Source organism: Thamnophis elegans, chromosome 4 (assembly GCF_009769535.1).
Source record: "Thamnophis elegans isolate rThaEle1 chromosome 4, rThaEle1.pri, whole genome shotgun sequence".
Classification (NCBI taxonomy): Eukaryota; Metazoa; Chordata; class Lepidosauria; order Squamata; family Colubridae; genus Thamnophis; species Thamnophis elegans.
The window spans coordinates 110,144,562-110,216,650 of NC_045544.1; the positions used below are offsets into that span (position 1 = coordinate 110,144,562).

General features: G+C 42.3%; 1 protein-coding gene and 1 long non-coding RNA gene across 2 annotated transcripts; both read right to left on the reverse strand.

Annotated features, from left to right (window-relative positions):
- Positions 1 to 13,052: 13,052 nt before the first annotated feature.
- LOC116507762 (prepronociceptin-like) lies at positions 13,053 to 44,569 on the reverse strand. Its single transcript, XM_032216090.1, has 3 exons — positions 44,436 to 44,569; positions 41,893 to 42,034; positions 13,053 to 13,538 (listed from the first exon to the last, which is right to left on the reverse strand). Exons 1-3 carry the CDS (start codon positions 44,567 to 44,569, stop codon positions 13,053 to 13,055), a joined length of 762 nt encoding a protein of 253 aa, XP_032071981.1.
- Positions 44,570 to 50,802: 6,233 nt separating this feature from the next.
- Positions 50,803 to 54,040, reverse strand: LOC116508116. The gene is made up of 3 exons (XR_004255278.1): positions 53,902 to 54,040; positions 52,170 to 52,305; positions 50,803 to 51,962 (listed from the first exon to the last, which is right to left on the reverse strand). It is a non-coding gene; the product is annotated as an uncharacterized LOC116508116 (long non-coding RNA).
- Between the last annotated feature and the right edge of the window lie 18,049 nt (positions 54,041 to 72,089).

Consider the following 72,089-nt stretch of genomic DNA (forward strand, 5'->3'; position numbering starts at 1 on the left):
CTTGATTTCATTACCAGGTTGACCTTGAAATATTCAAGAGATTTGGTTCTGTCGAAGGGGTGGGCTGCTGGGGGTTCACAGTGGTTCGGGAGAAACTCTAGCTAAGATTCTATGCAGTTCAGACAACCCCCAAATCCCACTCCTGGCTGGGCCTCTCTCCCTCTCTCCCTCTTGGGAGGGTTCCCAAGAGTCCTCACATGGTCCATTTTGCAGATAAGTGCAGGGCGCGCACGGAGGCTTGGAGAGGGCGAAAAATGAGCCTACTGGAAGTTCAGGAAGGCCAGATATGGGCACAGAAATGGGCTCCAGAGGGCCTCTAGAGCCTGGGAAGGCAGTTTTCAGCCTTCTGGAGGCTCAAGGAGAGCCTCCACAGTCCAGGGAGGACAAAAGCACCCCAACCATGGTGCAGAAGGCCAACTAGGCCACACCCATCATAGCCATGTTCACCCAGCAACTGGGCAGCGAACCCCTTGCTAAAAAAATTTGAAGCCCACCTGTGGTTCTTTGTGATTTTAACCTTCACTTGGTTTATCTTGAATCTGGAAAAGCTTAGGAGTTGATTGTCATCATGGAAACTATGGACCTGACGTAATTATAGAAGGCCTAGGCCTACTTGTTCGACTCATTTGTTGGTTTCTTAGTTATCATCAGAACAATCAGGATACCCAAATGAGATTTTAAACATTTGAAAGTTTAAGTGCTGAATGTCTTAAAGCTTTTGTTTACTATTTTAAAAGAGAAAGGCATTCAAACTGTAAACCTGCTCAAGGAAAATATTTTTAAGGGGAAAAAAATGCAAGAAATGTAAAGATGGTGTACTTTTTTTCCTCAGTAGTTTAAAGGTCATTCCAATTCTATCTTGACACAAGTCAGCAAGGAAAGGGTTATTTTTTTTTCATCCAGTTCCTTTAGCCTCTGAAATATTTCATCAGTTAGACAGCATCATCCAACTTTATAACAATAATTAATCCTAAACCTCATGTAGTCACCGTCATGCTGGGCATAGTCATTTAATGTCCCACAAGGTAAATCTTTAATTTGAAGTTATCAATTCATCAGCATTTCTCAGACCTATTATAATTTTTGGAGGCATTGGTGGATTGATCCCACAAAATTCTTCCTATTGGAGAGAAATAAGGGTGGGATAATTTGTAATCTTTTAACTTGGGGTATATAGTAGCAGAAATATAATTAGGGCAGAGAGTTTAGTAAAATTACATCTAAGCTGCATATCATTCTCTGCAATTCCTGAATCTTTGAAATAGTTGAAGCTATTGAGGGACAAAAATAACAGAAAATTCAATAATCTAATTAAAGCTAAAAGTCACATTTTAGGCAGAATTACCCTAACAAGGATAAAGATTTTGCTTTTATTTTTAGCCTGATAATTTTAATTACTCAATAATTATATTATTTTTATATCATTTTATTTTTTGATGCAATACTTCTAAGGCATGGTTTGGCAGTCAAAGCTGGGTGGTATCAAAATTGAATAAACAAATTAATTAAGAAAGCAAAGTACACCAAAATGATGAATGAAGTAAGGTACATCAAAACCATGTTGTCTTGTCTAGGAAATGTTGAGCAAATTGGAAAAAAAATTCCCACCCATCCCCATTAAACTTTGGAAATTAACAAATTCGGTTACAAATTTTGCAACAGAATTTGAGAGTTAATAAGAAACAAAACTGATTATCTTTTCTGTATCAAGGCATAATTTTCAAATGGCTTTAGCCATGATCCCACTAAGCAAGAAAAAAAATCAGTCTCAGTATTTTATACAATACATTCAAGGGATCAAGTAACAAGACCATGAAAACTTGTATTACATTATTTTTTTTCTCTTTCTAATTTGTTTTTTTTTTTAAATAAATATGACAGAAATCAGTAGGAAATGAATAGAGCTTTCAGTTACAAGTCCAGCTATTGATGCTTAATGTTGTTTATAAAAAGGTATAATGTCCTTGCAACTAGGTAGGACTAGTTTCTGGAGAAATATGCAAAGCTGCGTTTTTTATGGTTCTTTAAAAGCAGTATTTAAGTTATTCATTAATTTGCTTATTGCAACAGGAAAGTTACCAGTATGAATATCAAGTGTGGGCTGAAAAATCCAGGCAACTAATAGATGGTCATCATCAAAGTCATTCAGAGAACATATATTCCAACCTATATGGATACCTATATATGTAGGCCAAAGCTAGTAGCTCTAAACTGAACTTAAATATAGTTGGGCTGTGAGAAATAATTAACTGAATTCAGCATTCCCACTGTTGTGGGACATAGACCTGTTGCCTTCTGTTGGAGGGATGAAGAGTCCAACTACTACTGTTTTGAATAAATGTATATGTGCATGTGAGGGAAAACACTACCGCTTATCCAGAGGGTATGTCTATCTCAACAATTATGTACTGGCATATCCAGGACATTTAGAGAAATTTATGATTATGATTGAATTTGTATCCATATTGTTTTCCTTGCCAAGTTCAGGTGTAAAATCCACTCTGGTAATCAACAAGGCACAGGCATGTACTTCATGGCCTTCAAAATGACATTAAACTTCTTTCTCCTCTTGACTTTCTCATGAGGTCTCCCATTTCCCATCTCTAAAAATAAGATTTTAAAACATAAAGTGCTTGGCAGGAGATTTCCACTAGCTGCCTATCAGCTCTGGATTTTGGCTGGGAATCTGGCATCAGGATGTCAATTTGAGCAGTATATTTATTTGAAAGCGATTCATATACTCAATACTAATGTTGATAAACAATTAAAACACATTTTATTGAGACTTCTAGTTAACAATAAAACGTAGGCTATCATGCTGTTCTAGATAATGCATTTTACCTATTATAGATTATCAGAGACAGAAAACATGTCTACACACAAAAACATGTGTACATGCCAAACAAAATGTGCCTTCAATTATAAGTCCAAGTGGAATAAAATGATGAAAGAAATTGTGATTGTTGCTGGCAACATCTTAATGTAAGTGTCAGTTAGCTGCAAACTTTTCAATTTGCAGAGGTGGGATGTTCTGGAAAATATTGAAACATTTTGTTCATACTCTGGACTATGGAAATTTGGCAGTTTTTGTGGAAAGAAATATTTCAAAGCGTAAAATGACTCATACTGTTCTGGATGGCACACAACTCAGAATATCATCCACCACTTCCAATTTTACAAGACTTATTCCAAGACAACTGTCAGATTGGCTCAGAGCAACAAATTGATATGGTCCAAAAGAAGAATGGAAGTTCTAAATAAAACTGAAGCACCTTAACCTTGGAAATGGGATGTTAAAGAATAGTAATCATAAGCAATGTACTAAATTAAATCTTTTAGAACCATAAGCTAATAGTCAAATGGCCTAAGATGACCGAGGTTATTTATTCACAAGGTGGTATCTGTACACAGACAGAATATGCACCATAAGTACAAAGTCATTGAATAAAGGAATACCACTTCATATATAAGAATGTACCCCGTTTAGATTTGTCATACAAGCTGAGATTTTTCCCAGATTCACTGCTCCTTTTTGAAGAGATGGCAGCTATGTCCGGAGGGGGGGAAGGGGGGTGTTTGTACAACTGTACCTTAGGCACCATTCCTATGTGCCTATTCCTACACTGGGAGGCAATGCAGTCCTTATTGATTGCACTACTACAACATGCTTTACATAGGACTGCTCTTAAAGACCACCCAAAAGCTACAGTTGGTCCAAAATGCAATGCCATAAGTACTTACAGATGCATCTCTTTATGCTTATGTATAAAGACAGACAAATACCAACCATCCTGTCACCATGTATGATGCGTTGGACTGTGTTTTTAGTGGCTTATAACTACAGACTCATCAACCAGCTGGGTAAATCCCTAAGACCATGATGGGGAACTTATGGCATGAGGGAGGCCATTTCTGCCCTCCCCAGGCTTAAGGAAAGCCTCTGGAGCCTGGGGAGGTGAAAAATGGGTCTAACAGGCAAACCGGAAGTTTGGAAACGATCCAGTTCTGCCTTCCAAGGGCCTCCAAGGGCCCGGGGGAAGGCTGTTTTCATCTTCCCCAGGCTTCAGGAAAGCCTTCGGAACCTTGGAAGGGCAAAAAATGGGGCCATTGTGCCAACTGGAAGTTTAGAAATGAGTAAGGTGACCAGATTTTCAGATTGGTAAAGAGGGACACCATTGACCAGTTTGAGGGGGGGGGGGGGACTTTATTAAAAATTTTATATTTTGTCAAAAGGTCACAAAAGACGATTACATGACCCCCAGGACACTGAAACTATCATAAATATGAATCTGTTGCCAAACATCAAAATTTTGATCTCGTGACCATGAGGATGCTGCAACGGTCGCTAAGTGTGAAAAATGGTTGCTAAGTGTGAAAAATGGTCATCAGTCACTTTTTTCAATGCCATTGGTCACTAAATGAACTAATTGAAAGCTAAGGCTAGCTTGCATTATAATGCCTTATGCTAGCTTACATTTTCAAGAGAGAGAAGCTAAACTCCTAAACACACAAGGAATTTGTCTTTGGTGAATCTGCTCTCAGTGTACATAAAGAAAAATAAAATAGAATACATTCATCAAGAATCATAAGCTACAACACTTAGTGATAGTCACTAAAGCCTGGAGGATTGTTCCCTCTGTGCTTCTTTAAAACAGTATATGTTAGAATAGAATAACAGAGTTGGAAGGCACCTTGATCCATGCCTGCTTCTCCAGCGTTCCTGATTCAGGGGCAGAGTCCAAGATAGGTGCCTGGGCGCGCCCTGTTCCCCACTCAAGGCTTCGTGTTAAAGCCAAAAAGGACCTCCACAGAAATGGCTCCGCGAAGGCAGGGCAGGGACGGGATGCTGGAGAGCAGCTTTTGCCTACAGCCTTTGGGGGAGGGGGGTGTTTGCAACCCTGCCCTGTTTGATGCCCCTTGTTGCTTGAAATGGGGTGCTCCGTTTGGGGGGGGATGCAGGAGGTCCAAATAAGAGGTGGGCTCAGCCTCCGCTGGGATGGAGAAAGCAGAAGGAAAGGCAAGAGCGGGGGGGATGGGACTTCACTGGCAGTTGCAAAGCAGCCTTCCCCCAATTGCCTTCCCCCAATGCCCCCTAACCCTTTCAAAAGCCACCCCCATCGCCAGCCTCTCTCAACTGGATCCCCCCTTGCCTCCTCACCACGCTGCCGCCGCTGGAAAGTCATCACTCTCCCTGCAGAAAAATGGCCCGCGTCGGTGTGCGCATGCGCAGGAGGGGAGAGAGGGAAACCACTGCCCTCTAAAGGCCACATTGGGAATGACACTTCAGAGAAATAAAAACTTTTTTAAAATTGATTTTCTTTCTTCTGGAAAATCGAGATTTTTTGAACACGCCGCGGGACACAGGAAAAATTATTAAAAATTGTGACTGTCCCGCGAAAATTGGGACATCTGGTCACCTTATGATAGAATGACTGCATTTTTAGAGATACTCCTTTTCGCGTGCCTTTGGCAAGCCATGTTGTCATTTTGTTATGTGGGCTGTGGAGATATCTGGAGCTTCCCACAGTCCCGTCATCTCCTTTTGGGGTCTCATGATCTGACCTTTCACCTCATAGCTCAGCCCAGGCTGATGCTGCTAATTGCAGGCAAATTCTCACTACCCTGAGGAACAACAGGATTCCCATCCGGGCGGGGGGAGGATCTTTGTTTTTGTGCTTCTGTAATGAAGATTAATTGTTCTTTGAAGTACCTTCTGGGCAAAATCTGTGTGAGGCAGAAGTTTCTACAGTTAGATCCTCTGACCCAGGCTGAATTTTAAATATATTTTATGATGAAAAATGTCTATCTAAATTCAGTCAGACTGCTTCAAGAAGAAGGGGTGTGGCCATTAGAGACAATTCTGTGATTAGTCTGTGAGAGCAAAGTGTTGGCAAATCATGTTATTACAAGAGGATGAAAAGTTTTCTCTAAATTACCAATACAGGTACTGTGGTAGATAATTGTTTGTTTACATTACTAATCAAACTCCATTTGCCAGTTGTTCTGGCAATAATTCAATCTGTCTACATGTTTATTCAGATGAAGAGATTTTGACAACTTAGTCCTATATTCCAGTTCCCAAGTCCATTGTCCAAACAAGAGCTAAGTTCCTTCCTTCCTTCCTTCCTTCCTCCCTCCCTCCCTCCCTTCTTTCCTTTCCTTTCCTTTTCCTTCTTCCCTCCCTCCCTTCTTCCTTTCCTTTCCCTCTCTTCCTTTTTCCTTCCCTTTCCTTTTCCTTCCTTCCTTCCTTCCTTCCTTCCTTCCTTCCTTCCTTCCTTCCTTCCTTCCTTGGAGTGAAGCAGATTAAATTTCTTGAGAGGAGGACATAAGTACATTAACCTTTATTGTTTTGGGATACTTCAAATTGTGATGTTTGGACTTAGCCATTCATGACACAAAGGATGCAGTCACACAAGGTTGGTAAATGTGAGGCTTGATTAGGCTTACTATGGCAACACAGCTTGTTTCTTATTGGTTAGTTTAGGTTTCAATGTACTGCATGCATTTTAAAGGGTTTAATTAAACAGCCAGATTAAGCATATTGTGGAACGCTGTCTGAGTTTGGATTGAATCAATTGACAATTATATAGTGTACCAATTAATACAGTGTGCCAGTGCTAAGTTTCATAAAGTTTTTAATTCTCTCTTGTAAGAGGAAATAGAGCTTTATATTGTCTGAAGCTGATTGTATCCCCTGAATAAATTGCTAAAGCTATCCAATTTGGATTCTATTGATTCTTTTTCAAAAGCTGATATCCTATTTGACATTCTCTCCAATTTCATTAATATAAAATGTAAATTCCCATCACTCACCTTCTTGGTATTCTCTTCCCAAGAAAACATTGTTTTATTAAGAATGGAGATAAATTTAACTCCAGGTGGATTTCATGTTTTCAGAAATGAAAGAAGAGTTGTGATTCCTTGCCTTCTTTATCTTTACAGGTCCTAGTGCCCGCTAGGGAAAGATACAACCAAGGTATTCATTTGGAGGCATTTGTTTAGTAATCCTGAAGAAAACTCAATATCACATCTATAACAGGGGTGGTTTCTGGTTGCTGCTACTGCCAGTTTGCTCAGGGAGGTGCTTCGTGTGTGCATGCAATTGATGTGCACTATGCACATATGCACCGTACTAAAAATGCTTCTGCACATGCGCAGAAGCAAAAAACAAGATGGCAGTACCTATGGCTCCAAGAGAACCAGTTCAGGAGTGTGGCTGGCTGAGTTACTACCTACTCGGCCGAACTGGTCCAAACTGGTAGGACCTCTAATGCATAACCAGAACATGGATAGTGTTCTTACTTGTGAGGGAGGAGCTGAAAAATCTCTCATCTGAACTTATAGGGCTATGGGACTTGTCCACTGCTTCTCCCCCGCCCCTCTCAATTGAATAAGCAGCTCCTATTAAGAGCAAGAACAAGGCTATTTGTAGAGGGGTCAAAAAAGTCAAGAGAAAGCCTGTAAACACACGTTTGAAACTCTGCAAACGTTTAAAAAAGGGATGAGGTTTTCACTACATGGTTGAAGACACCATCTGTCTCTTTGATACTTGCTCTTCTTACCTACAGCTGATTCTGAGCTAGAGTACAGCAAAGGCTCCACAAATTGTGTTTATCAGTGCTCTTCGACTATTTCATTCAGTGCCATACCCAAAGAAATGTAATCTACCTGTGTGAAAATCAAGCAAAAGCAAGTATGAGGAGGAAAACAATAGAACCCCCCCCCCAAGGGATGGGATTGTATACCTTCTGAGGGAGAACTGATAAAAACTCTGATAAAACATTCTGCTGTGGATGAAACCAAAATGTCATAACATAATCCTTATTCTTAACACTGGTATTCCACAGGGGTGTGTGTTGAGTCTCCTATTCTATACTCTTTATGTACATGACTGCATTCCCAGTCACACCAGTAATACTATTATTTAATTTGCAGATGATACAACAGTGGTAGGACTCATCTCCAGGGGGGATGAGTCTGCCTATCGAGATGAGGTGGACCGGTTGCTTTCATGGTGTGGAGACAATAATTTGGTCCTTAACACCAATAAGGCAAAGGAGCTTACAGTTGACTACAGAAGGAATAGATCAGACATCCAGCCCTTGGTTATCAATGGAGACCAAGTGGCCAATTTTAAGGTTTTGGGTGTTATCAAAAAAGAGGACCTGACATTGGGTGCTCACATTGCAGCACTGGTCAAAAGGGCCCAGCAGAGGTTATACTATGTGGGACTTCTCAGGAAACAACAACTGAATTAAAAATTGTTGATGACCTTCTACCGCTGCACTATAGAGAGCATCTTAACTTACTGCATCTATGTATGGTTTGCTAATTGCACAGTGGCAGATAGGACAGTGCTCCAGAGGGTCAACATCATTGTCCAGAGGATCATTGGTTGCCCTCTCCCCTCCTTGGAAGAGCTTCATAGCTCCCTCTGCCTTAAGAAAGTTCAAAATGTTTTTAAAGATCCATCTCATCCAGGGCACCCTTTTTTTTTAACTATTATCATCGGGCAGACTGTACAGGACAATAAAAACAAGGACAAATAGGCTGAAAAACCTTCTATCCCAGAACTGTAACGATGTTGAATTCTACTGTATAGTGCAATATTAATGCAGTATCAGGGGTTTTCAATTCAATTGTGTAGAGTGTGATGGATATGTGTTTTTGTTTTATTTTTTATAGTTTTCTTATGTATGATGTACGCTGAAGATGGCATTTAACTTCATTATATGAAGGTGCAATGACAATAAAATAAACTTAAACTTAAGGTAGAGCATAATATCAATGCCTCTCATAAGTGGACAAATAAATGAAAATCTGATAGCTTGAATATCAGCTGCTCATTTTTTCTTCTGCCCTAATTTCTAGATCGTTGGGTTTGTTGATTCTTTGCTAAAAGTTAATAATATTGCTCTATCCACCATCAAACTTCTTTCCCTTGGCGTGGACTATCTTCTACATCTCTGGGAAGATGGTATGACTGCCCCCAGGTTCCAATAAGTCACCATTTTAAGAATTGACTAAGAGAAAATGTTATGATTAACTCATCTTGCTATTATCCTACTATGTCTGCCTGCAAGAGATAACTTCTAATTCTTGTGAAGAGGACATTTGCCCACTCTTTATAATTGAGTTTTTAATCTTGGTTTGTCCTTTTTTTGACATTTGTAATAGACCATTTTCTCTGGGATGGAGATAATCCTTTCTCCAAAACCCAAGATATTAAAAAAGGATGTAAGCAATGTATTGCAACACAGAATATAGTGTATGATCATGGAAAGATTGGCTGGTCCGGGTAACTTGATGGGATATAACACACACACACACCCGTGGTGTGTGTGTGTGTGTGTGTGTGTGTGTGTGTGTGTGTGCGTGTGTGCGTGTGTGTGTGTGTGTGTGTGTGTGAGGGAGAGAGAGAGAGAGAGAGAAAGAGCTTTGGTTCATGTTTGCAATCATCACACTATATCATCATAATTATTATTTCTGCTATATGCCTGCTAGTTTCTGGATTTTTAAAATAGTCTTTCTTATTATACTGTTATAGAGATATTTTGTTGTGCAAATTAGATCTTAGCACAATGAGACCGTGTGATCTCTCTGGTATCATCCTTCCTAGCTTGGTGTCCTCTAGAGGTACTGGTTGACAACTTTCAAAATTCCCACCCAATTCATTGCCAAGCATTCTGAATATTGAAATCCTGTACTGCCATTTTAAGAACAATGCACTGCATTATACTGTCAAGCGGGAGATGAGTATATCTGCAGGGGTTGGAAGGCTTAGCTACCTGAAAGCAATACTTAATGACTCCTGGATATGTTACATGACTTAGTTGGGAAAATGGGAGTTGAAAGAAAAAACAGTTTGTTTTGTTCACATTTTTCTATATAAGCAACTCAAGAGAGCACAAGACAATTGCATGGATGCAGCCTACGGCAATTAAGTTTTACTTAAAGCTGCCTTATATGTCCATAGCAGAGGGTGGGAAATTGGTGCAATTGGTGCAATTTAACCCATTTATACTTGGAAGTAGGTCCCACTGTGTTCCACGGGCTTTCTTCCTTATTCAGTCAATTTAAAATGTGAGCCCAAATTCTGCAGCTGGCTAGAAATAAGGAGATCTGCAAGAATGCATTATTGCTTTTTGGAAAGACTTGTTAGCTTAGAGCAAAAGCCAAACAGCTGTATTCATATAACGTGCTACCTCCAAAAAAATTAAGCCATATTATAACTTGATATGATTCATACAACATGTGAAGATAATGAATGACTACCTCAGTTTACCCAACCCCATTTTAATCTAATCTAGCAGGTTGTACAAACCTAGTCAAACTGTTTCAGAACTGGAATCACATGCTTCCTTGACTAAGTTTAATTTTTGTTTTGTATAATTGTAAATTAAATAGGGAGAACTGTAGCTATCCAGATGCTAAATATTATTGAATTACAGCTCCCAACATCCCTAGTGAACATGCCAGCAATAAACAATACTACAGTTTTAATTTAGCAGTAGTTAGTGGGTCACAAACTATCTATTTGAGTAATAAATTTCAATGCATATAATTTAAAATAAACCAAACTCCTTCCACCTTAGAAAATGCACTCCTAGCCCACTTCATATGACAATCTTATTAACTTCAATATTCTGTAGTGAACTCCAGAGAAGTAAAACATAATTTCCAATTGGTTGTAACAACTGTATTCCAACCAATTATACGCAGGTGTCCTGTCCTATTCTCATAGCATGCCAGTCAGCACAAATTCAGACAAATCTCTGTATTTTAGTACATAATTACTTTAACCAGTGGAAAATCATCATTTGGGACACACAATGTTCTCCTTTGACTTAAGTGTTCCCCTAAGACAATCAACAAATGGTGCTAACTTAACTTGTTTTGAATTAACTTTAACCCGTGGGAGAAATTTGGTAGCCACTTTTCAGGCTAACACATTTTATTCAAAAGCATAAACTCTTGTTAGCTGGTAAAGGTACTACCAAACTCCTGAGGTTTTTTTTGTCACCATGGACTAACACTTCCTCCTACAATGTCTAATCCTTGGGAATTAATTGTCTAGGTTAATTGTTCCATTCTTAGTATTTCTATAATATCCTAGCTCCCTCATTAACCCTGGTAGGCATGTTGTGAAAATAGAGCTAGAATGTTGGGTTTGATTTATAAGAGATTAAGTTCCACATTAATATGTATTGTCAGATGCAGCTGCGTATGCTGGGAGAGTGGGAGGAGGGATGAATTTTGGCAACGAAAAAGTTGGGAATATACTTGTAAACAAAAGAAAGAGATAATAATGGAATATTAAAGTAAAAGCTCAGAAAAGAGCAGAGGATTGAAGTATCTTAATATGGACCTGTCTGTAAAGAAACTTTTACATGATGCTGCGTATTTGCATTAGCAAATGGGCTTACCTCAGACAATTTACTTTGTAAATAAAAAACGCAATTGAAGACAAAATTGAACAGGAGATGTAATGGTATGTAGGAATGACTCTGGGACAGAGGAAAAAGAGCTGCAGCCTAGAAAACCAGAAATGGATTTTGAAGGATGGGGTTAGGAGGGGTAGGGTGGAGAATGTGTCTCAGAAGGGACTTTGCCTAGTTTTTGGAGAGGAAAAGTAAGGGATGGGAGTGGTCTATTCAAGTTTGCATGATTCTGTTAATGCAGCCATTCAATAAAAATAGAGACATTCACAGTTGTTCTTCTTGTCTGAACTACTTTAAAGAGATAAAAGTTCATTCTACCTGCACACATAATGCTCCAGAAGTAGAGCCACTCCTGGTGCAATCAAACTCATATCAGAGGTGGAATTCAGCAGGTTCTGACCAGTTCTGGACAGTGGTGGGATTCAGCCAGTTCGCACCACTTTGGGAAAACCGGTTCTTAATTTTCTGAGCAGTTTGGTGAACTGGTTGTTGGAAGAAATCATTAGGGCAGAGAACCAGTTGTTAAATTATTTGAATCCCACCACTGGTTCTGGAGAACCAGTAGCAGAAATTTTGAGTAGTTTTGAGATCTAATAAATACTACCTCTGACAGGCCCCACCCTCATCTATTCTCTGCCTGCCGAGTCCCAGCTGATTGGGAGGAAATAAGGATTTTGCAGGAACCTTCCCCTGGAGTGGGGAGGGAATGGAGATTTTACAGTATCCTTCCCCTGCCATGCCCACCAAGCCACGCCCACCAAGCCATACCACGCCTCCCCACCAAGCCACACCTACAGGACCAGTAGTACAAAAAATTTGAATCCCACCACTGACCCATATCATTGAGGGGTGGCAATGAATCAGGAAAAAGGAGAATAAACTACCAAACAAGGATGACAACCCCTCAGACTTAAGGCTTAATTTGTTTGCTTGAAAAATTTTTGTTCAGGTTTTTGTTCAGAAATGATGAGGAGCTGGACCTCAAAGAGGTGCTACCTGTGAAAGGGTTTTCTGACAACTTTCCACAAACTGTTGACTTCAAACATGCAAGGCTACATCTCATTGAATTCTTAATTAGCATCATTCTGCTAGGTAGAAGTATTGGGTATTAGAAGTTCAGTGTGTCTGGTGAGCATCAAGTTAAGGAAAGCTTTTATTTATTTTTTAGTTATGGGCTGAAACAATCTATATGACTTCCAAATGACAATATTTTCCTCTATTTCTTTGCTATCCTTTAGTGGTCCTCCCAATTTTTTGTAGTCTAAGTATGGCCTGGATTTTAGCATTAGAAACCTGTATGTTTATAAGATGCGCAAGCAGAGCTTTAAATTTGTGATGAGAAAGCATGTAGTCATTGAAAGTGTGTCGATCACAATGCTACAGTAGAAATAGAAAACTAATTTATTAATCTTTTCTTTTTCTTTTTGCTGTGTACAAGTTTAATGGAGAAATCTTTGTGCCTGAAATCAAAAAGGACAGAATTTGTTTCCCTTTTTAGATATTTAACATTCAATAATTAACAGAAGAAAAATACCCAAGCCAGCTATATCATTTCTTGATCGATCATGCGTCTTGTCTGAAAATTGTTAGCAGGCAGCAGTGAAGAGGAATTCACTTGCTTCTGGTCTTTTTCTGGTTGTGCCACTTTCGGGTGTATTTCCGAACACCGATGAAGCCTCCAAATCGTTTTTGGAGCGCTCGCACCTTGGGCTCTTCCATCTCCCCGTAGTTGAATGGTCCCCTCAGGAAATCGCCCACCCTCTTGGGAATCTTGAGCTGATCCTGTAAATCCCCAAGTGAAGTTTGGCTTCCATCACTAGTGACATCTTCTGCCTTTGGCTGATGGATGAGACCACTCAATTTGGACACTTGCTTATCTTCTCCATCGCTGAGATCCAGCATTCTGGTCAGGTCACTGTGATGTTTCAGGTTATTTCTGGCTCCTTTCAGGCTGCCATTCCACATCTCCAGTGGCCATTTCATTTCTTCCAGGCTACTGTGGTCTAGGGACAAAGACCTTTTTCTGCTGATGGCTTTATTGCAAAGTCCCCAGGTAGCACTGGGAAACAGTTTCCCTTGACACTCCATTACACAGATCTGTAGGGAGGAAACAAGGACACTTAGTAATATGCCTCACTTTCTGAATGTAAGGAAAGGTACCCATCATAATCTTTGTGTCAAGGCTCTGACTAACAAACTCAAGCAAATCAGAACTCTGAGACCTGGCTCCTTTTCAAAGGTCTTCTTTAATGAGTACATCATATCGGCACAGCTTCAAAGGAAAACCAAATCTAAATCTTTCCCACAGTTTTAGTATAATTAAACTAGGAAATAACCCCATCCCCAAGTGTTGCAGGTCACATTGGCCAATTGGGTTAATTGGCGGGCTCCTTCCCCAACCTTATCTGTTGCCAGTAGAGATGACCTTAGTTCTTATGAGAAAGCTCTTTGTTGTGTCTAGTAATGCATTCTCCTTCCCCTCTTCCACCTCTGGGTGGCAACTGAGGAACATAAAGATGGCTGTGGCTAGGTTCAGTTCAAAGTTGACAGTTTGCTGAAGAAAGTCAAAGAGGTATATTACAGTAAATTATGTTTTAAAATAATCCTGTTTCTGCTTTTTCTTAGACATATAGCTTAATTTATAGAGTGAATTTCAGAATCCATGGCTGCAATAGAGAATATAACATTCCTTCTGATTTCCTTTCCTGGAAATTCTTCATGACTTCATGTAATCCTACAGGTTTACAGACTAATTCAGAAGTCAATACATCTGTTTGGATTTGGTCTTTGCAGTGAATTCACCCAGAATTTTTACTCATGATCTGACAGATAATGGTAATCTAATAGTAGTAGTGGTAGAAACAGAAGACAGTTTCAAATCAGTCTCCTATTATATGAATAGTGGCCACTGAAGACTGATCAGAACTGTCATTTAGAATTGAATTGTTCCATTATTTCCTAGGAGGTTGGTGAGAAAATGCCATCAATCTTTGAATATACTACTACTTTTGGGTTTCTTTTTCTTGTCTAATCTTCTAAAATTGTTGTTTTTCGCTGAGTCTTGCTCATTCTTCTGTAGATTTAATCATGGAGAAGATCTATGTGCAGAATTCTCAGAGGCCAGATGCTCAGGCTGTGTTGCTGTTGAATCACCAGATCTGTCAGAAATTAGGAGTCTGTTCTCTGATGGTGATTATTAATAAGAACAGCCACTCCAGGATGCCTCCAGAATCTAGCTGTGTGCCCAGTCAAAGGGGGTTCTGGAAACTGCACTCCAGCAATAGCAATAGCGTTATACTGCTTCATAGTGTTTTACAATCCTCTCTAAGCAGTTTACAGAGTCAGCATATTGCCCTCAACAATCTGGGTCCTCATTTTACCCAACTCGGAAGGATGGAAGGATGACTCAATCTTGAGCCGGTCAGGATTGAACTCCTGGCAGCGGGCAGAGTCAGCCTGCAGTACTGCATTCTAACCACTTGCCACCACGGCTCTGCTGAATAGATGCAGGACATCAGCTTGTCTACTTTGAATTAAGTAGTTTTTATTTTCTTCTTAAAAGTTTGAAGAGATGAAACATTTAATTCAGGGGAATGATGAAGTGGTAGAGTCTACTTGTCACTAATGGCATTGATTTCCTAAGGGAGCATCTTGAAAGACTAAACCATAGTAACTTTTGCAGCCACTAGAAGCCAATGTTCAAGTGTTTGCTCCTATAAAACATTGTTGAATACCGATTGTACCCGGTTCTGGCTATGGATTGGAGAATATTTCTTGTTCTTTCTGTTCTTGGAATCAATCCCCTAACACTGAAACTACTCTCCATTAGACTCTGCAAGGAAAAAATGTATTTTCTTTGGTACTGGTTCTCCAAGGGTTCGAACATAAAAATGCATATCTGAAATGCTTATTACCTCTCTAAAACAAAAATAGGGCTTCTAGTCTTTGTACCATTTTCCCCAATAAAGAATTCTAGATAAGTATCTATGTTCAAAAAAACATATTGTCAAATGATAGATTTTGCATTGTTATTTTTTTATATTTTTTACTTATATTCATTATGTATGTACCACCAATTTCCCAAGAACTTTTAACAAAGTTATGTAAAAACAGTATAAATATTCTTATAAATGAATGCATCAAATCAAATCCCAGGATTTTCTGCCACTCTTAATAGGCTGTTTGTCTAAACTCATGTCTGTAGATGTACGCCAAAAAACCAACAACCCCAAAACATGATGAAAACAATAGTTTGTGTACCATTAAAAGGCAGCTAATCCAACTGCTAACAGAGAAAACAATTGCTTCTAGAAATACTAAACATGACTATAAAGGCTTAGCAATGTGGGCATGAAAAAAGAAAGTGGGGTTGATCACACTTGGCTTTTAATAACCTCTTACTGTGAATTCAATTCTCTTTGAATGAAAGGGAAGTGTCAGCCCTGGTTGCCATCTCATAATTGCTTTCCGTTAAATACTAACAGCCTCTTCAAATGACTATTTGTGATGAATTAGCTCTGTAGGGAGAAGATACTTGAACAATATAGTTGGAGTCAGAAAAGGTCTTCTCTGTCACTATTACCAGAAATAACAGCCCTTATTTTTTAACTGTAGGAAACGGGCCCTGTTATTTCGGTTATAATTGCAGGCACCCATCTCGTCTCTCCTCCATAGTTTCTAGCCCAAACCAGGTCCCCAGGCTTAAAAGTGCGGGAGGGGGTTGGAGGCCCCAGGTTGCCAGACTGAATTCCTGAATAGACGGGATGCAATCTATCCAGGGTGGTCCGCAGGCGCCTGCCCATCAACATCTCCGCGGGGCTTTTCTGTGTCAGGGGGCAAGGTGTGGAGTGCTGTGCCAATAAGTAAGCATCCACCCTTGCCTGCCAGTCTCCACAGTTTAGATGGCCCAAAGCCTCCTTGGCAGATCTAACCGCCCTTTCCGCTCGGCCATTGCTGGCCGGGTGGTAAGGTGCAACCAGCGCGTGGCGGACCCCTTGCTCGGCCAGGTATGTTTGGAACGTTGTAGACGTGAATTGCGGGCCGTTGTCGGACACTACTGTGTCCGGCAACCCGTGGGTTGCGAACAATCGTCGCAAGGCTCGCACAGTACTGTCAGATGTGGTGGAGTGCATGAGCAATACTTCCACCCATCGAGAGTACGCGTCCACAACTATAAGGAAAGTCTGGCCGTGAAAGGGGCCAGCGAAATCTATATGTATTCTAGACCAGGGACCCCGAGGCATCTCCCATTCCCGGGAGGGAGAGGAAGGAGGAGATGGTCGGGACTGCTGGCAGGTTTCGCATTTGGCGACCCAGGCTTCGATCTCTGCATCTAACCCTGGCCACCAAACGAAACTGCGAGCAAGGGCCTTCATTCTGCTTACTCCGGGGTGACTTTCATGGAGACGTTGCAGAATCTGTTGTCGGAGGACCGTTGGGATGACCACACGGTCGCCCCACAGTAGGCAGCCTGAATGTATAGAAAGCTCCCACTGTCTGTTCTTGAAGTGCTTGAACTGAGGTGGTAACTCACCCGCAGGCCAGCCTCTCAGGACCCAGTTCAATAGCTGTGACAGTGTGGGGTCAGACTGAGAGTAGGCGGCCACATCGGTAGAAGTCAATGGCAATTCTAACTGAGCAATTGCCAGAACAGAACGGCAAGGAACCGCTTGATCTTCCGTGTCCGGAAGAGGGCAGCGACTAAGGGCATCTGCATGCCCTATTTGCTTGCCCGGACGGTAGCACAGGGCGTAAGAATACGCCGCTAAGAACTCCGTCCAGCGGGTCATCCTTGGGGACAGGATAGGAGGGGTCGGTCTATCACCAGCCAGTAGCCCAAGGAGTGGCTTATGGTCTGTGAATAGGGTGAAGTGCCGCCCGTATAGGTAGTCGTGAAACTTTTTGATTCCAGACACTGCAGCCAGAGCCTCCTTGTCAATCTGGCTGTAGTTCCTCTCAGCCGAGGACAGTGTTCTGGAATAAAAAGCTATGGGGGCTTCTGAGCCGTTGGGCAGGACGTGACTCAGAACAGCCCCCAAACCGACGGGGGAGGCATCACATGCTAGAGTCAGGGGCATCTTGTCGCTATATTGCACTAAGACTGCCTCTGACGTCAGCAGGGATTTGACAGCCGTGAACGCATGCGCTTCACGGCTGCCCCATTGCCAAGGCGCGGATCGGTCGAGCAACCGATGTAGCGGCTCGGCTAGTGATGCCTTGTGAGGGATGAAAGGCGCATAGAAATTTAGAAGCCCCAGGAACGATTGGAGCTGCGCCTTTGTAGTAGGAGTGGGAGCGTTCCTGATAGCTGCCAATTTAGAAGGGGTAGGATGAATTCCCTGGGCATCAATTGTGAAGCCCAGGAAATCCACTTGGGGCACAGCAAAGAAACATTTGCTGCGTTTAAATTTAAGACCCGCGCCCCTGAAACGGTCGAGGACTTTCCTCAGTACTTTGATGAGGTCTGAGCGGCTGTCAGCAGCGATCAGGACGTCATCAAAGTAAGGTACCACTCCAGGGAGCCCATGGAGCAGACGTTCCATGAGGCTCTGGAAAATCCCCGGGGCAACGGAAACGCCGAATTGAAGGCGGCGACAACGGAAAGCCCCCCGGTGGGTGACGATGGTTTGGGCAGCCGCCGCATCGTCATCCACAGGGAGTTGCTGGTAGGCCTGCGCCATATCCAGTTTAGCGAAAATACGGCCCTGCCCCAAGGAATGGAGCAGGTGCTGTACAACAGGGACTGGATAGGGGTTTGCCTGAAGGCCAAGGTTGATGGTCGACTTATAGTCGGCGCAGATCCTAATGGAGCCGTCGGCCTTCACCGCAATCACAATGGGGGACTCCCAAGGTGAGTGGTCGACGGGCTCCAGTATGCCCTGCGCCACGAGCTTATCGAGCTCAGCTTCAACCTTTGGCCTTAATGCAAAGGGCACCCTGCGGGCCTTCAGTCTGATTGGTGCAACCTGGGGGTCCAAGCTAATGGATATGGGGCTGCCTTTGTAATGGCCTAGCTGGCCATCAAAGATATCAGCATAGTCTGACAAGACTGCTGCTATGTCTGGGGGCGTGTCCGCAGTAGAATGAATCCCCTGAAGGGAGATACCCAAGGGAGAAAACCATTCTAACCCCAGAATTGCTGGTAAAGGTTTCTGAACAATTAAAGCAGGTAAAACAGCGCAAAACTTGCCATAAGAAACCCTCAAGGCATATGAACCTAGGATAGAGATATGGGAGCCTTGATAGTCTGTTAAAATTGCGTTAAGGGGTGACAAGTGACAACGTTTCACGTGGGGGCACAACATAGAAAAAGTGTCCCAAGAAAGAAGGGATTTTGATGAGCCGGAGTCCACTTCCATCTGACACGGCTTCCCTTCAATCAGTATTTTAATATTGATTTTGTCCGTACCCTGTGAGGATGAGTTGATGGAGGTGTCATGCAGGGACGAAGAAGCTTGATTGATGTTAAAGCATTCGTCTTGACGCTGAGCAGGTTTCCGCTGCTGCGAGCTCTTCGGCGGGGGTGGAGGAGGACCATATGGAGGAGGTGGCTCGATTGCTGCAGAAGGAGTAGGAAGTGAAGCCTTGCAGACATGGGCTAAATGTCCTTTCTTTCCGCAGCGGCGGCAAACCGCTGCCTTGAAGGGGCAATTAGCCCGGGCGTGCGCTCCGCCACAGCCAATGCAAGCAGAGGAGTTTGAAGGGAAACGGCTGATGGCTTGACTCTGTCGAGGCTGCTGACGGCGGGGTTGTGCTCCAAGTCTATCTACCTGAAGTTGTTGTAGATAGTCAGGCAGGGGGGCTAGCTCATCAATTAGATTTGTAATGTACGTTGGCTGCTGGAGCGGAGGAGGGGTTGGAACGGTTGAGGCTTGAGTGGCAGGTAACCCTCCAGCAACCGTCATCTGCGCGAGGTAGCATTCTATTTCGTTGGAGGATGAATCTGCCAACTCCGCAGCGCGAGCCTCGTCTATGGCATAAGCTAATGTGACCTTAGGCTTGCCCAAAAGTCTACGCCTGAGAAAAATATCCTTTAGGCCACAGACGAATTGCTCTGCTAGATTTGCCTCAAGATCTGGGAACTCACACTGCGCTGCAGCAACTCTCAAGGCTTGCAAAAATTGATTTACCATTTCTGCAGGCTTTTGGACTCGCCTGCGGTAAGCGAAGCGTCTGGCTATTTGAGATGGAGTAGGTGCGTAGTATGCCTGCAATCCGTCTGTTAGTTCTTGCCAGGTGAGGTCGTACACCGCTCTAGGGGCGGCAAAGGACCTTGCGGTGGCAAACATTTCTGGGCCACAAGCCGTAAGGAAGAACCCACATTTCCTCGCTTGAGACTGACCTTGACGGTTGTTAGCGATTAAAAAGCATTCAAACCGTTCAAGAAATGCCTCCCAGGTTTCACCTCCAACCCCAAAAGGGGCAAACATTGGCATTCCGGCCATAGCAGTTGGTTGGAGAAGTGGCAGTTGGTTCCTTTTTCTTCTGGTTACAGGTCCCCAGTCCTCGTCGCCAGTATTATATCTTCAGGAATGAGACAGAGGCTCGTGTCCGGTAACTCTGTAACCAATTTATTTTAACACAACTTGTAACAGTAACAGGTAACAACCAGGCAGGGTGCTGGTTTAACAATGTAGCAACAGAAGGATGATCTGTGTAGAGAGAGAGGCAGAGAAGCAGCTCCAGCTGGACTGGAGTGTTCGTCTGCTCTGGTGCTGAACAACTGACAGTTTGAACGAGTCTGCCCTTTATAGTTCCTCAGACTCGCCCGGCAACTGACAGGCGCGTCTGATTGGCTAAGACGCGCCTGGCTGCTGCCGAGCTGTCATTCGTAACAGCGAGGACTAACTTTTACTATACAACACTGTTGACATTCTGTTTCTCTCTTTAAGTAAGGAAATTTCTCTGAAATGATGACCCAGCAGGTCACAGGTTACCTAGTGTTGTAATTATTGAAACCCTGAATATGTATAGGCAATACTAATCAAAACTAAGGAAGAACAATATTTTTGTGTAATTTGAGCTATAATCTAGCGGACTGTCACAACAGTTTATTTTGGTGCCTCAGTTTCATCATAAAACATTTGTGAAGTTGTTTCAGGAAAAACCTTTCGGCTGGTGAAGTTATATGTTCACACCCTTGACGCCATTTTTCTCTGTATATTAGAAAAGGAATACATTATTTCACATTGAAAAATATTTTGTAAGTATAAAAGATAAGGTGAAAGTAAAGGAGTCCTTGTGGATGTTACTCAACTAATTCTGCTGACTGTAGGGGTACTGCTCATCTCTGATTCAAGGACATTGAACTAACGCTGAGGTTTCCATTGTTATGGGCAAGCATGATGTCACAGACCTCTGTTAGGTTCCCACAAAGTGCTATCAATTTATCTATTTATCTGTTTATCTACTCACATTTTCATGCTTTCGAACTTCTAGGTTGACAGGAGCTGGGCAAGGATGAGAGCTCACTGCTCAGGTCACAAATCTGGCTGCTGGCTTTCCAGCCAACAAGTCCAGTGTCTTTACTGCTGAGCCACTTCCACCACTCCTAAAGGATTAAACTATATGTTAATTACATTTATAATTGATGATTTTTTTTATTGTAGGTTGATACATGAGTGGATTTTTTAAAAGTTGTCATGAAATTCTTAAGAGGAAAATAAAATGTTAAGGATTACCAGTGGAGGTCTTTCAAGATCTGTTTTTTTTTAAAAGGAGCTTTTAACGCTTTATCTGAATGATGTACACACTATCACATACCTTTTTTACAATAGCATATAGCCGTGTTGGCGAACCTATGGCATTGTGCCAAAGGTGGCACCTGGAGCCATTTCTGAGGGCACGTGAGGCATTGCCCTGTCTGCTCCAACATGCATGACACGCTGGCCAGCTAATTTTGGCCTTCCTTTTTGGCCATTTTTGGGTCTCCAGAGGCTTCCCTTGAGCCTCCAGGAGGGCAAAAACGGCCTCCCCTGACTCCAGAGGCTCCCCAGAGGCCACAAACAGGACCATTTTCAGACTTCCAGTACTTCCAGTAGGACCATTTTCACTCTCCCCAGATTACGGAGGTTTTTCTTGAGCCTCTGAGAGGGTGAAAGCAGCCTTCCCGGGCCTCCGGAGGCTCTCCAGAGGCTGGAAAGAGGCCCGTTTTCTGACTTCTGGTACTTCCATTAGGCCATTTTTCACCTTCCTAGAGCCCTTGCACAGGAACTGCACTTACCTTGCATCAAAAATGGGCCATATGGAGACTCCTGGGTGTGGAGGGTCAGCCAGTCCTTACAACTACCGGTTAGGCGAACCAGATTGAAATTAACATCCAGTTCACCTGAACTGGTTGGAACTGACTGAATCCCACCCCTGATTCTGGGTTGAAAAGTGTCGAAGGGCTAAATTTTTATTCCACTCCTAACTAAGGTTTTTTTATGCATCTTGTTCTCCCCCCCCCCCCCTGTTTCTCAGTAAAATGGATCACTGAGGTAGCTTGGGTTCAGGGAGCTTCTCACAATGAGAGAGAATGTCTTTTCACACTGAGTTTCTTCAACTGAAAGAAAGAGAAATTTCTTCCTGTTAGAACTGAACATTCTGTGCTCACTTTGTTAGGAATTAGTGAGGAGTTTGTACAGAGTCAGTGAGGAGAATAAGGAGGACATAAATCAAAGACATACACATCTATTGTTATTTCAATGATTTAATATCGTGCAATCTTTAGCACTCTGTTATGATGAGACAACACCACAGTCATGTTGGTTATACTGTTTAAAAACAGCAGATTCTGATAATAACTTAATTACAACATAGGATAGGCATAAATAAAACTGACAAGGGTAAGATGGAAGCTTGGGAAGCAACTGGTCAATATGAGTAGCCATTTTTCTATAGCTGCCACTATGGGAATAATGAAATATTGGTAATTAATATCATGGTTAATGAGGCAGGTAGTTCCTGTCAGCTTCACCCAAAGAAATTCCTCAATAAGGAATTTGTCACTCCTATTCCCATTGCTCTTTTGCATGACTGTTTATTATATCTTCAGGAATGAGACAGAGGCTCGTGTCCGGTAACTCTGTAACCAATTTATTTTAACACAACTTGTAACAGTAACAGGTAACAACCAGGCAGGGTGCTGGTTTAACAATGTAGCAACAGAAGGATGATCTGTGTAGAGAGAGAGGCAGAGAAGCAGCTCCAGCTGGACTGGAGTGTTCGTCTGCTCTGGTGCTGAACAACTGACAGTTTGAACGAGTCTGCCTTTTATAGTTCCTCAGACTCGCCCGGGAACTGACAGGTGCGTCTGATTGGCTAAGACGCGCCTGGCTGCTGCCGAGCTGTCATTCATAACAGCGAGGACTAACTTTTACTATACAACACTTCTTCCCCCCCAGCTGTGCGCATGCGTGATGTTTGCGCACGCGTAGTCTTGTAAGTATACAGGAGAACGGCGGACACGCCCCGAACACCGCAATTGCATTGCAGGCGGATCATCGCATTGATGTCCCTGTCTGAGCTCCTCCCCTCGGGGAGTGAAGCTCCAGGTGACGTCTGATGGCAGAGGAACCCTGAATGGATGATTCCCACTGAATGGTAAGCTGGGCGAAGGGGGCGCGGCCGAGGATGTTGACGGCTTATGACTAGGCCGGTAGGCGGCCTCTGGAAGGGGAAGGCTAGGTCTATGTTGGCCTAAACGTAATGGGTTGGGGTTTTCAACTCCGGATTGAGAAGCACTGCTGGGCTGTGATACTGAGCTAGGCTGGCCTGGATTGGAGAAGGCTGGAGAGTTGTGGTTATTTAACTGCGGTTGCGGATTCAGGTCTGGCTGAGAAACGGTTAAGCCAGGACCTTGCGTGTCGGCTTGAGAATCATTTTCTGATGACCGTCGTTGTCTCAATTGATCCAGGTGTCTTCTCCAGGTTGATCCATCTGAAACTCGAATCCTGTAGGAAACGGGCCCTGTTATTTCGGTTATAATTGCGGGCACCCATCTCGTCTCTCCTCCATAGTTTCTAGCCCAAACCAGGTCCCCAGGCTTAAAAGTGCGGAAGGGGGTTGGAGGCCCCAGGTTGCCAGACTGAATTCCTGAATAGACGGGATGCAATCTATCCAGGGTGGTCCGCAGGCGCCTGCCCATCAACATCTCCGCGGGGCTTTATATAGGCAGCGATGCCTTGTTGAACAATGAAGGAATAAGATCTCTGTTTGAAGGTATGAAATGCAAGATTAACAATGAATAGAAGTATATTCTCTGGGGGAAAACAATGCTAATGTTAATTGAATATATATTGTAGAAGGAAAATGAGACCTTTAGTTACATTAGAGGAAATATCTGAGATGGTAAACACTATTTGAAGATGTAGATGTTAAAACAACCGTAATCAAATGACATGCTGCATGTGATGATGGTTTTTTTTCTTTTTTCTTTTTGTTTTTGTTTTGTTTTGTTTTGTTTTCCCTTTCCTTCTTGGACCTTTTTTTGTCCTTTTTGGCCTCCCCCCCTCCCCCCACCCTTCCCCCCCTTTCCTTCTTGAACCTTTTTTTTGTCCTTTTTGGCCTCCCCCCCTTCCCCCACCCTTTTTTTTTCTTTCTTCCTCTCTCTCTTGTCTTATTTTGTTGTTTTTTGTTTTTTAAACCCTAGCTTATTGTGGTGCTTATTAAATATACAATAGAGAGATACGGGATGTATAAACTTAGTAGGGATGCACCTGTGATTAAACGACATATTGTATGTGAAGATGGGTTTTCCCTCCCCCCCTTTTTTTCTCTCCATCCCCTCCCTTTCCCATTGTTGTCTATGTAACAAAAAATAAAAATAATTTATATATAAAAAAAAAAAACATCTCCGCGGGGCTTTTCTGTGTCAGGGGGCAAGGTGTGGAGTGCTGTGCCAATAAGTAAGCATCCACCCTTGCCTGCCAGTCTCCACGGTTTAGACGGCCCAAAGCCTCCTTGGCAGATCTAACCGCCCTTTCCGCTCGGCCATTGCTGGCCGGGTGGTAAGGGGCAACCAGCGCGTGGCGGACCCCTTGCTCGGCCAGGTATGTTTGGAACGTTGTAGACGTGAATTGCGGGTCGTTGTCGGACACTACTGTGTCCGGCAACCCGTGGGTTGCGAACAATCGTCGCAAGGCTCGCACAGTACTGTCAGATGTGGTGGAGTGCATGAGCAATACTTCCACCCATCGAGAGTACGCGTCCACAACTATAAGGAAAGTCTGGCCGTGAAAGGGGCCAGCGAAATCTATATGTATTCTAGACCAGGGACCCCGAGGCATCTCCCATTCCCGGGAGGGAGAGGAAGGAGGAGATGGTCGGGACTGCTGGCAGGTTTCGCATTTGGCGACCCAGGCTTCGATCTCTGCATCTAACCCTGGCCACCAAACGAAACTGCGAGCAAGGGCCTTCATTCTGCTTACTCCGGGGTGACTTTCATGGAGACGTTGCAGAATCTGTTGTTGGAGGACCGTTGGGATGACCACACGGTCGCCCCACAGTAGGCAGCCTGAATGTATAGAAAGCTCCCACTGTCTGTTCTTGAAGTGCTTGAACTGAGGTGGTAACTCACCCGCAGGCCAGCCTCTCAGGACCCAGTTCAATAGCTGTGACAGTGTGGGGTCAGACTGAGAGTAGGCGGCCACATCGGTAGAAGTCAATGGCAATTCTAACTGAGCAATTGCCAGAACAGAACGGCAAGGAACCGCTTGATCTTCCATGTCCGGAAGAGGGCAGCGACTAAGGGCATCTGCATGCCCTATTTGCTTGCCCGGACGGTAGCACAGGGCGTAAGAATACGCCGCTAAGAACTCCGTCCAGCGGGTCATCCTTGGGGACAGGATAGGAGGGGTCGGTCTATCACCAGCCAGTAGCCCAAGGAGTGGCTTATGGTCTGTGAATAGGGTGAAGTGCCGCCCGTATAGGTAGTCGTGAAACTTTTTGATTCCAGACACTGCAGCCAGAGCCTCCTTGTCAATCTGGCTATAGTTCCTCTCAGCCGAGGACAGTGTTCTGGAATAAAAAGCTATGGGGGCTTCTGAGCCGTTGGGCAGGACGTGACTCAGAACAGCCCCCAAACTGACGGGGGAGGCATCACATGCTAGAGTCAGGGGCATCTTGTCGCTATATTGCACTAAGACTGCCTCTGATGTCAGCAGGGATTTGACAGCCGCGAACGCATGCGCTTCGCGGCTGCCCCATTGCCAAGGCGCGGATCGGTCGAGCAACCGATGTAGCGGCTCGGCTAGTGATGCCTTGTGAGGGATGAAAGGCGCATAGAAATTTAGAAGCCCCAGGAACGATTGGAGCTGCGCCTTTGTAGTAGGAGTGGGAGCGTTCCTGATAGCTGCCAATTTAGAAGGGGTAGGATGAATTCCCTGGGCATCAATTGTGAAGCCCAGGAAATCCACTTGGGGCACAGCAAAGAAACATTTGCTGCGTTTAAATTTAAGACCCGCGCCCCTGAAACGGTCGAGGACTTTCCTCAGTACTTTGATGAGGTCTGAGCGGCTGTCAGCAGCGATCAGGACGTCATCAAAGTAAGGTACCACTCCAGGGAGCCCATGGAGCAGACGTTCCATGAGGCTCTGGAAAATCCCCGGGGCAACGGAAACGCCGAATTGAAGGCGGCGACAACGGAAAGCCCCCCGGTGGGTGATGATGGTTTGGGCAGCCGCCACATCGTCATCCACAGGGAGTTGCTGGTAGGCCTGCGCCATATCCAGTTTAGCGAAAATACGGCCCTGCCCCAAGGAATGGAGCAGGTGCTGTACAACAGGGACTGGATAGGGGTTTGCCTGAAGGCCAAGGTTGATGGTCGACTTATAGTCGGCGCAGATCCTAATGGAGCCGTCGGCCTTCACCGCAATCACAATGGGGGACTCCCAAGGTGAGTGGTCGATGGGCTCCAGTATGCCCTGCGCCACGAGCTTATCGAGCTCAGCTTCAACCTTTGGCCTTAATGCAAAGGGCACCCTGCGGGCCTTCAGTCTGATTGGTGCAACCTGGGGGTCCAAGCTAAGGGATATGGGGCTGCCTTTGTAATGGCCTAGCTGGCCATCAAAGATATCAGCATAGTCTGACAAGACTGCTGCTATGTCTGGGGGCGTGTCCGCAGTAGAATGAATCCCCTGAAGGGAGATACCCAAGGGAGAAAACCATTCTAACCCCAGAATTGCTGGTAAAGGTTTCTGAACAATTAAAGCAGGTAAAACAGCGCAAAACTTGCCATAAGAAACCCTCAAGGCATATGAACCTAGGATAGAGATATGGGAGCCTTGATAGTCTGTTAAAATTGCGTTAAGGGGTGACAAGTGACAACGTTTCACGTGGGGGCACAACATAGAAAAAGTGTCCCAAGAAAGAAGGGATTTTGATGAGCCGGAGTCCACTTCCATCTGACACGGCTTCCCTTCAATCAGTATTTTAATATTGATTTTGTCCGTACCCTGTGAGGATGAGTTGATGGAGGTGTCATGCAGGGACGAAGAAGCTTGATTGATGTTAAAGCATTCGTCTTGACGCTGAGCAGGTTTCCGCTGCTGCGAGCTTTTCGGCGGGGGTGGAGGAGGACCATATGGAGGAGGTGGCTCGATTGCTGCAGAAGGAGTAGGAAGTGAAGCCTTGCAGACATGGGCTAAATGTCCTTTCTTTCCGCAGCGGCGGCAAACCGCTGCCTTGAAGGGGCAATTAGCCCGGGCGTGCGCTCCGCCACAGCCAATGCAAGCAGAGGAGTTTGAAGGGAAACGGCTGATGGCTTGACTCTGTCGAGGCTGCTGACGGCGGGGTTGTGCTCCAAGTCTATCTACCTGAAGTTGTTGTAGATAGTCAGGCAGGGGGGCTAGCTCATCAATTAGATTTGTAATGTACGTTGGCTGCTGGAGCGGAGGAGGAGTTGGAACGGTTGAGGCTTGAGTGGCAGGTAACCCTCCAGCAACCGTCATCTGCGCGAGGTAGCGTTCTATTTCGTTGGAGGATGAATCTGCCAACTCCGCAGCGCGAGCCTCGTCTATGGCATAAGCTAATGTGACCTTAGGCTTGCCCAAAAGTCTACGCCTGAGAAAAATATCCTTTAGGCCACAGACGAATTGCTCTGCTAGATTTGCCTCAAGATCTGGGAACTCACACTGCGCTGCAGCAACTCTCAAGGCTTGCAAAAATTGATTTACCATTTCTGCAGGCTTTTGGACTCGCCTGCGGTAAGCGAAGCGTCTGGCTATTTGAGATGGAGTAGGTGCGTAGTATGCCTGCAATCCGTCTGTTAGTTCTTGCCAGGTGAGGTCGTACACCGCTCTAGGGGCGGCAAAGGACCTTGCGGTGGCAAACATTTCTGGGCCACAAGCCGTAAGGAAGAACCCACATTTCCTCGCTTGAGACTGACCTTGACGGTTGTTAGCGATTAAAAAGCATTCAAACCGTTCAAGAAATGCCTCCCAGGTTTCACCTCCAACCCCAAAAGGGGCAAACATTGGCATTCCGGCCATAGCAGTTGGTTGGAGAAGTGGCAGTTGGTTCCTTTTTCTTCTGGTTACAGGTCCCCAGTCCTCGTCGCCAGTATTATATCTTCAGGAATGAGACAGAGGCTCGTGTCCGGTAACTCTGTAACCAATTTATTTTAACACAACTTGTAACAGTAACAGGTAACAACCAGGCAGGGTGCTGGTTTAACAATGTAGCAACAGAAGGATGATCTGTGTAGAGAGAGAGGCAGAGAAGCAGCTCCAGCTGGACTGGAGTGTTCGTCTGCTCTGGTGCTGAACAACTGACAGTTTGAACGAGTCTGCCTTTTATAGTTCCTCAGACTCGCCCGGCAACTGACAGGCGCGTCTGATTGGCTAAGACGCGCCTGGCTGCTGCCGAGCTGTCATTCGTAACAGCGAGGACTAACTTTTACTATACAACAATCAGCAGTTGTCTTTACTTCTTGGAGTCAAACAAGGAGGAATGACTACCATTTCCTGAACCCGAGCTGCCTCAGATAAAGGATTGGAGAAAGAGAAAAAGAGATCTATAAAAAGGGAAAGAACGAGCGAAGCAACCTGGCCCCCTTCGTAATTACTGGCCCTTTGTCAAAGAAAAGGAGGAAACTGACCAATTTGTCAACCTTGTTGCAGCCTCGTAAGTCCTCAGACTTACGAATGACAGCTCGGCAGCAGCCAGGCGCGTCTTAGCCAATCAGACGTGCCTGCCCCTTGCCGGGCTGTCAGACGCGAGGCAATTGGTTAAACCGTTTGACAGCCGGGTATAAAAGGCTGTCAAACATCGGAGACTTGCCGGTCTACTTACTGTTGTTGTTGTTACACATTCTTGCTTGAATAAAAGGTTACAGTTACCTCAGACACCTCCGTTAATTCCCACCGCCGATCTAACACTGGCGACGAGTGGTGGGGGAACTGGCTCTGAGCACAACCTGCAACCGAGAGCAAGCAATGTCTTAATAGGTGCTTAGACCAGACGTTTACCACGCCTAATTCACCTCAGCTGCTTCAATCAATTCGCCTCAGACAATTCCTGATGGCCGGCATGCCAGCTTTTGCTCCTTTCGGAGTTGGCGGAGAATCTTGGGAAGCCTTTTTAGAAAGGTTTGAGTGCTTCCTGATTGCAAATAACAGGCAGGGCTACTCTCAAGCCAGAAAATGCGGGTTTTTCCTCACTGCTTGTGGCTCTGAGATGTTTGCTACTGCCAGATCATTTGCTGCCCCTAGGGCCGTCTACGACTTGACCTGGCAAGAACTGACAGATGGGCTACAAGCATATTATGCTCCTACGCCGTCACAAATTGCTCGCCACTTCGCATACCTCAGGTGGGTGCAGAAGCCTTCCGAAACTGTCAACCAATTTCTACAGGCTCTGCGAGTCGCTGCAGCTCAGTGCGATTTTCCAGACCTTGAAGACAACCTCGCAGAACAATTTGTGTGTGGCCTCAAAGACATTTTCTTGAGGTGCCGTCTACTAGGCAAACCAAAAGTTACCCTAGTCTACGCTATAGATGAGGCTCGAGCCGCTGAGCTAGCAGACCTTTCCTCATCTGAAATTGACAGTTACCTAGCTCAAATGGCCATTTCTGTCGGTTTACCTGCCTCGCCTGTATCACCTGCCTTGCCTGCCTCCTCAACAATCCACCTATATCACCAATTTGATAGACGAATTAGCTCCACTGCCCGAGCACCTCCGACACGCTCAAGTGGATCGTCTGAGGGCTACCCCTCGTCGTCAGCCACCTCAGCAAGTCCAAGCGATTATCCGATCTCCTGCCGCTTCTTCCGTTTGCCTAGGCTGCGGAGGCGTGCATCCCCGGTCTACCTGCCCTTTCAAAGCAGCGGTCTGCCGCCGTTGTGGGAAAAAGGCCATCTTGCTCAAGTTTGCCGGGCCTTCCTGCCGCCTCTATCTTCAAATGAACCTGCTGCTACCTTCGGACCACCTCCATCGCCTAAGAACCCGCAATCCTGCAGATCAGCGCAATGCCAGGATGAGTGCTACAATCTCTCCGAGGCCATTCCTACGCTCCCCGAAGTAGCTGTCAACCTGACGACAAGTCACTCCTTGGGCTTCTGGCTGGTGATAGGCCGACCCCGCCTATCCTTTCCCCTAGGATGACCCGCTGGACGGAGTTCTTGGCGGCGTACTCCTACGCCCTATGCTACCGTCCAGGCAAGCACCTAGGGCATGCAGATGCCCTCAGTCGCTGCCCCCTTCCTGGCGAGGACATCCAGTTGGTTCCTTTCCGTTCTGTCCTATCTATTGCTCAATTGGACTTACCCCTAACATCTACCAATGTGGCCACGCACTCTCGGTCTGACCCAGTCCTATCCCAAATAATGACTTGGGTCCTGAGAGGCTGGCCGACAGCAACCACTCCACTAGACTGCAGGCCCTTTAAAACTCGTCAATTAGAATTATCCCTACATTCTGGTTGTCTTCTTTGGGGCGACCGCGTGGTCATCCCATCGGTCCTCCGGCACCAAGTGCTACAACGGCTACATGCCGATCATCCGGGAATAGCGCGTATGAAGGCACTAGCCCAAAGTTACATTTGGTGGCCAGGCCTGGATTCCGAAATCGAGGCCTGGGTCTCCAAATGCGTAACTTGTCAACAGTCCCGGTGTCAGCATCACTCCATTACATAATTAGGAAAGAAAGACTAAGAGACTCCATGCGAAGGAAAATCCAAAGTACTTTTACTAATCATAAATGGTAAGCACGCAGTTGCGAAGCAAAGTCTGCTTAATTAGGCGCGAAAGCAATTGATATATAGAATAGCCCGTTCCCCCCCCTTAGGATCATAGCTCCAGTCCAATCATAAGTCCTTCAAGTGTCAGGTGTGAGATAACTTCAAAAAGACAGATGGAATGTCGAGGCCGTTGATGCAGGCGGGAAACACACACGCATGCGCAATCCCAACGTCTGGTACATCCTAGAACATTCCTCCAGCACATCAATTAACCCCTCCCAAATACCAGCCCCCCCTCCCCGTTTCATGGCAGCTGAAGCAACAGCAAGGCAGAAGCTGACATCCGGCCGTCCCCCGGAAAAAAAAAGGCTGTCAGGCCTGGAAAAAAAAACAAACGAAACAGACAAACGACAAAACACAAAAAGAAGAGGGAGGGGGAAAAAGAAAGTCAAGGCTTGTCGGGATAAGCAGCATAAAATTTCTGAAGCAGGCGGGGAGCCCGAACATGGGATGTATCAACCCATTCTGTGTGGGAGGGAGGAAAGTGCTTCCAAGCCACCAGGTATTGGATGCGATTACGGTGCTTGCGGGAATCAAGAATTTCACGAACTTCAAAATGACGTTCCCCATCAACCAGCAACGGAGCAGGTGGAGGGGCATCTGGGGGGCGCAAGTGGGAAACCCGAACAGGTTTGATGAGGTTGATGTGGAACACCGGGTGGATTCGGTTGAGGTGTCTTGGCAATTGTAAACGAACAGAAACAGGATTGATGACCTTCACAATAGGGAAAGGGCCAACGTATTTGGGTCCCAATTTCTTCGACTTCTGTGTAGTGTGCAGGAATTTCGTGGACAAATACACCAAATCCCCAGGCCGGTATTCATAGGGCTGAGCGTGTTTTTTATCTGCTTGCTTCTTATGGGCCTTATGGGCAGCGTCCAAAGTGGAAAGGGTCAGTGGCCAAATGCGACTGAGACACTCACTCCAGTCCGCAATTGAAGGAACTTGTGGTTGGTCACTAGGCAATTCGGGAATAGGAACAAAATCTTGACCGTAAACGACCCGAAAAGGGGTGAACCCCGTGCTGGAGTCAACCGAGTTGTTGTAGGCCACCTCAGCATGTGGTAACAAGTCGACCCAATCGTCTTGTTGATAATTGATGAAACAACGTAAATATTGCTCAAGGACGGAATTTGTACGTTCACAGCCGCCATTAGTCTGAGGATGGTAGGCGGAGCTAAGGCCCTGGGCGGAGCCAATGCATTTGAGAAATTCCTTCCAAAAATTAGACGTGAATTGGACCCCACGATCGGAGATAATACGGTCGGGCACTCCATGCAAACGGTAGATGTGGGAAATGAACAGTTTAGCTAATGCCTTGGCGGAAGGAATTTTGTGACAAGGCACGAAATGAACCTGCTTGGAAAACAAATCAGTGACCACCCATATAACGGTATGCCCCTGGCTTTCGGGAAGCTCAACAATAAAGTCCATAGAAATCTCCTTCCAAGGGGCAACCGGGCGAGCGACGGACTGGAGGAGTCCTTGCGGTTTTCCCGGCGGTTTTTTGGCGGCAGCGCAAACTGGGCAACTGGCCACATAAAGTTCAATGTCCTTTTTTAAAGAGGGCCACCAGAATTGTCTCTTCACGAGATGTAAAGTTTTTACGAACCCAAAATGACCCGCCAATCTGGAGTCATGAGCGCGACGAAGGACGACGAGCCGTAGGGACGCGGGGATGTATAATTTAGCACCAATCCACGGTAGATCGTCCCTCATGGTGCAGTCGTCCCGATGGTTCAGAAACCAGTTGTCGTGAGGAAGAGCTTTTTTAAGGTCAGAAAGTAGATCTTGAGGCACTTCTCTCTGTGCTTGGGTCTGTTGACGCGTGAGTACCGGAGCTGCCAGGAGCGGTTGGACGATACTCAGTTTAGACCAATTATATTGAGGTAATCTGGACAAAGCATCCGCCATGAAGTTCTTCCCTCCCGGGATATACTTTAGAGTGAAATTGAAACGGTTGAAATATTGGGCCCATCGCATTTGTTTGGGGGAGAGACGACGAGGCGTCCGCAACGCTTCCAGGTTCTTGTGGTCAGTCCACACCTCAAATGGGTGTTTAGCGCCCTCTAGGAAATGGCGCCAAGTAGCGAGGGCCCAACGGACCACGAAAGCGTCCTTCTCCCAAACCGCCCAACGCCTCTCCGTGTCAGTGAGTTTTCGGGAGGTGTACGCGCAAGGCTGCAAGTTACCTTGGTCGTTGGCTTGCAGCAGAATGGCTCCTACGGCGACATCACTGGCATCAGCCTGGACGATGAAAGGCTGTTCTAGGTCAGGATGCTTAAGAACTGGTTCAGCGGCAAAGAGGCGTTTAAGTTTCTCGAATGCCGCCTGGCATTCCATGTTCCAGTCCAAAGGCTTATTAGGTTTAGGTTTCGGGTCGCCCTTCGTCTTGAGCAAATTAGTAATAGGGAGAGCAATCTTAGCAAAAGAGGGAATGAATTGACGGTAGAAATTAGCGAAACCCCAAAATTTTTGCAATTGTTTACGAGTTTTGGGCGCGTCCCATTCAGTGACCGCCTTCACCTTTTCAGGGTCCATTTCAATGCCATCAGGGGAGATGCGATAGCCCAGATAGTCAATTTTAGTTTGGTGAAACTCACACTTAGACAATTTGGCATAAAGGTTAGCGGCACGGAGTTTTTTCAAAACAGTGCGCACCAGGGCGACGTGGTGGTCATAATTGCGAGTATAGATAAGGATATCGTCCAAATATACGATAACACCTTTGTACAGATGATCGTGCAAGATCTCATTAATAAGTTGCATGAAAACAGCAGGAGCCCCCTGTAGGCCAAAAGGCATAACCCGGAACTGGAAGCAACCAAGAGGGCAGTTGAAAGCAGTCTTCCATTCATCTCCTTCCTTGATGCGTACTCTATAGTAAGCTTCCCGGAGGTCCAATTTAGTAAAGATGCGGCCCTTCCCTAGCTGTGCCAACAAGTCTTTCATCAATGGGAGTGGGTAGAGGTTCTGAGTTGATACAGCGTTAAGGTTTTTAAAATTACAGCATAAACGAAGAGAACCATCTTTTTTTTCACGAAAAAGTACAGGGGCAGCCACTTTGGGCCGAGCCGGTTCAATGAAACCACGTTTCAAATTTTTGTCAATGAAAGAACGCATTTCCTCCATTTCCCTGGGCGACATGGAGTAAATCTGGGGTTTAGGGAGCTTAACCCCGGGTAAAATGTCTATGGAGCAATCAGTAGGCCTGTGGGGGGGCAGAATGTCCGAAGATTTTTCGCTGAAGACTTCCTTAAGATCCCAATATTCTTTCGGAATTTTCTCCTCTCCTGCAATCCTTTCCTGCCCTCTAGCGGCCACTTCAGGAATGTCAGTGATAGGTTGGTCCGGAGAGCCCTCCCCCACTGGAGGCACCTTTGAGCGAACACGTAAGCGGCCTGTCCGCCAATTTATGTGAGGGTTCCACTTCCGGAGCCACGGGATGCCCAAAATGAGTGGCCTGTCCATGCCAGGTGCGACCACAAAGGAGATTAGTTCAGTATGGGTACCCATCCTCATTTCCAAAGGCTCCGTAAAAAAATGGGTGCCCCCCCCCCGCAATGGATCCATCTATTTGGCAAAACACAATTGGGGTTTTCAAAGTGCGCAATTTGAGGCCCAATTTTTCCACCATGGCTGGGTTGATCATGGATCGGGAACAGCCTGAATCAAGTAAGGCCAGAAGGGTGGCAGGTTTCCCCTCAGGAGGAACTTTTAACTCAATAGGGATTAGCAGGGGCCCCTTGTTTGAACTCACCCAGTGAGGCGATGTGTTGTCATCGGAGTCCTCCGAAGAAGAGGAGTTGGCGTCCGCGTCTCCCTCTAATGTCTGGGCAAACGGAGGGGGGTTGGATTCCACAGCGAAAGCTGTTTCCTTCTTCTTCTTCTCAGAGCCTCTTCCAGACTTTTCCTCACGTTTGGGAGGGAGTTGAGCAGAGAGGGGCAATTTAGCACGACATTCGGGGGCGGTGTGCCCTAATTTGCCACAACGAAAGCATGTTAAAGGTCTGGAGAGGCCTGCAGGGGCCCCCCTCCCTTCACCCTGCCGTTTGAAGAGCGATTGGGTGGCAGGAGGGGGGAGGGACTTGGCAGCCCTCTCTTTCCGCTTCCTCCGTTCCTCTTTAGCATAACGGAGCCGGGTTAAGTAGAGTTCAGCGTCCGCTGCATGCTCAAACCACGTGATCAAACGTCTAGGCAGGTTACGATTGACACATTGCTGATAAATGTCTTCATCTAATCCTGAAGCAAATTTGTCCAGTAGGGCGTCCTCCCCCCAGCCTCTCATGTATTGTGAAAGACACTGAAATTCCTGGATGTATTGGGCGACAGGTCTATCGTCTTGTTCAAAGGTTATAAACTTCAATTTGCTCCGCTTCTCCGTTAACGGGTCATCAAAACGTTGGCGGAAAGCCTCCATAAAGCGGTTGAAATTCCCCAAGAGGGGAGAGCCAGACATATGCAAAGCAGTTGACCATTTGGCAGCTTCACCATCTAATGACAAAAGAACCATTCTGACCCTCATGATGTCAGTCTCAAAGTCTCGGCCATAAATTTCCATGTAATTAAACACTTGCATAAGAAAAGAGGCCAGGCTAGTAGAATCACCATTGTAACGCACAGGCAAGGGAGGGATTTTAGCCATCCGATGTCTTCGGGGGGGTGGCCCCCCTTGGTCAGGCAAACCTCTAGCCGCAGGGGGTGAAGCAGGCCGAGGGGGAGGGGGAGATGGCGGGCGTGGGTAACGTTGCCAATTTCTCCAGTCTCTTTCCTCCTCCCCCCTTCTTTCCTCAAAGTATGTTTGACCCCAATAATCAGGTAGTTCACTCCGCTGGGGTTTTCTCATGGGGCCCTGGTGTTGCCAGCTTCTCCAGTCTCCTTCATCGCCCCCCCTTCTTTCCCCAAAGTACCTTTGACTCCAATAGTCAGGGAATTCACTGGTCTGGGGTCTCCTCACAGCTCCCAGCTCCAGCGATGGTTGCCGGGGTTGTCTTTGGGTGATTCCAGCATTCCAGCTTGTCTCTGTCTCTCTTTGTCCCACCGAAGTCGACCATCGGGGTGGGGGAGGTTCAGGCTGGCTGGAAATTTGCAGTTGAAATAAATCTTCGTGTAAAGATAGGTCAGGCGGGCTGGGCTCGTGTAGAGAAAGGTCGGGAGGTCCTACTCCACTGGAATCCGCACCTCCAACGGCCCCCTCCTCCTCTCTGATCGGAGAAGACATTATCTCCCTTCTCGGTAGACGTAAATCTCCTGGAAAGGGATTTTGCAGACTTTGCTTCTTGTCAGCATCACTCCATTACATAATTAGGAAAGAAAGACTAAGAGACTCCATGCGAAGGAAAATCCAAAGTACTTTTACTAATCATAAATGGTAAGCACGCAGTTGCGAAGCAAAGTCTGCTTAATTAGGCGCGAAAGCAATTGATATATAGAATAGCCCGTTCCCCCCCCCTTAGGATCATAGCTCCAGTCCAATCATAAGTCCTTCAAGTGTCAGGTGTGAGATAACTTCAAAAAGACAGGCCGAAGATGGAATGTCGAGGCCGTTGATGCAGGCGGGAAACACACACGCATGCGCAATCCCAACGTCTGGTACATCCTAGAACATTCCTCCAGCACATCAATTAACCCCTCCCAAATACCAGCCCCCCCTCCCCGTTTCATGGCAGCTGAAGCAACAGCAAGGCAGAAGCTGACATCCGGCCATCTCCCCCCTCCTCCCCCTCCCGGGAGTGGGAGATGCCCTGCGGACCTTGGTCCCATATTCACGTTGATTTTGTGGGCCCCTTCCACGGCCAGGTATTCTTGGTGGTTGTAGATGCGTACTCTCGCTGGGTGGAACTGTTGCTTATGCACTCCACCACAGCCAAGAGTACTGTGCGGGCCTTGTGACGTTTGTTCGCGACCCATGGGTTGCCGGACACAGTAGTATCCGACAATGGCCCACAATTTTCATCTACGACCTTCCAAACATTCCTGGCCGCCCAAGGGGTCCGCCATGTGCCAGTTGCCCCTTACCATCCGGCCAGCAACGGCCGGGCGGAGAGGGCGATTCGATCCGCCAAGGAGGCTTTGGGCCGATTGAACCGTGGCGATTGGCAGGCAAGGGTGGATGCGTACTTAATGGCACAGCACTCCACTCCTTGCCCCCTGATGCGGAAAAGCCCCGCGGAGCTGCTGATGGGCAGGCGCCTGCGGACCACCCTGGATAGACTGCACCCCCTCTATTCAGGGGTTCAGCCTGGCAACCTGGGGTCACCCTCCCGCTCTTTCCTTCCTGGGAACTTGGTCTGGGCTAGGAACTATGGGGGGGATACTCGATGGGTGCCTGCCACCATCATCGAAGTAACAGGACCCGTCTCCTACAGGGCAAGACTTCCTGATGGTACCATCTGGCAGCGGCACCTGGATCAATTGAGGGGCCGCCACAACACCGAAACGCCAACTCAAGCTGACCCGCAGGGGCCAGCCATAGACGCCTTACAGCCAGCCCCGGTTCCGCAACATCGCTCCAATATTACAAACCATCCAGCCTTTCCTGATGCAGGCCACCCTAACCCAGCCACCGGGTAGACACCCTCTGCTGTCAGTTCAGCACACTCTCAAGCCGAGCCCGCAATACACCAGCCATCATTATTAGGCCACCCTGGGCCTAGCCCTCCCATCTCCCAGGCCGCCTACCAGCCTAATTTCAATCCACCGCCATCCTCGGCCACGCCCCCATCGCCCAGCCTACCTTATCCATTCTATCCTCCAGTACCAGCAGGAGAGTCTTCTGACGTCACCTGGAGCTCCACTCCCCGAAGAGAGGAGCTCTTACAGGGACATCTCTTGTCAGCTCCGCCTGCAGTCCAACTGCGGCGGTCAGGGCGTGTCCGCCGCTTGCCTGCGTATCTTAACGACTACGTGTGCGCAGTTTCTAACGCATGCGCATCGCTGGGGGGGGAAGGAGTGTTGCAGCCTCGTAAGTCCTCAGACTTACGAATGACAGCTCGGCAGCAGCCAGGCGCGTCTTAGCCAATCAGACGCGCCTGCCGGTTGCCGGGCTGTCAGACGCGAGGCAATTGGTTAAACTGTTTGACAGCCGGGTACAAAAGGCTGTCAAACATCGGAGACTTGCCGGTTTACTTACTGTTGTTGTTGTTACATGTTCTTGCTTGAATAAAAGGTTACAGTTACCTCAGACGCCTCCGTTAATTCCTACCGCCGATCTAACAAACCTCATCCACTTTATTTCATCAGGACTATTGAAGGGTAGAAATGATCAAGCCAATGTATTCCCCTTAAAGGTCTTGTTAGGAATGGGAGGTGGGTAACAATTCCTTTTAAAAGAGGAAAACATTTCAAACCTTTGCAGAAGCTTACAATGTTTTCAACCATTCTGTTGTCATCATATGGTGACAGAAATTAGGAGCTGCTTTTAAACCAGCATGGAAATCGTCATTTGGAAGTGTCATCAGGATTTCAAGCTCCTCATTCACAACCTATGTAAATTATACCTATCTCCACCCGAGGACTCTTTATTCTGCCTTATGCCATGTCCCAGTGCCGCATACACAGAATAACTAGGATGTTCTTGTAGGATTTATGGTTCTTCCAGCATTACACAAGCCTTCAGAAACAGTCTAATTGTTATAAGTGTTGTGAGGACCACTGGGAGAAGTTCCTATCTTCTCATTTCAGCCCACTCCCCTCGATATGACCTATCTCATAGGTGTCAAACTTGTGGTGTCACGTTGCCGTCACATGACGTTTCATGACGTTTTTTCCATTTGCGGAGCTGGGGTGCGTATGGCCTGCGTGGGACACATATGGCCTGCACACCAATTTGACACCTCTGAATTTTCTGGTGAATGTGGAATGAGGTGTGAGGAAGCAATAGCAATAGCAATAGCAGTAGACTTATATACCGCTTCATAGGCCTTTCAGGCCTCTCTAAGCGGTTTACAGAGAGTCAGCATATTGCCCCCAACAATCTGGGTCCTCATTTTACCCACCTCGGAAGGATGGAAGGCTGAGTCAACCCTGAGCCGGTGAGATTTGAACCGCTGACCTGCTGATCTAGCAGTAGCCTGCAGTGCTGCATTTAACCACTGCGCCACCTTGGCTCTTGGCTCAATAGATGCTGCATGGGGAAATCAATTCTGAGGTTTCATTTTAAGCTACAATGCAGATTATTTATGTGGGCATGGTATGTTTGGTGACTATAACAGTTAGAATTGAAGAAGCTTCTTAGAAGAGAATGTCTATGGAGATTCTCAGTCACCCAGGTCATGGTTGTCCCACGGATGCTTGCTTTGTAAAAGCAACTGGACTTTTTTTGTTTGCTTGAAGATATTTCGTTTCTCATCCAAGAAGCTTCTTCAGTTCTTCACCACTCACTCAGAACCAGTTGCCTTTTGAAAGAAAGCACCTTTGGAACAGGTTTAGATGAAAAGCAAAATATTTTCAAAGAACCCCCCCCCCCCCAAAAAAAAAAAAAACAACCTCCAGTTCCCTTTTGGAAAAAAGCACCGTTTGGACTCTGCCTCTGTGGTCATATACTAAATGATTTTGAGTTTGAGTTTAATTTTATTTATAGGCCCCCCCAATCCTGGAGGACTCCGGGCGGCTTACAGCAAGGGGGGGGGGGAAGCAATAAAAGAAAATAAGAATAAAAATAGACAGGTTAAAAAACAACACAGATACATTCGTTTCAGTCGGGGCTGGACCTCAACAATGAGGTCAACAGCCCCAGGCCTGCCAGAATAGCCAGGTCTTGACAGCTTTTCTGAAGGCCATGAGAGTGGGCAAGGTCCGGATTTCTGGGGGTAGTTCCTTCCAGAGGGTCGGAGCAGCCACAGAGAAGGCTCTCCTCCGGGGAGCCACCAGCCGACATTGTCTGGCTGATGGCATCTGAAGGAGGCCCACCCTCTGGGATCTTACCGGCCGTTGGGAGGAATGTGGCAATAGGCGGTCTCGCAGGTATGCTGGCCCTAAGCCATGTAGGGCTTTAAAGGTAATAACCAACAACTTGAATTGCATCCGGAAACCAATAGGCAGCCAGTGCAGCTTGCGGAGGATAGGTGTAACATGGGTGTACCTAGGTACACCCAATATCGCTTGCGCGGCTGCAAAAAGGAACTAATATTTTGGGAATTAGCAAGATTTGCTTGCATCTTTGCCCTCCCCTACTTAACTTGACCTGTACCGTGTTTCCCTGAAAATAAGACAGGGTCTTATTTTCTTTTGACCCTTGAAATAAGTTGTTGGCCTTATTTTTGGGGAGCTCTTATTATTTTTGAAATGCAGGAGGTGGCAAGCATGGTCACTTCATGGCTGCTGCTGTGTTGCAATATTTTCAGGGAGGGCTGATTTCGTGACCCGACAAAAGCCCGAACGTCATAAGCGCGCCGACAACACCGCGGCGCTAAAACCGCAATGTCAAAAGCGCGCCGACAACAGCGCGCCGACAACAGCGCGCCGACAGAAGCGCGATTTAATTTAAGGTAAGATTTACGGTTAGGTTTAGGGTTAGGTTTAGGGTTAGGTTTAGGGTTAGGGTTAGGGTTAGGTTTAGGGTTATGTTACAGCGTGCTTCTGTCGGCATGCTTTTGTCGGCGCGCTTTAGGGCTAATTCGTCGCTCATTCGTCGCACGGTTTTGTCACCGTGCTTTAGACACCGCGGTTTAGTCAGGCGCGCTTTTGTTGTGCCCGCATTTGTGGTGGAACCGCTGATTTTTGGGGAGGGCTGATTTTAACTCATGTGCTCAGAAGTCTGATTGGGCTTATTATCCAGAGAGGTCTTATTTTGGAGAAAATAGGATAGCTGTGGGCAGTCTAAAAGCAAATAATTCATTTTACATCTACCCCCTCCAAAAATAATTTAAAAAAAAACAACCTTGTCAATGTTGGCCTCATCTCAACCAGTACAGTCTTCATCTTCCAAGGTTTCCTTGTGGATCCCAAGCACCAAAACCTTGAAGAATAGACTGCTCAAAGAAGGTGAAATTGAAATAATAGCATTTTCTAGATTACCTACATCTCTTCGTGGTGGTGGGCTTTCAGAGGAGCCTGTATGAAACTGCCTTAAGATCTATTTGGCTCCGGTAATCTACTGATCATTATCTATACTCAAATTAAGAAAAACCAGTTGTTTCCACCTCATCTAACATGGTCCTCGTGTCTTTACTCTCCTGGGGGCAGCTTGCAAAAGATCTGTTCCTTCTGCAGTGCCCTTGGAAGGTGACTCAAGGTGGAGCCAATTATGGAAATTTGTTATTGCTGTATAATGAGGAGGCCATGCGTCATGGCACAGAGCAGAAAGGCTATTCAAATGAATATTAATGATCTGTCCATTGCAATTTCTAATTGTACAGAGGTTCTACTGCCAGCAGGAGGAAGACTGGTCTAGTTAGCCACTTTTATTCATTCATTATGACTCTTAAACTGCCCAGCCATGTCAGTAGATAGGGAATTAGCAATTCAAGTTACAGATGAAAGGTTACATTTCCTAATGTTGAGAACAGCATTAATAACAGCATTCTTACATCTTACTGTGTTAGCCTGAACCACAAGTAATGAACCAAAAGAACAATTGTGGTTGTCATAATCTCAAGCCACTTGCTAAAGGCACACAATATCTGTCCATCTGTCTCACCTATCCACTCACCTTGCAAATTATGGTTTTGGTGGCTAACATAGACTTAAAAACACAAGCAAGATTAAGAATGAATATAAAAAACATGAAAACAAAATATAAAATAACGCAAACGTAGACCAAATGCAACATATTCAACAACTCAAGCTGTTTACTAAATGGGCTCACTCTAAAGTCAGACCCAGTACCTGCATAGAGGGGGGAAAACCGTTAAAAACTTTTAAGTTTGGGAAGAACAACAGGGTTGGGTCATTTGAATCTCAGAGATATGCTAGTCCTAGAGGGAAATGCAAGCCTCCAGGTTCCTATTAGATGACGTTGTTTTATGAAAGGAACCCAAAGCATGTCTATTCTCTCAGATATTGTGGGAGAGGCAGATGCCTTCTATTGGAGTGTAGAATAAGCTTATTTAATGGAAAGTCTCTTCCTTCCTTCTTTCCTTCTTTCTTTCCATCCTTCTTTCATTCTTTCCTTCCTTCCTTCCTTCCTTCCTTCCTTCCCCTCCTCCCTTTCAATTGACAAGAGTTCAGTCAGTCAGGCAAGACATACACAGAACATGAATATATATGCAAAGATAATTGCTGGGATTACTCACCAGAAGGCTGATGTCATCTTGGTGGTTGTATAGATGTCTGTGGCAGTTCCGGCAGTCCTTCCGGCAGTCATTGTGGGCATAGACTAGCAAGCAGAATGACAAGATCCCCCACAATAGCATCCTCATGATGTCACGTTGGAAGCTACATGAGAAGAAATTAGAGAACAGTTACTTACAGTAAGAAAAAGCTTGGCAATGTGCTAACATTGGCACCACCATACTAACAGCCACCTTCCTGCATCCCTGCAAGGCATCTTCCTCTCTGGTTTTTATTCTTTTCATTAAAACATGAAAATAATAAGGAAAATGGCACGTTACCAAGTTAAGAACTATCCTCCAGCATCACCTCTAGTTACAAAACAGCTTCTGGTTCCACATGAAACATAGAATTTTTAGAAAATAAAAAAGTTGATGGCTACTAGAAAGTATATTGTTTACGACTATGCCTACCTACTCAGGCAAGAAATCCCCCAAAATAAGATGTAGGTGAGAACCACCATCTTCGGGGATTTCAGAAGATGACAGGAAATAAACTCACTGGTTTACTTCATTCGCAGCTATTTTGTGAACAGTCAAGTCTAAGGTGACCAGATTTTCAGATTGGTAAAGAGGGACACCTTTGACCCGGGGGGGGGGTGATTAAAAATTTTATACGGAGCAACAAAATTTTTCATACAACGCAAAAATAGTATTGTAATATTTTTTATTTCAACAGAACTACAATTTACAAATATAAATTGTAACTGTTGCCAAACATCAAAATTTTGATCACGTGACCATGAGGATGCTCCAACAGTCGCTAAGTGTGAAAATGGTCGCTAAGTGTGAAAAATGGTTATCAGTCACTTTTTTCAATACCATTGTAACTTTGGTCACTAAGCCCATTATACCACCTTTCTTGCCACAGTTCTTAAGTGAATAACGGCAGCTGGTATTTTGTATTTTGAATAGAATCTTTTTTTAAATAGTCTAAGACAATTTAAAAAAAGAATCCACACAGAATAAATTGAAGTAAAACATTTCAAACTATTCTTTCTATGCACAATATATTTCAAAGTATTGTGCATAGAATTTTTAAAAATGGTTTCACTTCAATTTATTTTGGATAGAATCTTTTTTTAAATAGTCTAAGACAATTTTAAAAAAGAATCCACACAGAATAAAACTATTTTAAAAAATCCTATGCACAATAAATAAAATATTATTTTAAAATACATTAAAAAATAAAAAAAAACCAGCTCACTTACCAGCAGGCACAAGTGAGCACTCCAAGTCAATCCAGAATGATGTAGATGTTAATACAAAGAACTGAGCAAATTAAAATGGTGAAATTAGTCAGGGAAATGTTTTTCAAAGAAACTTTGCCACCATTTTTCCCACACGAGCCGACCTCCAACCTCTGTGCCCCTCCCCTCTGGAAAATCCAGGAAGGAACACTGGGGGCTTCTCTAGCCAAGTATTTCCTGAAGCTCTATGGTACTTGGTCATTTTTTCTTTTAAAATGAGGTAAAAGGGGTGTGGGGGGGGTCTGTTTTCTTGCTTTAATGTTTTAATTATATCTTCAATGAAAGTACTGAGACAGAGAGAGAGGTTAGGGCAGAGTGTCTTTTGTCTTGCCCTGGTTAGGATTTCTTAAGCAAATCCACTGGGCTTTCAACATGAAGCCAGAAAATCGGGAGTTTTTTAAAACGGGACAAATTGTTATAAATCGTGACTGGCCTGCAATAATTGGGACGTCTGGTCACCTTAGAAATGAGGCCCTTCTGAAGCCAGAAAAGGGTCGTTTCTGAATTTCCAGTAGGCCTGTTGGGCCTATTTTCTGCCCTCCCCAGGCTCCGGAGGCTTTCTTGGATCCTGTGGAGGACAAAAACAGCCTCCCCAGCCCCCTGGAGGAAATAGCAAGCTCAGCTAGAAGGCAAGTAGTGCAGCACACATGGGGTGTGGGGGGGTGCATGCATGTGGGGCATGCTTTGCATTATGGGTCACATTTTTTGCATCCAACAACGAAAAGGTTAGCCATCACTGACCTAAACCATGCAGACCCCCTTAGTTGATACCCCCTGCTGGCCATTCTAGAAAACCCAGCCCCAGTTACCCCCCCCATCCTCCTAATAGAGGAATGGCCATCTGGCCCCATTACTACCACCAAGGTTACAAAACCATCCATGAAAGATCAAACCCTAGTTCAAGTTCTCAACTGAATGTGGAAGGGTTGGCCAAAGAGGCCCATCAGAGTAGAATTTACACCTTTCCATGCCCAGCAACTATAAGTGTCTATGCAGAAAGGCTGCTTACTGTGGGGCAATAGAGTAATTATTTCACTGAAACTGCAACATCCTGTTCTGGAAGCCTTACACATAGGTTATCCAGGCATTGCCAGGATGAAATTCCTCACCTGTAGTTATGTCTGTTGGATGAGCATGGACAAGGACATCTCAGAATGAGTCACCTCCTGCAAACTATGTGAGGGGACAAGACCAACGCCATCCTCTGCTCCAGTGTGCGAGTGGGAGACTCCCAAGACACCCTGGTCAAGGGTCTACATCAATTTCACGAGACCATTCTGAGACCAAATGTTTATGGTTAGTTTTGACATGTATTTCAAATGGTTGAAGGTGGTCTTGATGCCATCAACAATCTCAAACACCATCATCAAGAAATTATTGACACTGTTCATGCCTCTTGGAATTCCAGACATCCTGGTGTCTGACAATGGCCTGCAATTCACTACCAACCAGTTTGAAACATTCCTGGTAAATCTTGGCATCTGCCATGCCCTGGTTGCATTGTTTCATCCAGCCAGCAATGGACAGGCAGAAAGAATGGTGCGATCAACCATTGCGCGAATGTGCCCTTGGGACTGGCAAACTTGAATTGCCAAATATTTGCTATTCCAGCATGTAGCACCAAGTACCATGATTAACAGAAGCCCAGCTGAACTTTTAATGAGTCGCCAACTACAAACGGACTTAGATTGGCTACACCCAGAATATTCTTCAGAGACGCGCCCTGTCTTTACCAGCCAACTCTGATCATTTGCTATGGGAGATGTAGTCTACACCCACAACTATGCTGGGGGTGCACTCTGAATCCCAGGCTGAATTGTAGCAGTCACCAGACCATGATCATACAAGGTAGAGCTGGAGTATGGCCACATCTGGCCTCAGCACAGCAACCTCTTGCACAGCTGCCTGGACACCTCCATCCATTACCAGTCAGAATGGGCTCTACCCAAAACCAATTCTTCACTGGAGATACACAAAGACTTTGAGGCCCTGCCAAGACTGGAGCCAACAACAACCTGAAACAGTGCAATGATGCAGGTACCTGGAGAATCAGGAGGTGGTCAGCACCAAGTCCAGGGCAAACTGGTTCCAACCAAGCCGGAAGCGCCAGAGGCTGAGTTCCCGATGAAGCTGCAGGAAAATCTATGAGCTTCAACCACCTTCCTGGTTAAAGTGCTGCTCCAAATGAAATGTGCAAGTAGGAGCGGCCGCCCCATCGCCCCGCCTACATGCATGATTATGTTTGTAATAAAGAGTAATGCCCTGTCTCAGTGGGGAATGGTGTTACATATTGTAATTAGTTACTGAAGCTAAGAACTGAAGTTTTCACTATGGTCACTGTTTAAAATGATTGGTTGCCCGGCTGACAGCCACCTTTAAAAGGAGTGCAGTCAGCCAGACTGTTTTGCTGGTGTTTTACTGTGTTACAATAAAGAGCTTCAGCTGAACATCACTCTATGTCTTTCCATTCAACCCAAAATCTAACACTTTACCATTTTTATATTTTGTATTTTATATTTAGATATTATTTTTGTTTAAACACTGTGTATTTTCGGGAACCGGTTTGTTTACTGTTTGCTTTTTGTTGTATGCCATCCAGAATCGCCTTGTCTGCATTGGGCAGCCTTATAAATCTAGTAAATAAATAAATAAGCCTAGCTAATCCTTGAGTAAAGAAAAATAATGTTTATAAGCAAAAGCTACTGAAGGCCACATAACTAAGCATCAGAATTCTACCAGGGACAAGATAAGACAGAAATAGTAAAATAATAATTTCACTAGAATTGAAAATCTTAGAATATTTATTGTTAGTGCAGTCCAAGATTTGCATAAGCCAACTCTCATAAGCCAAATTCTAACTACTTAAAGAAAAATAACTGATCTTGAACCAAACTACTACATTTAAAACATGGAGTCTTCAGATATCAGATGCTCAAGCTGAATGCTTACAAATGTTTTAAATGTGGAATCAGAAGAAAGTAGACATCCTTTCCTTCATACAAGAAGGAAAATTAAATCAAAAGCAATGAACATCTTATTCTTGTCCTTTAGCTACCTCATCCTCTTTCCTGTCTTGGAATTCCCTCTGCCCCATTGAACACTATAGAATATAGATTGTCCCAAGAGTATTTAGTCAAGAGATTTATATGCTCTTACGTATCCAGGCTCTTGATATGTTTCAGCAGTATGCAGAGGTAGGCCCTTCCAACATTAACCACAACCATGTGATCAAACCCTGCCTTTTTTCATTTTCATGTGTGTCAGGTGTCCTGACTGTAGCTCCCATTCACAGGTCTGCAAAAAAAATTTTTCCGAGAGCTGTTTTGGTTATTCTACGTAATCTTTATGTTTTTTGATATGCTGAATCCGAAAATGACCTCCATTTTGTCATGGGACATCATGTTTCCTGACAATTTAGGTAACTATGTTAAATAAGGCAATATCTCAAAATAAATGGAAATAGACTTATAAAATTAAAGTTTTATTGCAATATTTTCATGAAAATCCTTTTTTGGACTGTAATGAGCTCAGCTACACTAAACTCGATTCTTCTTCCTTGTGAGGCTCCTCTTGGTGCATTTACACTTGTGAGTAGGATCTGGAATGTCTCTCTGAAGTATCCAACAGTAGTCTGCCATCATTGTAATGCTCCATTTTCCTCTGGTATCTCCTTTCCATCTCTTTAATGTCTTGGTGGAATCGTTCACCTTGTTCCTCACTCACAGCACCCAATTTTTCAGGAAAGTAGTCAAGGTGGGACTGGAAGAAATGCACTTTCAAACTCATCAGACAACCTAAAGCTTGAAATGCTTTCAGCATTCTTCCGACAATCTTTTTGTAGTGAGGATCTTTGTTATTGCCTAAAAATTTCTGTACGATTTCTTTAAATGCAATCCACCCTTCTTTTTGCGGATCCATCATGGTATTGACAAACTTTTTTTCAGCTACAAGCCTTCTAATGTCTGGTCCAATGAACACACCTTCCTTCAATTTTGCCTTCGACAGGCATGGAAACTTGGTGACCAAGTATTTGAAGCATTCTCCATCTCTTGGAAGTGATTTTACGAATTGCTTCATCAATCCCAATGTTATGTGGAGAGGTGGTAGAATAACTTTATGGGAAGGTACCAAAGTTTCTCGTAGGACATTTTTTTCACTGACTGTTAGCATCCTTGGCTGCCAACTCTTCTTAGTCCAGTGATTTTGTCGGTCTCGACTGTTCCATAGAAACAGAAAACAAGGGTATTTGGTATACCCAGCTTGTTGCCCGAGCAGCATGCACAAGAACTTCAAGTCCCCACACACTTGCCAACCATGGTCTTCATATTTAAATTTACAAAGAACCAATTCCAAGTTCTCATAGGTTTTCTTCAAGTGTAAGGAATGACCTACAGGTATGGAAGCGTAAAAACCATTGTGGAGTAAAACTGCTTTGAGACTTCTTTTTGAAGAATATATAAAAAGACGCCATTGCTCTGAATCATATTGGATTTTAAATTGACCCATCAGACCTTCGACATCGATGCAATAAACCAATTTGTTTTCCTGGGTGAAGTAAGGAACGAACTCCTTTTCACGATGTCTGAACCATGAAGATGAAGCTCTGGCAACAATAAATTCCTGCTTTTCAGCCTTGATCTAAGTCACTCCGTGGCATCTTTGGGAAGATTCAAGTCTCTTACCAAATCATTCATCTCCTCCTGAAAAAACAATTTTGGTCTTGTATCATCTTCAAGGTCAGAACTTGATTCGTCATCTGGTTCACATATGACTTCACCTTCATCAGAGCTAGATATCTCTTCGAGGGTAGCAGGGGGCTTGGGTACTGGTATATCTGTGCCATGGGGGATGGGATGAATTGCTGAGTGAAGATTGGGGTATGAAATGGAATGCTTCCATTTGGAATTAAACCCTTTCACATCGCATGAACAAAAGTAACAGTCATCACTATGGTTCTTTTGCTCTCGCCATACCATAGGAATCCCATAACAGAAATATTTTTTCTTACCCTTGAACCAGTTTCGGAGGTCCTCAACACATCGTTTGCACACTTTATGAGGTGCCCAAACTTTATCTTGATCTCCAATTTTTAGTCCAAAGTATGCAAAGTATACTTTTTTCACAAAGTCTGTAATATTCTGCTGTTGCTTCAACACTGTATATTCACCACAGAGGAAACAGAAACTGTCTGGCGAATTAATATACTTTCGCGGAGCCATAACATAACGGTTGAAGAATGATGAGCTAACATGAATTGCGATGAAAAAGTGTGAGCAGCCTAGAACCAAGAACCTGATGATGATTCGTGCACAACTGTGGCATGCAGGAGAGAGCAGTTTTGTGTCTGTACACATCACTATGGTTCTTTGGTCATGTCACAGATGTCACAGTGCTGGCCACGCACCCTGCACTGACTGTAGATCCTGCTATCTGCCCTGTGTCTCCCTCCCACTGGATTCTTCAGGAAAGATTAACCCCTTCTACCATTAGAAGCACAGACTTAAAACTTGCTTAGCTTATGTATATATTGCTGACCATCAGATTTACAGTGCTATTTTTTTAACATAACTCGGACAAACCCTTTAAGGCTTTTTTTGGCATTTTATATCTTAAATGCACTTATGTGAATTAATTAATAGTAATTTAGACTTTAAATTTGGTTAAAAACCCATAATATAAAAACATACCATTTTTTTAAAAAAAATGATAAATTTGAAGACAATTTTGCATGTTGTGGCAAATCATGACATCTAGGAGTTTTTTCAATATTTTATTTGTTTTCAGCACATCAAAATACATGGAAATTAGATGAAAATAATCAAACAGCTTTTTTAGTCGCAGACCTGTGCTATGAATCTTCCCAATCATATCTAAATTAGCCATGTGCTCATGTGATCATGAAAGAGGGATGTTTGCAAGCTGCAGCTCATGTATAAATGTTCCACCACAGCAATGGAGCACTGGAATAATTGGTAGATGCACTTGATAGTTCATGATGTTGTAGACTAGGATGTTAATGGAGACATCAGCAGTGTTCTTTAAGAGAAATACATAACTACTGTGTTTCAGTTTGGCACAGTCAGTTTGGCTACAAATTGGGAAACTATGAGATCTAGTCCCTCCTTAGGCACAAAGCCATTTGGGTGACTTTCAGCAGTCACTTTTTCTCACCCTTAGGAAGAAAGCAATGGCAAACTGTTTCATAAACAAACAAACAAAAGCTTGTCAGAAAAACTGCAGTGACTCATCCAGGCAATCTCTGGAATGGGAAGAAAACATCCAATCTACTAAAGTTTTTATTAGTGAGCTCTTGTAAAGAACAATGTACTGCCAGTTACAAAATCATACCATACCATTCCATTCATTCATAATGATGGGTGGAAAATCTGGGAAGAAATGTATCAGTTTCTGCAGAAACAATGACCATTTTGGGCTTTAGTATTTTACTGTTTTAAGTTGAATAAAAAACTAATTGGCAATGAAGACTAATTTAAAAAGTCCATTTTCATATTTATATGTCAGTCCTGTCCATTCCCTTGGCCCTTGGTGCTCTTGTTCCATTTGGACCACATTTACCATGGTATTGATTAGTGTGTTCTCCTCCTACATTACTCCTCTTGGGCTGAAGAGAAAACTTTTGTCAATTTCATATGGTTACAAAAAAGACAGATTAATCCTTTGCTTGTAAAACAAAGAGATCCACCATGCCTACCATAAAGTTGTAAAAGATAATCTCAAAGCTTTTCTTTTTATTGATGAACTTGTTAAAAACTGGTCATGGAGGGCAGGAACCAGGGATGTGGGATTGTTCCTGCCATAGCAGACAATAATCCATTGGAGTGGAGATGTTGCCTACAATAAAATGAAACTCGATAGGCAAACTGGATAGGGCTGTTTGAGTCAGTATGAACCAGAAAGCATTAAAGTTGTTGTGTGGTAGAAAAGATTGATGAAAGTCACTTTTCTGGTGAGATGAGGCTGATAGGTCAGTGGCCCTACTCATACTGGGAAAACTGGTCATGTGAATAAATCATCTGCTACCATGACATTTCTGGAGTGTAACAATCTATGGAAAAGTTTGAATTCAATGAACTTTGGAGTAATCCTGTTTTATTCAAATTGTCACTTCTTTTTGAATTAGTTTGATTGAAAGCACACTCTTTTTTTAAAAAAGTTCCAGAGCAAGAAAGAAGCAGCCATCATTTGGGAGGTACAATCTCAACTATTTCATAACAGTAAGATAATAGAGATGTCCATGGAGATTCTCAGTCATCCAGATCATGGTTGCCCCAAGGGTGCTTTATCAAAAGGCAACTGGAATTTCTTTGTTTTTTTTCTCTTGAAGATGTTTCACTTCTCATCCAAGAAGCTTCTTCAAAACTGAAATATATTCAGAACTGAAGATGATTCTTGAATGAAAAGTGAAATATCTCTACGGAAAAAAAACCTCAAATGCTTTTTGAAAAAGCACCTGTGGGTAATAGAGATGGTTTCTTCAGCCTGCTATTCTTTGTAATAATGGGTTGGATGAAATGGTAGGATTTGTTATCCAATACTAATAATAGAAATCATATGAATGGGAAAATCAGTAATAAACACTCTCAAATTTGCTTTAAGATCTGTATTTTATTTGAGTTTGTTAGTAACATTTTACAAAACTAAGGAATATTAATAGGAAAAAAGGAGATACCACTCAGTGCAAATGCATAAAGTATTATTCTATGTTCAAGCTCTCATGGGGGATTTTCCTAAAATGGGCATGCCTGAAATTGCAATTTACAATGCAAATCATAATTTACACTGCTTTTTTTGGGGGGGGGGGGGATAACTTCTTTGATCAAAGAAAAGACATCCATGTTTATTGCTGACTAGATTCCCCTTTATGAACTCTAGGCATGAAATGGGGGAAAATGAACTTATAATTTAGAGGTTAGATGATTAGACAGGATAGATTCTAAAAAGAAGAGAGACATATTGTAACCATAAAGTAAGAGGTGATTATATAATTGTACTTATTACTGCTGTAAAGAAGATTAGAAGTTACTTCTTTCTCTTTTCTATTATCTGTTTTAGTTCTTTTCCCTTGCACTTTTAGCTTTTTCTTTGATTTATTTCTTTTTCCTTTTTTCGTACTTAAAATTAGTTTCTTTTAGTTTTTATATTTCTCTTTAAGAAAATCTTTAGAAAGAGAGTTGATAATTTAAAAAACCTTTGTGGGGAAAAAACTGGAAGGCACAAGAAACAAATATATGCAAATGAAGCAGACACTGCAAAATTGTGCAAGACTTTAAATGAGATATTTTCATGCATATCATAAGGAATACTAGCTCTGTAATTTACCTTTTGTAAGTAAAAATGTAAATTTCTTCCACAGAATTCCAGAAAAACAAGTAAATATTTATATTCCCTTCCTTTTTGCCTCTCTTTCTTTAAAATAACCATAAACTTTACTTTTTGATATTAAAGCCTATTTCTAAAATTTACCTAATTATTTCTTAATTTAGGATTAACTTTCATTTCCAAAATTCTGTGAAAAAAACTCTAGCTGGTTACTTAATATTTTCTGAAATTTGCCCTTAAGTCAAAACATGAATAAGTATAAAAAGGGGAGGACAGGATGAAGAGGACTGTGAATATTATGTCAGTTTATAGTCCAAACAAATAACTCTTTATTCTTGACTTTGAAGTTGAAGCCACCAATTTCCAAAGCCAGTATGTATTTCTCTAGAATCCAGAAGTCTTGTTTTGTCAACAGTTGATTACCACCTTCTCTGCCTATAAGGACTGGAGAGAGGGGGGGAGGAAACAAGTTAATTAAAATAAAATATTTTTCTTTATTAATTAACTTAAAAGATAGCTCTTGCTAAAAAAAGGAATAGAAAGGTTTGGAAGAACATTTGTGCAAAATAATAAATGGTAAAAGCAAGAGGCATACACCTGGATTTACTTGGTCCTTTTCATAATGGATAAATATAATGACTTTTGACTTACGATTTACAGCAAATCAGGCTTCCCCACTGGCAGCTCCCTCCAGTAGGTATAGTGTGCGGAGGGCAGTAGTAGGCTTTACAGAATCCATGGTGACTCCTCCTGCATTGTAAGGTATCAGGGGCAGGCTGAAAACTTCCTGTCACAATCAACAACAAAAAACCAATGAGTGGAAGCTTCCCTATTCATCTTTTTCTTAGAGATTTTGTTTGGAGAACTTGCGGAAGGGAAGCTAAGATGAGGGACTGGGTAACTCATTCAGAAGTGAAAAAAGAACACCATGATTAGAAATAAGTAAAGCAGTTTTCTGCTATCTGATGGTAGTCCTATTAATTTTGATTTATTTATTGCAATAAATAACTAATGTAATTATAAACATATATTAAAATTTTTGAGGTGGGTCTTTTAAAAGGTTGCTAAATAATTCTAATTATTGATTAGTCAACAGCTTTCAATAATCTATGGTAGGTGGGTAAGATGTTATACTGGTCCATTGGTTATTTATTTTAATATTTTTGTTTGCTAGTTTAGGCACTTTCAAGGGAAGCAAGAATCCCATAGTTCTATTGGTTTCTTCTTTCTCCTCAATGTATCCCCATCACTTATCTTCTCCTTCATTTCAAATGTTATATTTGCCTTGCCTCCAGAAGTTGTTGATGCTCAGTATTGGAAGTTTTTAGGAAGAGAATGGACAACCATTTGTCTGAAATGATATAGGGCAGGAGTGTCAAACCCAAGGCCTAGGGGTCAGATCCGGCCTGTGAGGTGCTTAGATTTGGCCTGTGGGGTCACCCTGGAAAGAGAAAGGACTGGCCCATGGTGCCTCTGGCAGTGAAATGGAGCTTGCTCCATTTTCACTGGCAAAGGGTTGCAGGAGGCTGTCACAGCTGAAAATGGAGCTCAGGAGCCCATTTTCTCTGGCAGAGCACTCAGGTCACCATGACACAAGTGACATCAAACTCGCTATGCCTACCCTGACCATGCCCACTCCAACCCCCAGAGGTCAAACACAACCCTGATGTGGCCCTCAATGAAATCGAGTTTGACACCCCTGATATAGGGTCTCCTGCCTGGCAGGGGGTTAGAATAGAATATTTTCAAGGTCTCTTCCAACTTTGTTATTCTGTTATTTAATTTTGAAGCGAAAGTTAATTACACTGCTTGTTACATTAATATTCAAAAATGTAATTATTATTGATAGAATGTCCACATATCTACTCTATCATAATCCTTCTAAGGCATATGTATGACAGAATATTAAGAATCTCAATGTATTATATAAATATTATTATATTTAAATAATATACTGTACTAAAATGGAGAAATGGCCATTTAAGCTAGCCTATATGGATAAATTTAATTATATGTTAAAAGCTGAATAAAAAGCTAATAGTTTATGAATATACCTCTATTTTCTTCAAAAGCCATTCATTTAATTACTATTTTGTAATATTTTTATATTTGCAATGTTATACTTTTATTAAACATTATCATATCTTTTTGCTATTATTCTTTACTGGTAAAATATTTATATTCTAATAAAAATTGGCTGTCAGTTCTAGGGGAAAGACCTCATGTATTCCTTCATGAAGAGCTGTGCATATTAATTCTACTTTATCAATGCTAGTCATCAAAATCCATACTCATTAAAAATGTGAGAGTTGCTTTATTTGCAGTGTTTAATTTAATGTAAGTATTTTAATCTGTATCTCTTTTAATTTTCCCCATCTCTTACCTGGAATAATTTGACTGAAGAACAAGAGAGCAGCAAACAAAAGGAAAAGGGTCTTCATGGCTGAAGGCTGATGTTCTCCAGATGTGTTACACTCTAGGCTGCTTGAAGTTCTTTAGGAGAAGATCTCTGAGAAGGGGGTCTGTCTATATAAGGCTTTCAGAGCTCTATGACATCATGAAAGTTGAGAAAAACCTTAATCATTAATATATTTTGGGAAAACCACTTTATTCCGTTTCTAAATGCAAGGGCGGTATTGCAAAATGTCCCTTGGTAAGTCTGATGTAATGCACCAATTCCTCTTCACCATGGAGTACAGCCAGGCAAGTGAGGTAATGTTCACCAGATACAGAAGGCTACTTTTGCAAAATGGTTGTGATGCCAGAGAAAGGTCACACAGTCTCAACTATCCAGTCTCAACTTGAATCAAATTGAGACATAAGTTATCTGTCAGCGTTCCAAGTATCATGCAGAATTAAATCAGAGTCCAAGGCAAAACAATCCTTAAAGTTCCAATTTAATAAGTCAGACATCTTGGCGCATCTGTGGAATCCCAATTCTGGAAGTTACCTAGGATTCCCACCCAGTTGAAAGTTCATGATCTTGTCCCCACACCCACAAATCCATCACATAGTCCATTCTTCTTCTTCCATGCTGGCATCTCCACCCAGCTGGTTCCGGTCAGGTGCAGAGGTGCGGAGACAAAAGATGACCTTGGGTTTCTAGAAAAGAATGACAACAACACATTTCACAACTCTACTCCTTTCTATTCCCCCCTCTCAACTACTACACTAATGAAACAGCATAATGAAATAAGAGGGAGTGTGGCAGGCCAAAGATCCTAAAAGGGGTATAACTGCAGGCCTGGCAGGTGGCCTCTCCTCAGAAGAAAAACGTTCCCTGAAAAGAGAATAACATAAAAGTTAACATAACACAATTAACCACCTCTCCCCACCCCCTAAGGACCATTTGGCTTATCAGGAAACTTCTCGTGGAATTGTTCTACTAACTTCTCCACTTTTAAGTTCCAACTTTTCACCCAAGTGGCTTCAGACAAAGGGTAACTCTTCCAATGCACTAAATACTGTAAGCGACCCCTATTCAGCCTGGAGTCTACAATCTTTTCCACCTCAGACTGTGTTTCCCCTTCTATCACTACAGGGGGAGGGAAAGCTTGGGTGGATGGTCTTATGCTAGACCCAGTTACTGGTTTCAACAAGCTACAATGAAATTCTGGACCAATTTTTAATTCTGCATGATACTTGGAACGCTGACATTATCATTATTAAGCTGGAGAATTTTGGGAATTTTTCCATTATTACTCCACATCCATTTGGGTGCTGCCTATTGTTAATGATTTGCAAATGGTATTTATACTGCATAGTGAGGTCACAGACTTCAGTATAATCTGATGACCCCGAACTGAGTACAGCCACAGAAAGTCTTGTATACTTTTATTCATGATCCCTAACCATTCCTTAGAGTTCCACTGAATTGCATTTTCAAGGTGACAGGAAATCTGCAATACGTGAGGAATTATTACATTAATTGTTACATAGAATTCAACTCCCAAATTTCATCAGCCAGCATAGCCTGACTCCCCTGCATTGATGGAGCTTCTTTTCCCATTCATGTGAAGAGGTCCTGCCCACCTTCAGCCATACCCACTCCCAGACACTCAGAGAGTGCAATCACTGAAAGGATTCCATTATGTCCCTCTGGTGACTTGCCTTCTACTCGCATTCCTATATATAATTTTGTAAACAAAATAAAAAATCACACTCCTTTGTCATTTTACCACCAGAGTTGAATAGTGTGATCTCAGATGCTGGAAGGCCACATACTGGCCACAACTACCTATCTTCCATGTCTGAATTGATAAAATATTATCTTTCTGCTTTCTTCAATCATTTGTGCTTCCTGGAATGACTTTACTGCTAAACAGTTTCTTAAAGGTTTATGTCTAATCTAGATCCACTTCCATGAGAATATTTGCTCCTCATGCAGTTATGAAGCAAGCTCTGAAGTATCAAAATCCTCAAGGAAATAGTATTTACTACTATTAACACTAGTAGAAACAAGTGGTAACAACTACCCAAATACCTCTTACGGTAGTACCCTGGGAGCGGGGGGGGGGGGAATAAAGTATTTTCTGATTATTTCTCAAATTTTCTGTGCTAAGGATCCCTATAATTTTCTTAGAACTGAACTTAACACTAATATGTGGATTCCTTTCCACCTCCCTCAGAGAGAACTTCATTCTGTTACTGTTTATCCTGCTGTGGGTCTACTGAGAATGAAACAACTAAATAATAGCATTGTTCTTTTTTTTAACTGAAAGTTTCTTGACAGAGAAGGCTAGCCAATGGCTTTGGCAAGAACCATATAAGTGTAGTTTTGGCTTATAGAATGAGATAGAATTGCAGACAGAGTTGTTCATATTCTGAATTCCAACATCACTTTATTCTCTTGTATAGAATGAGCAAGCTGCATTCACCCAGGCGGGCAATTTAAGGCAGCCAAGACCCCTCCCAAGTTTTATCAACTACCAAAAAGCTTAGTGAGAAAATAGGGAGGAAGAGATTAACTCTGCAGCCCTGCTTTGCTGATAAAACATATCTGATAGCAGGCGTAAGAGAGAGATGGCCCCTTATCCAAATAATTGTTTGGGATTTCTAGCCTCATGTAGAAGGAGGCGGAAAGGAAATGAGGCTTATCAGGGCAAGTCTAGTGAGAGACTTCCTTTAGTTGATTGAAGCCTTTATGCTCAAATTAAGCAGTGGGAGAACAGATACTTGGGAAATTAAGGGAGATATGAGAGAGACAAGAGAAATGGAGTAGGCAGAGAGGACAGCCTTAGAAAAGCACCCGGATGCTAAAAAAAAACAAAAAATAAAAAAACACTCAGGAGGCAAATATGGAGAAAAGCAACACCCAGATAGTGTAAGGTAACATTTCCAGCTTAATGGAGTAGTAAATAGCGTGGGTCTGGTAAGGGCATGAAAAAAGTTAGCATTCACCCCCTCCTAGAAGAATGAAATATTTTAGAAAATATTAATATTACTATAACAATATTCCACGGTCCAGCAGCAGCAAGGGAACCGGTTCAGGGGCATGGCAGGTCTGGGTCATTGCCAGTTCTGCAACCCAGGCCTGAATTCTACTACCAGTTCAGCCAAATCGGGAGCAATCCACCTCTGATTAGCTCTCTACTCATCTAACAACAGGGTTCATTGCATTGCAAAATCACCTAGGGACATTGCATCACCCAGCAAGATTCAACCAAGCCTGGGACACAGACAACCTACAAAGTTAGCTAAGAGCCCCCTGGGAGTTTGACAGCCAATGGGATACATTTCTTGTACAGGAACAGAAAACTCTAAGGCAGGGCCCAAGAGAGGATATAAATATATCCCGCTCTCCATTCCAAGTGCTCATTTGCCCAGCACCTCAAACCATGTGGTCCTGTTCACCATTAAAACCATCCTTCCAAGCAGTCTCCATGTTCCCAGTGACTTTCTCCCTACTTGGAACTGAACCCAGCTGTACATTTCTTCCAACAGGCATAAACTCGGCTTCTGTGCAAAAAGAGGATTGCAAATCTTCAGAAAGCAATATTTATCATGATAGACATTACAACACAGAGTGATAATCAATAAAGCGTATAGACAATTTAAAAATGATTGAACAATATTTCTGTCCATTGGCCTTTACTATTGTTGTTGTTAGAAAGGTTTTTTTTATTAAAAAGGCCACCTAAAGAAAAAAAAGGTCCCAAAATGTAATCTCATCTCCAGATTACCTAGGCCTGGAAGTCATGCAGGAAAGGCATTGAGAAGGGCGGACCCACAAATATCTAACTTCTTCTCTACCCCTGCAAAGCCATGCTTACCCCAGAATATTGCAAAGGAGATATTGTCCCCATATACCAGAAGAGGTGTTGAGCAATACAGCTGTGTTTCTCTTATACACAGTGTAGCTGACTCACCCAATTTGGGAATCCATAATGCGGCTTACTGGTTTTGCATATTCTATGAGTTAGCTAACATGGTTATTCAAGAAACTCTGGTTAAACAAAGCATGATTAATAACTCCTGGCTATAACTCTGACCTCAATTAGGATGAACCATTCCATCTCAGTCTTCTTGGTTGAGAAATTTCTTGCATAAACATATCTATGGCAATATGTTATTTTTCCAAACATATTTTGGAAGTAACTTTTTCTCTCATCCTGTTTTTCTTATTTTATTATTGCTAAATTGTACTTGCTCTCTCTAGAAGACCAGGAATATTTTCAAAGTCAACTTTTAGAGATGAGTCAGTTCAAACTCAATGTTCCATGGCTCCGGTTCCCTGTCCACCCCCACAAAAAAGCATGTGATGTGTTTTCTATCAGCTCTTTGAGGCCAAACCCCAGAAAAAGGCATAGAGTGTAAATTACATTTCCCAATAGTGTTTTAAAAAATATTGTTGCTTCTTTTTTAATCACTGTGGCTACAGTCTACCCAATTTCCCTTTCTGCCCTATAAAGACTAATGACATCTTCATATCCAAAAGTTATGTAAGCACAAACCATTCCTTTTTCTTTTTCCCTATCCAACTTCATTTACTGATTAACTGGACCAGAGACACAGACCCAGTAGCAAAGACATCTTTCCAACTTTGAGTAAAAGAAATAGCTCTTCTACTAACACCTTTTTCCTTTCCTAATTGATTCAAGGCAAGGACTTCCTAACCTGTGCTTGATTGAATCAAAGTAAAGCTTAACAAGATTGTATGCAATGCCATCCACCCAAGAGACAAACAACAAGAACAAGAAACATAGAAAATGTGTATGGAGATTCTCAACATGGTTGTCCCAAAGATGCTTTTCTCAAAGGCAACTCGAATTTCTGGGTTAACCTTTCTTGGTTTGAAAAATAGCATTAATCAAAAGTACTCTCTGTAATCTCCTTGAAACTAACTACTTCATTAGAAAAACACTTCTTATCACTATGTCAGACAAATTGTTGGGAAAGGGCAGGCTTTTCTATAAGTTGTCGAAACAAGAACCATTAAAAACAAATCCCATGAAATGGACAACCACACATGGTATGTGTAGTGGGAATTAAATTCTATATAGAAACTAACTTTTTACTATAACAATATTCCACTTTTTCTGAAATTTGGAATCCAACAATTCTTTGTATAATAAATAACCAGCATTCTTTCTCAGTATTGAGCTCCATACTTCTTCCACCATGATAGCCATGAAATATGAACACATGTAGATTAGATCACAATGTGCATTGACTTATGGACATATAAATGTACACTGAAAAGGCAGCCAAAACTGTGAGATGTGGGGGAAAGGGCTTTGGATGTCATGGCTAAAAGGCATTTCTGACATGATAATCCCTGTCAAAATTCCCAACGTTTTAAGCACATGTCAAAATAAATTGTTAAATAAATTGAATCTGGCATTTGGGAATTTTTCTCACTTCTTTCACATTATGTGTATGGAAAATAAATGTGTTTATTTAGAAATTAATTGGGTGGAAATCTTACTCTCTTGCACCAATCTAGCAAAGCTGTACTTCAGATGACCAATAGAGAGGAACAAAAAGTTAAAATTTGCTTGTATCATCCTGACTTCACAGTAGCTATAAATGTTGTATCACAGAAAGGGCCATGTTATTCATGCTTGCCAACAATAAGTTTAATATTAGGAAACTTTAAAAGAAAGAAAGAAAGAAAGAAAGAAAGAAAGAAAGAAAGAAAGAAAGAAAGAAGGAGCGAGGGAGGGAGAGAGAGAGAGAAATGATAATCCAAATATCATGAATATGTTTGTTTGTTTGTTTATCAAGGTTCTATGCTGCCCGTCTCACCAAAGGCAACTCTTAAAAATATCCCGATAAAAAAACAAAGGGAAACCACAAGTAACCACAAGAAATAAATCTTACTATAAGATCAGAGGTTTATTATTTCATGAGCAATTTAGAACATGAACAGCCAACATTACAATGCAATTGCACAGCAAAACTTATATTTTTAATCCATTGCAATGGGTTTCTTTATAGCAAATAGCAATAGCGCTCTACAAGGATTGTTATCTGGAAAAGGACACCATTCCCATCTCAAGCCACATTATTTATACCTTATTTTTAACTGACCTATGCATTCCCTAGTTTCACTTCCTTGTTCTTTCTTACTTTCTTACTGACTGTCACTGACCACCGCTCTGCAAACACCTGTGTACATTTGAAGTTCTCAGACACGTGTTTCTTTCAGTTCCTCATTTCCCACCATCTCATTCTTCCTGCTCTAAATATATCTATACAAGTACCAACTTTGCAGAAAAGCAGCACAAAAATCAGACACAACTCAGCACATTTGAAATATGTCTAGTACATTTTGTAATTATGTTAGTTTAAAACTTTGGTTCAGTGAGGCCTGTAAGCTCACTCCTAGGCAACTTTCCAATGGATATTTTTCTCCCCTCACGCAAACCTTGACTGAATTGCAGTATAAAACACTAAAATAATAAATAAGGGCCTTACATTTAAAAAAAATCAATTAGAATAAAACTAAGCAAGATGGAGAGGGTGAGAGGAGGTGGAGTGTTTTCTACTCCATTAGCCACTTCCAAATTGCCACATAGGTAAGGTGACCAGACGTCCCGCTTTTTAATAATTTGTCCTGCGTCCCGTGGCATTTTTTAAAAGTCCTGATTTTTGTAGAAAGGGTGCCCCACCCCTTTTTTGGCTCCACCACGTGGCTTCCTCTTGCAAACATTTTCACTCATTTTTCCAGGTCTATCTTTGTCTATAGTGGCTGAGCACCGGGAGGGCAGCCTGCGGGGCTGGAGGCTGCACAACGGCTGTGCGCTGCCGAGCACTAGCAGGAGTCGCAGGGCGGGCTGGCTGAGCCGCCCGATGGAGGCTGCCTGGCTGCTGGCGCTGCTGTGCCTCTGCTCCGCCACTGAAGATGCCACTGCGTTTGGATTCCCGCTGCCCAGGAGCCGCCCGAAGCCTTCCAGCCTGCCCGGTGCGAATCGGCCGTGGTGCAGCCAGTGGTGGGCATCAGCCAGAGGGTGAAAATGAGGCCAGACAAGAAGGACCTGGGCACACTGGGCTACATGTTGGGCACCCCTTCGATTCCTCCCTTCCACTTTTCTCCTTGAGTATTGAACTAGGTGGTGAGTATTTTAACTTGTTGGGCCTAGACTGTCCTATCAATTTCCATAGACCAAACTTTTAATCAAGAACCCCCCCCCCCCCCGGTCAATGGTTTCCCGCTTTACCAATTTTAAAATCTGGTCACTTACACATAGGGGCTCCAGACTAGTTGGCACAGCCATGCCTTCAAGCCTTTTGGAAGGTCAAAAGGGTGTGGCACCAAGGAAAACAAAAGAAGTACCAAAGAAAATCAATTTGCAAAGAGGAAGAGCTTAAGGTCACAGTACAAGTTTTACCTCTTCATTGCTGTTACTTAAAATTCTTTATTTATTTTTATCTGTTTGTCCTCATTCAGGATAGTTCCAGTGCTTCACATATTGTTCCTTCAAAATAATGTCTGAGCTCTATTACAAATCAATTAAAATTCTTTCCTCTTTATCTTCTTCCTTTTCTTTTTCTTTTTCATACACAAATAACTTTTCTCAAAGCATTTGATCCATTTCTGCCATATCCTTTCCTATCATACTTGCCTTTTGAAAGCCTGAAAATTCTGTATTATTACAATATTTTCCTTTGTAGAAGAAGGGAAAATAACTAATTTTTATGCCCCTTTCCAAATGTAAAATATCCTTTTAGAAGTCTGGTTGCCAGAACGATGGATCTGTTCCAAACATGTTCCTTCATTTTGTTGAAATCTTAAAGGTAAAATGTAAAAGGCTAGTGTTTACTGAGTCCTTCCTACCAGACTTGGGAAAATTTCCAGGTTTGCCACTAAACATGGCCTATTTTCTTATTGCAGCTTCTGGGATATTCCAGATCCATCTCTCCTGGATAGCTTGCTACTTTTCTGCCCTTCTGTGTGACTGGCACATGAAATACAGCAGCTTGCAGGATATTCTTGTCTTTTCCATTCTTACCAGCTCTTCGAAAATCCTAGAACATGATTTGCAAGCTGCACTTGCTGAGACTGAAATAGAAGAAAACTGAGGAGGGTTTACCCTTGTTAAAAACAGCTTTCAGCACCTTAACAGTCAGGTCTGTAAAGGGGTGTGCATAAGTGCACCAGCATGCCTACCATCCCTGTCCGATTGTCCCCATTTATTCGTACCCATTTCTTGTGTTCATGTCCATGTTTATACTTATATCTGTTATCTCATACATGTTTGACAAACTAAATAAATATAAATAAATAAACAAACAAACAAACAACAGGCACCACTGTGGCAGCACTGTCAGTCTTAATATCTTCTGTTGTAGGAATCCTGTGCTCTTGTTTAAATAGAAATTTATTAGACGCAGCTATAAAGAACTATTGCTTCTTTTCAATTGCCCTTGTCTTGACTTTCTTTATGCAGAAAAGTAGCTGTTTCATTTCTAAATAGAATGATTCCAAGCAAAGTTCTCCTCATTTTACCCCTTTCTTACAATCACAGGCAGATCTTAGGATTTTGAAGACTGCTTTCAATAATTAGGTTATAAAGACAAAAGGGTTATGAGGAACAAAACTTCAAGATAGTTTGTAGAGATTCTCTGCCATCCTTTATTAACAGATTAATAGAGTTGGAAGGGACCTTATAGGTTATTAGTCCAAACCCCCCCTCAATCAGGAGACCATGCACCATTTCTGACAAATGGCAGTCCAATCTTTTCTTTGTTTAATATTTATTTATGTTTAATTTAAAACAAACACAATCCTTCTTTACATGCTGTAGAAAATGTATCAGTTGGTTACAAAAAGACTTTTATGCATCTCTTCCACAGTCAACAAACATATTTCATATTAACTCAAGCATTTTATCTCAAATATTTAAACATGTCACCATCATCTTATCTCCATTTTCATTTGACTATAATTGTTTAAGTGTCCTTCATCATAAAACATACCAAAGTTTAATACGTAACCACATACTGGCCTTTCAATTACTATTTCTAAGATCCTCCACTAACACTAAACCCTTATGTCCTATTCTAGCTAAACATCCATAATATTTAATAACAAAGTTTTCTAATCCTCCTTTCCAAATCACTGTTTAAAATTTACATCCAGTTTCTATATTATACATATATGTATGTATGTATGTATGTATGTATGTATGTATATGTATGTATGTATGTGTATATATGTGTATATATATGTATCTCTGTCATTCGGCTCATCACAAGATGATGAGACAGAATGAGATCAGACAGAAACCCAATATTTTTTACTGTTGCCTTTTTGTTACATTTGTTATATTTGTGCTGCCTCCCTTTATTTATTTATCAGCACAAATATAACATATATGTATGTATGTATGTGTATGTATATGTGTGTGTGTGTATATATATATATATATATATATATATATATATATATATATATATATATATATATATATATATATATATAATGTATGTATAAAGTCACAACCCCTGGTATGCCCAAATATGGGAGGAAGTTCACTGCTTCCATTCTCTGTCCATCGGCTCGTCATAAGAGACCATCCAGACAGAAACCCAATATTTTTCCTGTTGACTATACACTACACAACACACCACACACCACACACACACACACACACACACACACAGACAGACAGACAGACAGACAGACACACACAGATACATACATACATACATACATACATACATACATACATATATATATATATATGTTGTTATTCTTATCCCTTCTTTATTTGACTATATCCTGTATCATAACATTTCCCCCCTAATAATCGAAACTTTAGCTGTAACTAAGTTGGTTCCCCCCCCCTTTTTTATTAACCTTTATGTATAATCCAAAGGGATTTCTAATCTTCCTTACATGCGTACCATTCCATATACATATCCAATTATACTCATCATAACACTACACATTGTATACATTAGTAACATTATCAATTATTTATTTAAGCTATATCTATTGTCAATAAATTTCACTAAGTTTAACTAGTTTTACATTATATTCTTCCATCTATCAACCTATATCTTTCCAATAGCAAAACAGTCTCATATCTTCTGCCATTTGTGGTGCCAGTTCTCTAATCATCTCCTTAATCAACTTTGTATGGACTCCTCTTAGCAACTCCTTGCTTATAAGATCTCTCATGTAATCTTGATGCCCTTCTTCTGTTTCCTTAATCATCTTATCTTTGATTGTCAGTAGTGCTATCCATGCTATTGCTGATGAGATTTCTCTCTTTAAATCCATAGATTCTTTATTTATTTTTCTTCTTCTGTATCTTGCCCTCTGGGATAAATTTCCCCTCCTTCTAATTCCTCTTTCAGTATTCCACTCTTTCCATTTTCAAAGACCGGCCAATCACCATAAATAACAGCAAATTTGATCACTTTATATTCATTTTCCACTTTGATTTTTTGAGTTTTAACAACCACATTTTGCATTTGATAAACATCTTCAACTTCTTCGTCATATTTTGCTGTTATGTGCTCTAAGTCTTCCAACTTCTTGTCTATCTTCTCATATGTATTGGATAATTTCTGTATTTCTGAAAATATCTTTTGCAAGCTCAAGATTTCTGTTTGCTTTTGAAATTGTGCCATTCTTTCCAGCTAACAAACACAGCTGCTCTAGTTTGGAAGGTTAAAAAAAAGTTAAACATATATTCACAAAAACGTTTATTTTCACTTTTCTCTGATTAGAGATATACTTCAAAGGGACATCTGTGTGCTTCCCTTCTTATCACTCTCTATAACCAAGCAGTAAGACCTTACAGTGCCAAACCAAAACAATCAGCAAAGAAAAAAAAATGTTCCATTTCCAATACACAAACCCCAATAAACAAACCCTCCAGCCTCCGAGCAGCAGTGTTACCATTACAAATCTTATTCCTTTTGTATCTTTTTTGTATTTCAAATTAGAAAAAAGAGTCCAATCTTTAAATGAATTAGTAAAACACCCACGGCAATGAAATCTTATTTCTAGATTGAATCTCTCCTTGGTCAGTTTCAATCCATTATTCCTCGTCTGGCCTTCAGGTACTCTGGAAAATAACTTGACCCCCTCCTCCCTCTGGCAGCCCCTCATATATTGGAACACTGCTATTATGTCTCCCCTGGTCCTTCTCTTCACTAGACTAGCCATGCCCAGTTCCTATAACCGTTCTTCATATGTTTTAGTCTCTTGTCCAGTAATGGGATTCAAATTTGTTTACTACTGGTTCTGTGGGTGTGGCTTGGTTGACGTGGCAGGGGAAGGACACTGTAAAATCCGCATTCCCTCCCCACCAGCTGGGTCTCAGGCGGCAGAGAATAGATGGGGGCAGGGCCAGACAGAGGTGGTATTTACTGGTTCTTCAAACTACTCAAAATTTACTCTACCAGTTCTCCAGAAATGGTCAAAAACTGCTGACTATCTGCTCCAGTCCCCTAATCATCCTGGTTGCTCTCCTATGCACTTTTTCTAGAGCATCAACATCTTTTTATAGTGTGGTGACCAAAACTGGATGCCGTACTCTAGGTGTGGTCTCACTAAGCCTTTATAGAGTGGCATTAGTACCTCACTTGATTTTAATTGTATCCCTCTGACAACTAGGTTATGGTTGTCCCAAAGGTGCTTTTTTTTTCAGGAGGCAACTGGACTGTCTTGGGGTTTGTTTGTTGTTGTTTTTTTGAAGATATTTCACTTCTTATCCAAGAATCTTCTTCAGCTCTGACAGCATAGTGAGGAGTGGATAGTGAGGAATGAAAGGAATATAAATCCTTCCATTTCCCACTATCCTGTCAGAGCTGATGAAGCTTCTTGGTTAAAAAATGAAACATCTTGAAAAGAAAAAACAAAGTCCTGGGAAAAAAATCACCCTTGGAACATTCTCCAATATACTACCAAATAAGCCAAAAATGTATTTTAGGAATTAGGTAAGCAAAATGCTTACTTGAATTCATTTTCAAGGCAAGCCTTGTATTTTTGGACCAAAACAGGGTCTGAAATTTAGAATTCATATTTCATTTCTCAAATTTGGCAATGCAATTCTATAGCTTATTAAAGAAAAGTGGATAAAATGCATCACAGATAATACTATCCACAAACCAAAATCGAATGCAAAACTGTCTATAAGGCAAAACTGGAAACAAAAATAATGTTTTAGCACACGTGCTGTGTGTTAGATATTAGACATTGCATTCTTTAGCAACAATCAGAACAGAACGTATCAAATTTAAAACAGAAACAAAAAGAAACTAGGCAGAAGTAGAAATTGACTGATGTGCCCATTTCTGATAATTAGTCAATCAATCAATCAATTACTTGCTTGCTTAGTCCCCATCCAGTTGGATGTAGCTCTTCAGTAGACAGAAAATAGATTTTCTGTTCCCTCCAAAATAATAAACGTTTGCTGAAATCTTGTATGATTTTGATCATTCCTAATTGTATTGTAAGACTTTAACATTTCTTGACCATTGGTTCTGTTGATTGGATATGATGGAACTAAAGTTTGGCAAAAACTGGATAAAGAATCCTTCCTGCTCTAGCTACTAATATTGATAATGACAGTATACATAAATGCTTAAAGTTCCTCCAAAAAGATGGCAAACAGTAAAATGTCTGGACCTCAACTCCCACAATTCTCAGATTTGGGGAATTGAAGTCCAAGCATCTTAAAGTTTCTAAGGTTGGGAAACATATACACAAGGGAAACATATACACACGCTGCCACAAGAGGAGTGGTCCTTCTTCAGTTGATTCTCTATTATGACCAGTCTTTACCAGTCTCTTGTCATCCAAAACTATGTTGGCTATCAGCATTTTGTTCTAAAACCTCTAGAGACGCCAGGCTGAAAAAGGTTGAAACAAGTTAAAAAAATATCCCATATGCTGAAGCAATTTGCCTCTGAATGCTGATCATTGTGTGTATTCAAGGAGCAGAAAACAGATTTTAAGTCTTGCCATTGGGCTTCTTACAGGAACCTGCCTAGCCCAATGTTTATTTGAGTAGTTGGAGCAATTTATTAGAATTAAAATTTGGTACACAGACCTTTCAATCAAACCTAAAAACAGAAAAGTGTAAACAAATGAGCAAACCCATAGGGAAAACCAATCATGCAATTCACAACTAAGGAGCATTCACAGTCTGAAATCCACAATATCATTGGCTGCCATTTAATTTGATGTACCTCAAATATTTAGCTACTCGTATAGTTGTTCCCTTGTCAAAACCAGAACTAAGATATTCAGTGAAGGAGTCTCATTCCTATCTAAGGTCAAAAGTAGGGTGAAATTTTTTTTTCTAATTTTGTCATAAATTGTGTTTCCTTTAATAAGTTATGTTGGGATTCAACAGGAAGTTCTCCAGCTAGACAGACATGGGGGATGTGAGCTCTGAAGAGCTTCACATGAACCCTGTCTGACAAACCAACTCTGGGGATCCTTTTTTGGATCAGACACCCCCCCCTGGAGGTGGGGCGAAGAACGGGCAGCATCTCATCAGACCCAGGGAGAGGCAACAGGTCCCTCGCAGATCAGAGATTTGCCCTTGAATTGGAGTAGGGGCAGCAGCCTGCAACATGGCTGAGAAGATGCTGACTTCCCATCAAAGAAAATGAGCAGAAGGATGAGGAAGAGATGAAAGACTGGTAAGAAAATTTATCTAACCCACAACCATAAATCAAACCTGGAAAAGGCAAAGAAATCTTGAGAGCATAAATAATATTGATGGTCAGATCGGGATTTTTTCAAAAGGAAAGAAAGAAAGGAAAGGAAAATGGAGATTGAATCACTACCCCCCCCCCGAAAAAGCTATTTGTTTGAAACAAATTCGCCCAGAAAGGGAGAAAGCAGAGAAGTGACAAATCCACTCAAATACAAACTGTAAATCTGGATTTGAAATAGAAACCAAACACTCTGAAGGATTTACTTTATCTGAACTTCTTCCAACTAATATAGCTTAAACGGCTCCAAAAAATCAAGAAAAAAGCACTTCTCACTGACAACTGATAACCTAATCTTGACTATGTGGGAAGTTTTAATTAACTAACTGCTATAAATCAGAATTTGGAAAAGCAGGAGGCAAAGAGAAACGTACCAAAATCTGGCTGTTTCCAAGTTTGCACCAATTGATATATTTTGAGCAGCTATAATCGACCGGAGGTGGTAGGTGACAAGGGAAAGAATAATAACAGAGTCAAGAACTGAGAAATATGAAGGGGTTTTTTTCTTCCTTTTTTTTTCTCTGCAAAAGTTTAAGATGGCTCCAGCTTCTCTTCCAGTTTCACAGTAGTTGAATTTAAGGTGGGCCAGACTTGTATAACTAACTGCAATTTTGGAACTGGACATTATAGAAGAACAAAAGACCAAGATGGCTCCCATCACTCTTCCCCACAGCAGTTGAAGTAGATAAATTTAAGATGGATCAGAACTCTGAAATAAGAACTGTATAACTAACTGTAACTTTGGAACTGGACATCATGGAATGCTGGGAATTTGAAGAACTACCTGAAATTATAAAAACATATGCACAAATCATTAAAATCAAGCCTATACAGAATACTGAACCCAGAGAAGCAGATATCTAAAGAAGAATTCAAAGAAGGGGGGCAAGACAATGAAGGGGTAGAAATGGAGAGAAATAAAAAGCAGACAAAAAGCTCAATTAGTCTTAGCAGTGAGCAATAGAGAAAATTGTAAAAAGGGGAGGTGTCCCAACAAAAGGGAATAAAAAGCAGACAAAAGAGATTTTGGAGGTTGTTAGTGGCATAAGGAAAATTGAAATAGGAAATAATGCCCCAACAAAGAGAAATATAAAATATCCTTTTGATGGTGGCATGGGGGAAATTGAAGAGAGTGGAAACAAAGAAAAGGGAGAAGACAGGAACAGAGAAGTGAGACGAAAGACTTACTAGGAAAAAAATCAGACAACTAGAAATTGTTGTATGGGAAAATATAAAGCTAAGATAAGGGCTTTATTCCTAAATATGACAATAAAATTGAGTTGCTAACTGGTTGAATATAATAATGGAAAGATAGCTAAATAAAAATTCAAATATATATATGGAATATGGATGAATATGAAACTGATATGGGGAGGTTGTAAAGCAAAGGTTTGTGATTCACTTTTATACGTGGTAATTAAACTGAGTTGTGAATTGATTGAATATGACAATAGAAGGACAACTAGGCATAGGTTAAAATATATGAAACATGGACATATATAGAACTTTTAAGATGATGAATAAAGTGAGATGCTTACTACTTGTTTTTCTATATAATAGATTAAGGGAATTGTAATGAACATTGAAAAGCGAGGATTGCCATTTATAGGCAATTAAGGGTAATCCAATCCAAGATATGGAAAAATGGAGAGGGAACATGAAATATACCTACAATGGGAAACTATTGATAGAATCACAAATTAGAGGCATGTAAGGATGTATAATTATATAAAGATAATGATGAGAATAGCTGGGAATTGTAACCAGGTCTACATCTCGACCAAAATTAGGCTGGGTGTGGGTTTAAAAGCGCATATATATGTATACTTTTTGTTCTATTTTTTTTTAAAAAGGAGGAGAATACATGTTAAAATTAAATATGTATATTGAAAAGGAACTATAAATACCATCAACATAAAATGGAACTTGCTCAGAAGCTAAAATACACCTAGTAAAGGAGATGAAGAGTGGGAAGTAGAGGAGAAAGGTAAAGAAAGAAGGGCAAGGGGGGAAGAGGAGAAGAGAAATGAGGAGTGGAAAGGGAAGAGAGGAGAAGGAGAGAGGAAGGGGAAGTAGAGAAGGGAAGGATGACAGAGGGAAGAAAGGAGGTAGGGTGGGGGAGGAGAGAGGGATAAGAAAGTGATGGATAAGGTACAAATATGGTGTATGGAGAGCAGAAGAGCCAATAATTGTTTTTGGGAGTTGATGGTAAGATGAATTGAGGTAAACATTTAATAATACAATATGAGGTTGGCTATGTAATAGTATACATGTGATTATATGTTATGAAAATGAAAAAATAAAAAAAACTTTATAAATAAAAAAAGTTATATTGTACAAGTTATGGGGCTTCAGGATAATAAAATATCCTGATAGCTGAAAACAAAAACAAATGACACTGAAATTGGTTGAAAACTAGGGACCAGAGGACCAACACTAAATTCTGATTTCTCATAAAATGGGTGACAGAGAAGAGCATACATATAGTATATAACATGGTGAGCATACAAACAGAGATATAAAAGAGTGGTTTGATGCTAGAAATTAATGGCTGCATTGCTTCTTTATATCTGTGGATAACAACCTAAGACTCTCAAGTTTTCCTTCCAGTTTATAACCCAAGGGATCATCTTTTCTGAGTGACATCTTTGCTTGAAAAACTACCATCAACTTCTAATTATTGCAGTTTTTTTAGGGAGTTTTTGTATATGTATAAATTTTGGAAAATTGAGATAATTTGTTGTTAAAAGGTAATTTATTCTATTGTGATTCTAGAAAAAAGCAGTCCAAAAATAAAAAGACCACTCAGAGTCCTATAATTCAAGATCCTTTACTAAAGGAAACTCATGTTGTTAATTTATCTAAAGCAATGTTACAATTAAAGTGTCATTTCTATAAAAGGTAATCATGAAAGAAAAGTAGGTTTGTGCAGGGTTGGAACAAGTACACATCCAGGAGCTTGATTGATCAGTCTTATCAATAGCCCTAGTCATGTATTAATTCAACTGAAAATGTCTTCCCAGTTAATCCAACTCATGCATATCAATGATAGTCTTGTTTCTGTTTCCTGTACAATGTTATCTTGCTGCCAGAATGCCTTTTCATTTTGGAGAGCTGAAACCTAAAACAGAATGAAATAACCTAAGCCAATCACGTTGTGCTCCAGCATTTGCTTTCTTTGTTTTTATCTTTGTTGTAGTTTCTCTACTTGGTTTACATTCGCACAGATACACGGTTTGGGCAGCCCCATCAAGTAGAAGGTAATGCCACATGACCTCAAAGCTCTGTCTTTCTCAACCCAAAATTTTCAAAGAAACCCAAATAAATTATAAATTCAAACAGTGAAACTGCAGTCCCTATATTTTATGGAAAGTACGATAGCCACAGAAAGATAAATTTCTTTTGTCCCAAAGACCTTACTTCTTCACTGATGATGACATTTCTTAAGAGAACAATGCAATTTGGTTCTGAATTGATGCATAAAGATTGAGTAAAGAATGGCAATTGTCAAAAGCATTTAAATAATAATAATCTTGAGCCTAAATGGGAAGGATTTGGCTAGATTCACATGATATATCATGCAAAAATTGGCTTGGGTGATTGCATTATTTTATTGGCTTGGGTGATTGCATTATTTTATTGTATTTACTTATGAAGAAAGAAAGAAAGAAAGAAAAAGAAAGAAAGAAAGAAAGAAAGAAAGAAAGAAAGAAAGAAAGAAAGATTGATTTATATTTTTCTTGAAAATGTGTACCTTTCTCTACCCTATCTTTAATAAGCTTATAAGGAATCAGAAAATTGTTCTCTGTAATACATTTTATTTCATTTTCATTTTCATTTTATACAATCACTTATATACTGTGCATAAAAAAAAAACAAGGAAAGAAAAAAAAACAAAAACCCAACATAACACTTCATTCCCCCATACACCCTCTCTTCTCCCCCTCCAACTTTCCTTTCACCCCTCCAGCATTCCCCTCTTCTACTTCCCTGCCCCCTCAGACATCTCCCCCTCCCTCCATCTCACCCTCCTTACATTCCCTCTCACTCCCTCTTTACTTCTCCCTTCTCTTTCCCTCTTCTCCTCACTTTGGTGTATCTATACAATTCAGTTTGTTTTTAAAATAAAAGTAGAAAAAGAAAAAAAGAAAAAAAAGAAAAACGAGCCGCAGTATACAAGTGAATTCTTATTGTTCTAAAGATTGAAACTGTAATTCCACCCTCCCCCCTCCCCCCTATAATCCCCCCTCCCTAACCCCCTTACGGCTTCGCAGGTCCCATACCCGGCATAATTCTTTAACAAGCATTTGAGTATAATAAGGCCAGCTAACTTTAAAATTAAAAAAATAAAATAAAAGTAAAGCCAAAAAGAAAAAGGAAAAATAG

Bases quoted from the DNA above. Each gene is read 5' to 3' on its own strand.
- LOC116507762 (XM_032216090.1), bottom strand. From the start codon at position 44,569: ATGAACAGTGTCAATAATTTCTTGATGATGGTGTTTGAGATTGTTGAT. The intron at 42,035-44,435 runs GTAGACCCTTGA...CTTCTCATGTAG, and splicing joins AATGGTCTCGTGAAATTGAT to CTTCCAACGTGACATCATGA. The intron at 13,539-41,892 runs GTGAGTAATCCC...TCCTCCCTACAG, and splicing joins AAGATGACATCAGCCTTCTG to ATCTGTGTAATGGAGTGTCA.